The sequence below is a fragment of the Chenopodium album genome, chromosome 20 (assembly GCF_948465745.1).
Source record: "Chenopodium album chromosome 20, dcCheAlbu1.1, whole genome shotgun sequence".
NCBI lineage: Eukaryota > Viridiplantae > Streptophyta > Magnoliopsida > Caryophyllales > Amaranthaceae > Chenopodium > Chenopodium album.
This window is the reverse complement of record NC_137853.1, coordinates 4,848,830-4,911,445: the sequence shown is the minus strand read 5'-3', so window position 1 is coordinate 4,911,445 and position 62,616 is coordinate 4,848,830. Positions and strand designations below refer to the sequence as shown.

At 32.7% G+C, this 62,616-nt stretch overlaps 6 protein-coding genes across 6 annotated transcripts; 3 read left to right on the top strand and 3 right to left on the bottom strand.

Moving 5' to 3' along the window:
• The first annotated feature begins 13,781 nt into the window (after window positions 1-13,781).
• Window positions 13,782-16,750, top strand: LOC145597641 (short-chain dehydrogenase TIC 32 A, chloroplastic-like). Its single transcript, XM_081653853.1, has 8 exons — window positions 13,782-14,199; window positions 14,458-14,689; window positions 14,798-14,877; window positions 15,001-15,157; window positions 15,433-15,514; window positions 15,794-15,881; window positions 16,054-16,100; window positions 16,216-16,750. Exons 1-8 carry the CDS (start codon window positions 14,076-14,078, stop codon window positions 16,402-16,404), a joined length of 999 nt encoding a protein of 332 aa, XP_081509979.1. The 5' UTR covers window positions 13,782-14,075; the 3' UTR covers window positions 16,405-16,750.
• Window positions 16,751-24,156: 7,406 nt separating this feature from the next.
• LOC145598617 (uncharacterized) lies at window positions 24,157-32,935 on the top strand. The gene is made up of 12 exons (XM_081654992.1): window positions 24,157-24,342; window positions 24,445-24,710; window positions 24,969-25,042; window positions 25,129-25,223; window positions 25,303-25,400; window positions 25,545-25,628; window positions 25,826-25,906; window positions 26,833-26,925; window positions 27,021-27,116; window positions 28,271-28,350; window positions 28,845-28,933; window positions 31,973-32,935. Exons 1-12 carry the CDS (start codon window positions 24,210-24,212, stop codon window positions 32,302-32,304), a joined length of 1,521 nt encoding a protein of 506 aa, XP_081511118.1. The 5' UTR covers window positions 24,157-24,209; the 3' UTR covers window positions 32,305-32,935.
• A 1,893-nt stretch (window positions 32,936-34,828) lies between these two features.
• LOC145599239 (uncharacterized) lies at window positions 34,829-36,800 on the bottom strand. The gene is made up of 4 exons (XM_081655642.1): window positions 35,652-36,800; window positions 35,249-35,339; window positions 34,978-35,135; window positions 34,829-34,894 (listed from the first exon to the last, which is right to left on the bottom strand). The coding sequence occupies exons 1-4, from the start codon at window positions 36,798-36,800 to the stop codon at window positions 34,829-34,831; spliced, it is 1,464 nt and encodes a 487-aa protein (XP_081511768.1).
• Window positions 36,801-44,569: 7,769 nt separating this feature from the next.
• On the top strand, window positions 44,570-46,601 carry LOC145598969 (dof zinc finger protein DOF3.7-like). Its single transcript, XM_081655369.1, has 2 exons — window positions 44,570-44,875; window positions 45,329-46,601. Exons 1-2 carry the CDS (start codon window positions 44,852-44,854, stop codon window positions 46,487-46,489), a joined length of 1,185 nt encoding a protein of 394 aa, XP_081511495.1. The 5' UTR covers window positions 44,570-44,851; the 3' UTR covers window positions 46,490-46,601.
• A 5,780-nt stretch (window positions 46,602-52,381) lies between these two features.
• Window positions 52,382-55,898, bottom strand: LOC145598078 (uncharacterized). The gene is made up of 3 exons (XM_081654378.1): window positions 55,443-55,898; window positions 54,389-54,537; window positions 52,382-52,686 (listed from the first exon to the last, which is right to left on the bottom strand). The coding sequence occupies exons 1-3, from the start codon at window positions 55,632-55,634 to the stop codon at window positions 52,548-52,550; spliced, it is 480 nt and encodes a 159-aa protein (XP_081510504.1). The 5' UTR covers window positions 55,635-55,898; the 3' UTR covers window positions 52,382-52,547.
• Window positions 55,899-58,396: 2,498 nt separating this feature from the next.
• On the bottom strand, window positions 58,397-61,470 carry LOC145598809 (uncharacterized). Its single transcript, XM_081655198.1, has 3 exons — window positions 61,267-61,470; window positions 59,788-59,936; window positions 58,397-58,767 (listed from the first exon to the last, which is right to left on the bottom strand). Exons 1-3 carry the CDS (start codon window positions 61,453-61,455, stop codon window positions 58,629-58,631), a joined length of 477 nt encoding a protein of 158 aa, XP_081511324.1. The 5' UTR covers window positions 61,456-61,470; the 3' UTR covers window positions 58,397-58,628.
• Between the last annotated feature and the right edge of the window lie 1,146 nt (window positions 61,471-62,616).

The window sequence follows — 62,616 nt, the reverse complement described above, 5'->3', positions numbered from 1 at the left end:
GAATGAGTCAAGAATGATGGTCATCAAATTCACTTACTTTAAATCTGCCTTGAAAATTATATACAGAGTATAAATTCCAAATGTAGGCATATGTAAAAAGTGATTAGAATTCTTGATAGAGTAAAAAACCAAACCTAGGGCTCTAATTATAGATGGTTGAGTTGGTCCTTTCACATTGTATTGACAGGATGATATCTATGTTGCATATGTACTTCAAGCCTAGCCTATAGGATCGGACTTTTATGTAAGTTTAATTTTCGATAAGTGTTTATGATTTCCAAATGTGATTAATTACGATATTCTAAATATTCTACCATATACTTAACATAACAAAGTAGACTTAACATTAAATTTATTTGTGAATATATGGGTTGATTTACATCTCTATCATCATATATTCATATCTTCTTTAATAATTAAATAATGAAAGGGGAGTAGGGCTACGAATATAAAGCCAAAGGGGGACCTTATGCATGTAGGAATCGAAGAATAGTGTTACAAATTTGCTTCATTCTTCTATTTTTCTACACAAATTCTAAAGGTGGAAAGATTTGGAGATCAGCTAATCCCATCACAATACACCAACTTTAATTTGGTGATTTTATGACATCAACAAGATTCACCACAAAAATTATAAAATTGTCTACGTTTTAAGTTGCCTGTTAATTACTACATATAAAATTTTCAATTTTACATTAGTGGGTTTTGGTGGGTCAAGTCACAAGATCTTATTGGTTTATTAATATAGCTTAATTTTGAAAATAGAAATTATAGCATGACCTATTTGTTGCTTATTGAGGATACAACCAAGACCTGAGATCAGGAAATCACCACATTTACACCTGCTCATATCTTCTTGCACAATTCTCGTTTGTTTTAGTCTAACAATTTATTTTATAATTTTCCACGAAAAATAAGTGTCATTTACATTATTCAATTATCGTTAATTACGACAAAGTCACCACCACAAATACACCATTACCCTGCCACTAAAGTGTTACCAGCCTTACGACGTACTACTAGAGATGTTATACTTGCACAAGTTCCTCTTTAACCTAGTTGGTTTTCCTTCTACTTGTATTATTCTATGATATATTGATGACTAAGGGTCTGTTCTCATTGACTGAACTCAGCTGAACTGAATTGAACTGAACTGAATATTTTATAAGAGAAGGAAATTAGGAGCTGAACTGAACTGAACTGAATTGAATTTCAACGTATGAGAACTGGCCCTAAGTTTATCAAAAAACTATGAAAGGTTATTCATAAGTTTAATGACAATTAGCATACATGGATGCATGATTTTGGGTTCATAGTGTATTCATTATCTCGACAAATTTTTATCCTACACGGCTATACTACATGTGAACATACACCAGGCCATATCATGAGCATTTGTGCTCCGTATATATGTTTTTTGCTCCTTTTGTTAAGATGATTCGTTATTTTTCAAACTACATATAATTAATTTTGGACTAAAGTATACTCTATACCATATATATAGGCGTATAGTACTGTTTTATTAATTAAAACATTCGTGATTAATAATAATGATAATATGATTTCTACAAGTATGTTAACAGTCTAAAAGTGTATATTCATCTGGAGTACCATACCCGACTACCCGTGATACTCATAAAAGCACCTACAACGACTATCCTTTGGAATGATTACTTTCACTCTATGAGCTTTCTTCACTTATTTTTCAAAATCTTTAAAATCTTAGTAGTGTTGTGAATAATCTTAATTAGTATGGTAAAAGCATTCCTCATATTGAGGAGATAGAGGGCCCAAGAGAATCAAGCCCCTTAAAAGAAAGTTACAAATCATTGAGCTATGTATAGTATCTTGTTTTTCATGCTAAAACTAAACTTTGAGTTGAGATATTAGTGGAAAAGTATGAGCACCAAGCAACAAACTTCAAAGATGCTAAAGAATCTTAAGCAAAGATTGGGACCATTAAATGATTCCTTCCTTTACAAAATTGACCAAATTAATTACTATTATAAATACATTGTATAATCAAAACATATATAGTAGGTTAACAAAAACCTCTAGTTTATTAAACCATTGAAATAATGTACAACAATATATGCATGTAGCAATCAGCATGCGCCAAAGCTATAGTAATATTTTGATATGGGGATGTTATTAAAAACCTAAAGTTAGATTAGGTGGACTTCATATGTACTTAATTAACACTAGACAATTTGTTGGATAATTGATTAATTGATACTATAAGAGTATAAGGTAGGTGTATCTGTGAGGGGAGGCCCATTCAGATTTTATTAACTACCAAAACATTATTAACTACGAATAATTTGAACATTAGTAAATAATCAAGTTGTAGGGTATAAAACTATTATATTGCCAATTGAAATTTCTAACCAAATATATTATAATTATATATAAGAAGAACGATACATATATACATTCAATGGTTCTAGGAAAGTCAAATTTGACTTTTACATGCATAAGGTGAACAACATTGTTTTTCACAATATCATATTGATAATTGAAGATATACTTACATACATAAGTTAAATTCTTGTAAAGTAAGGAAATGTATGATTCGACTATTAAAAAGTTTTGGTTTTTGGGATAAGATTGTGTTATATGCTTAATAATAAGGAATTGGACCGTATATGCTTAATAACCATTATTTTTGAATGTATATAGTTTGCAAATTGCACTACAACGTTGCCGACTTTGCAGATCAAGAGAACGTTAAAGGCAATCAAAGATGTTTGCTAGTATAGATCAAGATTACAAATTCAAATGATTAGTTAGATGAACAGAAATAATAATCAAAATGCATGTGGTGTGAACGAGCAAGCTAGGTTGTATTGATCGAAATGGCAAAAGAAATAATGAAATTGAATTATTGTTGGATTGATTAAGAAATCGATCAGTAGGTTGCACAGCTTCATAGCAACAGAAATCAGACTTGTAACGCGCATGAAAACCTGTATTTATCAATTAATAATCAACCTTATAAATTATAATGGACCTCACTTATTGCTTGAATATTCTCCTAAGCTGCTGATTACCAATAACGTTTTTTTCTTAATTTATAAATTTTTGTATTTTTAAATTTCATATTTTTTGTCACTGAATGATCACAACTTCCTCTGCATTGCATGTGTGTGTCCTTTGTTTTTAGGGGACTTTGCCAGTTTTATCATTTGGATTATAATTTAAGATAATTACAAGAAGATTCTTTTCTCCTCAAAATACAGTTAAATTAAAATTAAAATTTAAGAATAAAATAAAGAAGATTCTTCTTCTTTGGATTCATGTTTAGTTGACCCACTTATGGGATGACTAATTTCTTTTCCAATGGGTTTTAGATGGCATTGAATATTCATTAAGTTTAAATATTTGAGTATTTAACTAATACTCCATACCAACTTAAAAATAATCCTAACTTTAGGTATATTTATTGTTAATTTGTTGTGTATAAGTTACTCTCGTACAAGTTGATTGAGGCCGGGAATCGATATGGGATGTATTTAAAATCGTATAAAATAAAAGATGATGTATGTACACTTCGTGTGTATATAAGTAATATAACTAGCATATCGGGGATTCTAGTTGGATGTGTATGTAGTTATATTACAAAATGAATAGTTATGCACAACTACGATTGATGTGTCACAACAACATAGTAGTATGTATGTAGAATTTCCCTCTATGCACCAGTTATTGCATGATTAATTAAATTATGCCAAAGTCCATGCACAAATCTATAAGGAACTTAATCTAACTCAACTCTTTCAAATAATAATTGTATGTAGGACATGTGTGAAATGGTAGCTTAGCCATGAATTTGTGAATCGCATAACTCTAAAAAAAGAACACTAAAAAGTGATTTTAAGGGAATAAAAAGGTGAATAGGGCACGTGAAAGATAAGGTGGGACGACTTTGCAATTTCATGGCTTTAAGCATGCTTTGTGGCCAAGTGGATATGGATGGTATTACTAAATTAAACATTATATTATAATTGTATAAAATATTAATTGATAATGTAAATTAGATTGAAGGGGATGATGTTGATGTAGGGCTTTTTAAATTTTGATGACCTTATTTTAGTAAATATGCTTGACAGATGTTTTCAATTCTGATATTGTGAGGATCCCCATCCATCCTTGTACATTTTTGCAATTGTTTCCCACCACCAATTGTGTATTATATTATGTAGCTGATAGAAAGAAAAGAAAAGCAAAGGATATGAATACATTCCTCAAAAGAACACAAAAATACACATATCTTTTTGAGGTGGAGAAAAAAAAAAAAAAAAAAAAAAAAAAAAAAAAAAAAGATATTTTGTAATACTAGCCTATGCAATCAGTTGAATCAATGCATATATAATCCTATAATAGATTGGCCATTTTTGTTTCAACTCATGCAATTTAATCAAAAAAATTAAGAACATCGGGAGCAGTGTTTATTATTATTGAGCTATATGGTAGAAGCTTGCGAATGAATCACGTATCTTATTACTCGTACAATCTATGAAATAATCCGTTACATCATGTTCGAGGATTTTGTCAAAAATATACGATTAGATTGTATACTTTTAGTGATACTCTCTAATGGTTAGAGGAATATGGTCTCACAATTGAAAGATAGTGATTTTTGTAAAAACTTAATTAACTTTTGCCCTAAAAAGGAATTTAAGAAAAACAAAAAAAAAAATTAAAAAAAGGAAAGAAATAGTGAAGGTTTGGAATATGATGTCATGCGGGCCATCACATATGGGCTTCAATGAAGTCCATAAGTAAAAAAAGCTTTTTTTTTTTTTTTTTGGGCTCAACTTTTCCTTTTTACTTTAGGCTAATAATAAATCATAAATTGGGCCCACTAAAACCTTTAGCTTAGTCAAGCTAAACCTTGCCATCCAGAAATCTCCTTATCTTTGCTCTGAAGCTGCTTGCATATTGATGATCAACTTCAATTTGATCATTATCTTGCTAACCCTTTATTAATAATGGTATTGTTTTATAATTATATCATACTGTAGTATTATTAGTTAGATTAGTTTATGAGAATATAGTAATTACTATAAATAATTGAGATGGAAAGAGTACAAATAACTTTTAAAAATCTTTTCAACTAAGATCGGTTACAAACATGATTGGCATGTAGCAAAGTGATATCTAACTTCTAATCATCATCAGTGGCTGGCACCACATACAATTGATTCCCATACCTTCTTATTTTTATTTTTTATTTTTCTAATTTTTTGTAAAAAAAAATTATTATTATAATTATATATATAAAAAATTAAATAAAATAAAAATAAAAATAACTATATAATAAGATACAAGTGGTTCAAACAGCCTTTTTAATATGAAGAATATACTGTTAATTAATTAGAGGAATTAGTATGAGAAACTCCATGATTTTTAAAGAAAAAAGGACGGTGGAATGAGGGTAAAAAGTGGTACCTTTAATTTTAAGCTGGGATTTGAGTATCTATCTTTTTTTTTTCAGGTGAGTATCTATCTTTTGTTAGTACGGAATTAGTTGTATTTTATATTTTTTTTGTCTTTAAAATTTAGTGTGTATTAGTGTATTTGAGGACATTTTTTTCACCTATTAGTGTATTAGAAAATTCAATTGTAGATTTGTAGCACTCCCTTGGCCTCTAAATCATATGTCATTTTATTTAAGTTTTAAGCTGTAATTCTTTGCCTAATTTTTATTTATCTAAACTAATACAATCTTATTCAATTATGAAAGCTAGGTACACTTCGTAGTATATTATTTGAGTTTTAAAATTGTTGTTCATGTATGAATAAATTATAATTATATGTTTTTTGAATTTCGAATAAAAATTTATGTGCTCTAATTTAGTAAATTTGGAGTATATGTGTATAATTCGGTCTAAAATAAAAATTAAACATGAACCAGACTAGACATAATAATTTAGTAAGTCTAAGGGCATGTTCGACTGATCATATGTAGTGAACTGAACTGAACTGAATTGAACTAAACTGAACCGATTGGAGCTGAACTGAACTGGACTAAATTGAACTGAACTGAACCGATTGGAGCTTTCAGAACTAAACTGAATATTTTATTAGAGAAGAAAATTAAAAACTGAACTGAACTGAACTAAACTGAGCTAAGTGGAGCTAAACTGGATTGATTAGAGCTGAACTGAAATTAAGCTAAAGTGAACATGCCCTAACTCATGGTCCTTGAAAATTGATTCCTAGTTTTAGATTCCATGGTTTGGTCCAAATATGAAAAGATTATTCAAACGGATTATTCATTATTATCTCTTTTATATTCATTTTTTTTTTTGTGAATGTAATTTTCAATATATATGTATATACTGTATATATTCAGTTAATATATACGGATATGTTTTATAGATCATCATTGGCTTATTGTATAATTACAATATATATAATGCAAATACTAGGTAGTTTTAGTCCACAAACTATATATGTGAGTTATTCTTAAGTAAAATAATTATTCACATATGATCTTATTATTAATTAATTGGACACATACATAAACTATGGACTTTCATGTTTCAACTATAAGAACGTTAAAGCATGCTCAGCTTATTGATTAGTATTTTTGTGTTCTTATAAATATCTTCTCTTATAACTTTTTCCAATAAAAAACTTTAACTTAAAGTTTAAAGCATCTTTTATTTTTTTTCTCTCCATGCTACGTAATTTATATATATAAAAAAATGGTCTACATATTTACATGTAACACTAATATATGTCTCGATGCTGATCACCAATTGGCCACCAATAATGGGTAGTAGGGATAACAAAAAAATACATTTAGGCACATTTAGTCAATGTTGAGAGCTAATTATGTAAAAGAAAAAAAGAGATCGAAAGAAAAAAGTTGGAAAAATAAAGCTATAAATTGGATTCATGCATGTGGCTTCCATGTGTCGTGAATTTTTTAATTGATTATAGTAGATGACTTTCACTATTTTTTGACGTTAATATATAAATTTTTTAATTTGTTCTTTTTGTGTATGTTTGTGTGTTTGACCAAGACTAAAAATCCATTATTAGCCCCTAAGAATATACGGTAGATTTGGACATTTGGTCGATCCTTACCACTTAGAAAAGAGGGGAGAGGGGGGAAAGAGGATTTTAAATTTCATAACAAATTAATTACGTATACATTACTCCATAAAATTGTTATTGTAAGAATATCATCCTTGGATCTCGTCAAAAAAAACAAAAAAAAAACAAAAAACAAAGGAAATTTTACAAAAAACCACCTTTTATAAGCATTTTTTTGCAAGAAACCACCTTATAAATTTTTTTTTGCAAAGACACACCTTAATCAAATTTTTTTTGGCAAAACCATACCTTTATGCCGGAAAATAGAGTCAAACCCTATTTTCCGGCGTTGGCTACGCCATTTGCACCCACAAAACTGACAGTGGAGGGGAGAAGGGTGGCTAGGGCTATAGAGGAGGGTTTAGGGTGGTCAACGTCGTTAAAGGAGTGTGTTTAGGGTGGTCAACGCCGTAAAAGGGGGTGTGTTTATGGTGGTCAACGCCATGAAAGGGTGGTTTTGTCATTTTGTGGGAGGGGCTTAGGAGGGAGGTCGTTTCGTGGGTGGGGCTGGAGAGAGAGGTGGTTTCGTGGGTAGGTTGGGGTAGTCAACGCCGGAAAATGGGGTCAAACCTCATTTTCCGACATAAAGGTATTGATTTGCAAAAAAAATTTTGATTAAGGTATGTCATTGCAAAAAAAAATTTATAAGGTGGTTTCTTGCAAAAAGTTACTTATAAAAGGTGATTTTTTGCAAAATTTCCAAAACAAAACAAAAAATCTATGTAAAGGTGAATAGGTGATAGTTTCTCCATGTATGCTTAATATTAACCTAAATATGGTATTCCAGGTTTGTCAAATAAATATTTAACTATCTTAAAAAATAAAAATTAAATATTTAACTTGGATACAAAAAGTAACAAATTTGGTAATGCTCGCTACATTAACATTTATTGACGATAAGTTATATATTCATCACTCCAAGCCTATGCTGGATCGGACTAAAGAGATAAACATTGCCATACTACTAACAAGACTCGAAGATCAGAATATCAGATTGATCATTATATATATTTGGACCAAAACCAAGCTAAATAAACTTCTTGGAATTTATTTAATTTATATATTGGTGCAAACCGATTGTTAAACACATATATATAGGTGTAGGTTGGTTTGTTTGACCACTTTGTAGTATTTCTTAGCTTGCTTGTGGTGGTTTTATATATCAAGATTATTTTCGTACGTACAAATGAGCTTTAAGAACATTATGAATTACAAATGACGGACCGAGGTAGGAAGGTCAAGGTTTAGACTATATACTACCTCCGTTTCGTATTAGTTGCAACTTTGGGGTACTATTTGTGAGATATATAATATTCCAAAGTTGCAACTAATACGAAACGGAGGTAGTAATAAACTTTCATTCTTTGCCCAATAGCAAGACCAAAGAATGCCTCATTGGTTGATGTTTTACAAATTAATAGTTATTTACAATCATATATGCTTGGCAAAACAAATTGTTATTGTTTTTTAGCTACTTAAATATACACTTCATGCAACCCAATCAATCCTTAAAATTGTGAAAAAATTAAGGGACAAACATTTAAAAGCAAAAAGAAGTTAACAAACCATAACTATTAATTATTGACATTAATCAAACTATACTAGCTCATCTATCCATTTAATTTAATTATCATATTTATACATTTTTTTATATAAAATATTTGTTCTTATATATGGTTACATAGTACGATAATTACACAAATCTGAATATAAATAGTTTGTTTTTGATTAAAAGTACAACAAAAATACTACTATACCGTTCATACTTGATAGACGGCGTCGTATGTAGTAAACTAATGTACGTAGTACATTAAGTAATTGCATGATTATGTAATGTAACGTAATGTCAAGCCCCCATTCTCCCAACATGAAGAGTGAAACAAGGAGAAATGTTAAAAGAAAAAAGAAAGAAGAAGTAGGTTCAAGTTTGAAGTTTGAACATCAAAAACTAATGTATGATTGACCGTCATATAAATATTGACATTTAATCCCAAGAAATACTTTTACATTTACTACATCTTTAAAGTTTAAAGATTCGAGGCCTTCGTTTTGACTCATCACTGCCCCAATATTTAGCCCTCACGTGCAATACCACTTGACCATCTTTTTCTCTCTCTCTCTTTTTATTAATTGTACTAATAAATTAATTTTTAATTTTTTTTACATAAATACATGCAGTGCTTAGGGCTACAGATAAGAAGCTAAAAATGAAAAAAAATAGACAATAAAAAAACATTTATTACATCGACTTATTCGTAAATTGTCGATACTTCCTCCGTTCCCGAAAGAACAACCCATTTGGCCTAATTTTAGTCTCAAAAAGAATGACTCATTAACATTAAAATACCCACCAATTTACAACAATATTTGTGCAAAACTAGCTTCCCCATATAAAATTTTGTTTTTCCATACACTTTTATTATTATATCTCTCTACTTTTTTACAAACCCAAGTAAATTTATTTTTTCAATGTACTTTTATACTCCCTCCGTCCCAAAAAGAACGACTCATCATTTGGCCAAAACTTTGTCCCAAAAAGAATGACCCATTTGCATTAAAACACCCACCAATTTGCTACAATATTTGTGCAAAATTAGCTTTTCCATATAAAAATTTGATTTTCCATGTTATTTTATTACTTTCTCTCTCTATTTTTTTACAAACCCCATGTAAATTTATCTTTCCAATATACTTTTACTTCTTTTTACTTAACTTCCTTAATACCCGCGTAATTAACCCAAATGAGTCGGTTTTTTTGGGACGGAGGGAGTATTTTTTATTTAACTTTCTTAATACCCGCGAAATCAACCCAAATGGGTCATTCTTTCAGGGACAGAGGGAGTACATTACTAAAAAATGAAGTATATTAAATGCTTATTAGCATTACCTATTAATTAATCCTTTAATTCCTTTTAACTCTTTATGCTTTGAATTTTATGATCAATTTTATAAGCCTTCAAATATAAAAATTACGAAAAATCCGCTATTACGAGTATATTGTAATTCTAAACATCAAAATCAAATCATTTGAGACCTTGTTTTCTTCGACTTGACGTATCTAGAAAATTAGTTTTTTTTAAAAAAAAAAATTTATTCATATCATATATATTAAGAACTTGATTTATGGTTAAAAATGCATACTGAAATTCAAAATGTAAAAAAAAAAAGGAAAAATTAATTGAAGGCAAAATCTATCCAACGCCGTTGTGGGGTGTGGGATTAGAAAACTAAAAATAGAAATATTGAATTAAAATTAACGCGTGATTTTGGCATGCATTTTTAAATTTATACTCCCTCTTTCTCTTATTTTTTGCACCATTTGACTTAAAAAGCTCTCATATAAAGTGGACTCATGGTGCAAACAAAAAAAGACTGAAGGAAAACTACTTTAGAAAGTATTTTAAATTTTATCTAACATCTCGAAGGCATTCGTTAGTAAAATCCTTAATTGAAATAACCCTCCTTTTATCAATATGATAAATAAATACGGAGTACGTAAGAGTAATAAAGTTTTAACTCTCCCTTTCCTTAAAAAAAAAAAAGTTTTAACTCTCCCTTTTAATTTCACCTAGTCAATGGGGACCTGTTCACTGTTCTGATTTCAAGTTTTCAACTAACAATCTTAATTCTTGTTTGGGAATAAAAATAGTTACTCCGTATATTTAATTAATTATTAAATGTACATATACCAAAGTCATCGTATTTAATAAACATAATAAAGTAACATTAAATAAAAGAGGAGATGGAGCAATTAATTCTGTGAGTAGTCTTCTTCCAAACTTTCCTAGGAGTAAGTTATGGCAGTTCATTTATGGATGGGATTACTTTGCAATAGGAAAATTGGTTGTCTACTTGTCTTCACCATGTCATGCAACAAACCGCCTTATACAGTTATTGCTTGTTGGTTACTTTGTTTAATTGTATGCATAATTTTCCATTAATTGTCGGATATTTGTGTACAAGCAGGGAGTCAGGGACTAGTGTTACTGACTGTTACTAGTGAATGTACCCCTTTTTACATTATGTTGTTACAAAGTATACATTGAACGAGTAATCTTGCAAGTAGGATTTAAAATCTTTAAACTCTGGCTTATTTCATGTTTAATTTTCACTTGTTTCTTGTTCAAAAAAAAAAAAAATTCACTTGTTTCTTAGGTTTGCAAAACACTTTATTTAGATGGCGTGTTCATATCAAATACATTATTACTCTCTCTGTCCCTATTTGTTTGCTCAATTTTTCATAGAAGGTTATCCATTAAAAATTGCTTTATACCATATATATATGGCCATGGGGACTGCACCTTAACTCTCAAACAAAAATAAAAAATGAGAACGAGACAAACATTTAGGGAATAGAGTGAGTATATGCCATGCGCTTTATTTTTATTATAACATAGTGCAGACTGTAGGTAAACACATTTTGATATGTCTTGGATGTCTTATGATACATACCCTGTTTTTAATTGATTATATGAGACTCAATTGTTAAAAATATTTTTGTTAGTTAAATGTTTACAAAGTCAAAATTCTCATAAAAAGTTAAAAAGTAAGGTTAAAATAATTTGAATGAATTCTTCAAAAGCCAAGAAGTGTACAAACAAAAAGTTTTAATTTGAGTAATTTGTTTTCTTTTAATACTCTCATTAATCTGTTAAGTCCTTAATAATGTTAAAAGTGTTACTACCCAACAAAACAATTGATATAATACGGAGTACCTTTTTATGTATTCAACATTGTCGATCTTGCTAAACACACTTTGAAATTACTTAAATTATACATATATACAATTAATCCGGCCTATGTGCTTTCATCTTACCTTAATTATAACTCGCGCCTAGTGGTGCTAATTGAGTTGAGCAGCTCGTGAGCAACTCGTACTCGACTCAGTCAACGCTCGGTCAAAACTCGACTCGAATTCGACCCGACTCGAGATGTTAACGAGCACAAATTGAGCAAGCTCTAACTCGACTCGATAAGCTTGGGAGCATCTCGATAATATATTATTAATATAGAATTTGCAAACAAAGTTACTATTTTTAAACAAATTTGACACTTATTAAGCCTTAATTTATATCATTAAGAATGAAAGAGTAAATTTTTAACAATATCTATATATAATAAGGAAAACAATATAAATTGAAAAAAAATAAAATAAAAGCATATAATAGTAGAAGGACCAAAATTTTAACGAGCAGATTGTGAGCTACTCGACTCGATTTGAAACTTTAACGAGCACGAGTCAAGCAAGTTTTATTTGCTCGAAACTTTAGCGAGCACGAGCTGAGCACATGTAAAAAGTTTTCGAGCTGAGTCGAGCACCCCTCAGCTCCTGATCGACACGCTCGATAAGCACCCCTACTCGTGCCAAATTACAATAATACATGGATAAGTATTGATTTCTATAATGTAATAAAAATATCAAAGATTTATCTTCGAAATATATATATATCAAAGATTTGATATATGTATCTCCAAAATCAGGGACTTGGATAAAAACACAATAATGGTGATCAATTATTTTCATTTTTAGGAAATCATTCTAGATATTTTCATATCAATTGGATATAGTGAATTGAAGGATCTATTTATTTATGGAAAATAAAAATTGAGAATAATCAAATTAAGAATCGTAAAGGATTTTTCTTTTATCACAGGAAAAAGATATGATCATGTATTAATATGATTTTATATGAAGTATAAAATTAAAACCTATACATACCTTCTTTCAAAAAAAAAAAAAAAAAAAAAAAAACATATACATACCAGCATTGTATGACAGCATCCCAACCAAAAACATAACACACGAGGGCCGGATCCAACTTTGATCTCAAACAGTGAGTATTAAAAAGTATATTATCATCATGCAAAATTTTGGATCAACAGTCAGTAAATTCATAGAACCTGTGTAATTAGTTTCGTTCATTAGTTTGATACTTTGATTGTAGTTATTAGTTACGTAATCATTCCATTTTTTTTTTTAAAATATGAGTACATTGTATCAGAACCTTCTAAACAAAACATTATTCCCAGAGGTGTACAACATAATTGTACATACAGTTAGTTACCTTAGTTTTATACACATATACTATTCCCTAGTTGACCACTTTGTAATTGATAAATGTCTGTATAATTGTATCTCACCACCTTAAGATTTGTAGATGAACTAATTTACAGTGCGGAAATAAATTTTTATTTTTTTTTATATCCACAGATGAGAATAACATTCTATCGATAAATTTACAACTTTCAAGAAGTCAAGGTGTTTATCCTGTTAAATTGAGTTGAATTGACCTATTTAAAATTTCGATTTGGTATAAGATATACTATATCACGAAATTCTTAGTTAATTACATTCTATATTTAAAAAATTATTCCCAAGTAGACAAAATACTGACAACAAATTAATTGGTAAAGTAAAAATCGAAAATTCCTCCGTGGATATAGTTAAAAAAAATAGTAAAAGCTAAAATTATTAATAATCTACTAATCAAACAATAATAACCAATCATGCAATAATTTTTTATCCTAATCAATCCATGACAAATATGTAATCCCCTTTAATTTTATTTTTTCATACTTTCTCTCTCCTAAAAATTTGATTCCCCCGCACCACCAACAGCAAAGTACCATTATAAAATCCCTCCTTCCACTCCTCAACTTTTCCATTCCCATCATCATCCTCCTATCTTTAACCACTCACTATTTTCTCTCTCCTAAACTTTCTCTCTATTCTCTGGTTTCCATTTCTCGTTATATCACTACAACAATTCGCGCATTTACCGACGGAAATTAAATTAGACAAACCTTACTATATTTTCCGATATCTCATATGTCTAACACTATTTACCTTATCTATCTATCCACGTCAAAGAATTAACGCGAGTAGTTGGCGGATAGAACCAACTTTTATTTTTATTTTTATTTTTAACTACGTTTTTTTGTCAACTAAATAAAAGATACGAGAAAGAATGTTGGAGGCTTTGAAGTACTTGATTGGGGCGGCCGGGGCGAGCGGGTACGGGTCGAAGTCTACGGCGGAGGATGTAACCGAGAACCGTCGTGATCTCAGCCACATCACCGCCATCATCACTGGTAATAATTTAATTTAATTTAATTTAATTTGTTATGTTAAGTTTAATACAAAAGTAACATGCACAACAAGGATGATTCATCATTGACGCATGATTATATTATATATAGTACATATGACACAACTAATATATGTAGTAGGAAATTTTTTTTATGATTAGGCAATCATTAAAGCTTCGATTTCACGCTAATTCATTTTTGTTATATTTTGTTTGGCTTCTTATTATTTGGGTGTTGTGGTCCATGATTTTTGAATTATAGGTGCAACGTCGGGGATAGGGGCTGAAACGGCACGAGTGTTGGCTAAAAGAGGGGCTCGGCTTGTACTTCCCGCTCGAAGCTACAAGACCGCTGAAGATACTAAGAGTCGGATTTTAGCCGAGTGTCCTCAAGCTAAGGTGGTCGTTATGTCACTTGATCTTAGCTCTCAATCTTCCGTTAGAAAGTTTGTTCGTGAGTTCGAGTCCCTCCAACTGCCACTTAACCTCCTCATGTAAGATCCACTATTAGTTGTCACGTTGATAGTGTAATACGTACTTATATTAAAACCCGACAAATGAGTATTATACTAACGTATGTATATATATGTGAATGAAAACAGAAATAATGCGGGGAAGTTTTCGCATGGGCATGGAATCTCAGAAGATGGAATAGAGATGACCTTCGCAACTAATTATTTAGGTAAGTAACAGAAAACTATAGTATTGCATGTGATGTATGTAGTTATTATGTACAGAATTATATTAAGAAAATATTATGTATATATATATAATTAATCAAAGTGGTATTATTAAAAAAATACAGGTCATTTTCTGTTAACAAAACTGTTGGTGAAAAAAATGGTGGAAACGGCGGAAGAAACAGGAATCCAAGGGAGAATAGTAAACGTGTCATCAAGTATTCACAGCTGGTTTACCGGCGATATGATTCCTTACCTCGACCTCATAACTAAAAACAAAAGGTTTCTACTCTGATTATAATTTTTCCTTAATCTTAATTAGTACTAGTACTCCGTATTATTTTTTTGCCACCTTTGATTATTTTTTTTGTTTTGACTATATTAATTTCATAAATTTATAGGGATTAGCTAGCTTTGACCAAATTTTAATTGGTTGGAGAAGATTAATTTGTTTTTTTTAATGAAAATACAAGTTTTAGTAGTTCTGAGTTTGGTTAAGAGTTTGTCTATATTTTTAAAAAATTAAAATTGATTTGTTTATTTGGATTGAATTGCAGTGAGTATGATGCGACACGTGCGTATGCTCTCTCTAAGCTTGCCAACGTACTTCATACCAAAGAGCTTGCTCATAAACTCAAGGTAGGTTATTTTCATTCCCTGCCTTTTAATGTATACTACGATAGAGCATGTTTGGTTGGGAGTAATAATCGACATGATGATAACTTATTTGGTTATGATTTATGAGTACATCTTTATATTTCCGTAGTTTCTTCTAGAGAAGAAGTTTTTCACCAAATCAAACATAACAAAAAGCCCTACCAAGTTATTAAACATGTTTTGGTTGATTTTTTTTTATTTTATTAGATTAAGTAAAGTGTTAATTAGTTTCTAATAATTAAAAATTGCAATATTATGCAGCAAATGAACGCAAATGTTACAGTGAACTGTGTTCATCCCGGAATTGTGAGGACTAGACTCACTAGAGACCGTGAAGGGGTTATCACAGGTAATTTCAATTCACCTATAATTACTTTACTCCGTTATTTTTACATAAATAAATTGATCACATCATTATTACGAGCACTTAATAATACTATGACGTGAATATAAAGTCAAGGTCATTATATACAAATACATACAGCATAATTTAATGATATACATGTATTTATTACTTGCAGATTTGGTGTTTTTCTTGGCGTCAAAGCTCCTAAAAACTATTCCTCAGGTACTTCACCTTCTTATTTAGTCTTAACTATATATTTACGAGTAAAATCCGCTAATTTTGTACTGTTTATATATTATAAAACATACTTAACAGTATTTTACGTGTATGTCTACAGGCCGCAGCAACTACATGTTACGTTGCAACACACCCTAGACTTGAAAACATTTCTGGAAAATACTTTGCAGATTGTAACGAAGCGTCCCCTTCAAAGCTTGGGTCGAACTCATTTGAGGCCGAAAGACTATGGAACGTGTCTGAAACCATGGCGGCATCTGAAAGTCCTAAATTAGTTTTTCACCTATAAATATCACTATCATTATGAATTAATTAGCAAATTAGTCATGTATATTATATATACTTCTACATGTATAATTTTAATATAAATATCACTAGGAATTAGAAAAAAGTTTGAGTAGTTTAAGATATATGATATTGATACTATATTTAGTGTACTTATTTCATAAAAAAAATATAAATATTTACTAGAAGTAGTAGTAGTTAGAAGTGGAGTTGCAAGGATATAAATCTTTGTTTATGGAAGATCATAGTTTGATGATTATAAAAAGTTGTACCTTAGCTTGTAATTATAAAGCAATCTTGCTTCTTCAATCCAGCTTCATATATACAAAGCAGTTTTAGTACATAAAATTATCATTGTACTTTAAAGTTCTTTTTGGAGAAATACATTGTTTAATAATACTATGTATAATTGTATATTATAAATGTATGTGACCATCATATATTTTGTGGGGCTTTGCTTTCTTTTAAGTTGATGTACTGTATTTTGCCTTTCTATGTTGTTTATGTGCTCAATTCATGTGTAACCCGTCCCTTTTGAGAGGAAATATATACAACTTGGATTTAAATACAAAAAAGCTATAGTTGATTGAATTGGTCAATGTCCTCACTTTTATCATGATACTTATTCCGGCCGGAGTACTTCATAAATCATTGATAAGTGGATTTAGAAAAGATTAATAAATAATAAATCACTCGCATTTAAATTTAGTTTTCGTGTATAAGTAGTTCTAATTACACTATCACCGGGCAGAGTAACGTACGTACATTGACTAAAGACGACCCTAAGTGCATAAATTCTTTTTTATTAACAACTACGAGTAATAATTGTGATGAATAATAAGGTACAAAATGGGATTAGAGCTTGTTAGGAAAATTTGATTATATATCTAGAAAAAATAAGATGAAATTAATAACATTGATAATATAATAATTGCAGTAATGATGATAAAAATACAGGTACTTAGCGGGAATTAGTCAATGGCCAATGACATGTGGGTGTTACATTTTTAATATTTTCGGTTCTGTATTTGGTGTGCAATAATAGGACCTGTGTTCTGGTCCAAAAAGGATTTGTTTAACAAGAAGATGAAGAAGACAAATTGGTTAGTTGATTGATCAATGATAACTGTACTATACAGTTGTTTGAGATAATCGGAGATCTTTCTCAAATTCAGCTACAAATAATACACACGAGATCGATCAAAAGCTCAAGAGCTAGACAATCTAATGAGTTACGACTCATTGGTAAAGTTTGTGCCGTGACCAACAATGATTCTACACATATTATCGCATATTTGATTTGTAACGGTTCACACACAGTTAATACTACAAAAAGGAATTATTGGAAATATGCATGTTACTCTATATATATTTGCTCCGTTCCATAGTAGTGTACCCTTTTTCTTACATGTATATTTGCTCCGTCCCTTAGTTGTATACCCTTTATTCTTGCATTGTACGCATTTTAGTTGATGATAAGTTTTACCTTATAGCCTTATAGTGTGGTTATTGTCAACAATTTTACTCGATCATTATCATCTTTCAACAAAATATACTAATTTATGTCTATGCATATGCATGTGATTAATTTGAAGATCGCTAATATTTTAATTTGCGGTTAGATCGTGAAAAATAACCTGCTATATCCATAATTCAAAATACATATAAGACTCTACAACACACTCGCTAAAAAGAGTGGCATTCAACTTTTAGAATTCTTTGAACTAATCATACCACTTGATCATGCAAAACAATTCCCGATCAATGCACAATATTCAACTATTTGAGCTAAAATGGAGTTTTTAGTTGTACTTATGCTCTTAAGCAACTTTTTGCATAACGAGAATTATAACAAAATAATCATCATACTAATTAAGTAAGATTTAAAGCCACACTTACAAGTTACAACTAACACAATTCAATATCTTACCTCATAAGTCATACGCTCATATGAGAAAACAGAGCAAAAACTATAGCCTCTAGCTAGGCGCGTAAAAGAGACAACACACACAAACAAATCTCACATTATTCGAAATAATGGAGAAAAAAGTACCATCTAAATGACCATGAATTTATTCTTTAATACTCGTAAGATGTTTAATTAGTTGTCACTATCAAAGGCTAACTAGCAATAAAATCGTGGTTCTCTACTCTCTAGGTATACTACTATCTTGCTCCTCAAGTCATATTCAACTTGAAATTGTACCAAGTACTAGCTACCTATATATATCTAGCTTGCACTATACGTAGTAAATGAACATCTTAGGTCATATATATAGGTTATGGACCAATTTAATTTCACCAAAGCGCATCTTTTAATTATTTGTTCTTTACTTTTAGAAAAAGACATGCAAACCAAGCAAGTATTTCTTTGTCGTTTGCTATAATTTGGTGATCATTTTTCCACACGTATTATCTTTGAATTGACTTATGAGGTATTTTTACGATTTTTGAGGCAGTTTATATTAATTATTTTGTAATTAGATAGCTATTGGTCCAATAATATGATGAGATTAATGAATTGTGGTGCCAACCAATTGTATAATTGTATTATATAGTAGTAGTAGTCTAGTTTAGGAGTATTATTATTCTTATATAATTTGTTAGGGTTAGCATCAAAATCAAATCTTTGAATGTAATGTTTGACCTTAATGCAATTATTCTACTTCATATTATCTTAGTTTAGAATAATCAATTTGTTGGGTTTAGTTTCTTCCTTTATTTTGTTTTTACGTGGTCAATGTTTTTTCACCGACAAGATGAGATTGACAAATGAGTAAAGCTACATTCTCCAAGGGTTAATGTCATTCAAAGCGCCTATGCATGCCTGGTTGCCTACTATTGATTTTGACCTCATTTAATGGTTTATATATGTATATCCATTCTCATAAATTAGTTGTCTTGTCACATTATATTGTCTTCATATCTTAGTTAATTGTTTAAAAAATTGTCATATTAGTAAAATAGTTGGATCATTTATACAATAATCTTTGCATAACCTAATTCCATCCATTACATATGTAGTATTTGTATAAAATGTAGGAAAATTTGTTAATTACTACCTCAAAAAAGGGGTCTTTGTGAATTACTACCCGTAAAAAAAAAGTTGTTAATTACTACCCTAAAACTGATGAATTGTATAAATTGCTACCCTTTTCCCTAATCAGCCTCTAATTAGGTGATTTAATCTACTAATGATATCATTATCCGGCTAATTTATAATTAGTTACTTTTAAGGCATGATTAACTAAATAAACCCTAACACCACCTCTAAACCACCACTAAACCACCTCCGGCAGCCCCCTTACTCTATCCCCACCATCTCCGGCAGCCTACCCTCGCCCCGGCATACACCCCACCTCTAAACCACCCATTGCACCACCTCTAAACCCCCCAACAATCCTCCAACCCTCAAAAAAATCCCTCCTCCCCACCCACTAGCCACCCTAGTCCCCTCCCCCTTGCTAGAGAACTCTATTAAGCCCTCCCTAAGCCTCCTCCACCCCCTTCCCCCCTTTAATCACCACCCTAATGTTCCAAAATTAAAACCCTAAAGCCTTAAAATTGAAACCCTAGGGTGGTGATTAGGGGGGAATGGGATATAGGAAGATTAGGGATAGTTGAGCAAGGATTTCTGGCGAGGGGTAGGGGGTCAGGGCCGCCGCGGGTAGGGGATGGGGGTATCGTAAAAGGGGGTGGGAATTGTGTGTTGGGGAAGCAGAATCGAGGTGGTAATTAATCGTGGTGGGGGGAACAAGAATAGGGTGGATCTTGTGGTGGGGGAAAGGGAGGGTGAGTTTCGTGGTGGGGGATTGAGTGCGGGGAGTGGGTTTCATGGTGGAGGAGCTATCGGATGTGTTAAAGGGCCAAAGGGGGGCCGCTGGAGGTGGTGCAATGGTGGTGGGAAGGTGGTGCTAGGGTTTACCTAATTAATTAAGGTTTAAGAGCTACTAATTAGTAATTAGATGAATAATAATATCATTACGAGCTTAAGTATGCTAATTAGTAAAAAAGGTAGTAGTTGCTAAAATTAATCAGTTTTAAGGTAGTAATTAACAATTTTTTTTTTAGGGGTAGTAATTCATAAAGACCCCTTTTTTGAGATAGTAATTAACAAATTTTCCTAAAATGTATTATAATTTATATATCTCAAAATATTCTTAGTCGTCTTTCTACAATATCTTTTCTATTTCACATTTTTTTATGCAAACTTTAATTTGATTGTGAACATTTGCAATGTATGTACAATCAGCACCCTACATTGCTGATAACCTTATTAGGTACTCATAATTGGTTACAAGATCTATTATATGTTATTTCGGATGATATACTACAAGAGGGGGGGTGAATTGTAGTATGTTCCTAGTGCCTACTTTTCGCGGAATATAAAACTGATTGCTGTTAGGAACTTAGACAATGCAAAGCGGATTTTACGAGGAAACCATCCAGGGCCCAATTGGAAGTAAAACCTCGACCCTACCTTAGGGATTTTAAACACAAACCACTTCACTATAATAGGGCAAACACCAAGTTACAACCTATTATGCACAGACCTTTACTCACAAGTTCCTACTCGGAAACTTGCTACTCGATAAGACCCTATCCTACCCAATCTAAGTCCCACACTTAGATTCACTCGTACTACCAAAGTACTACCCACTCGGCCTCTCACTAGAAGCTCAATCGGCTTCACCTTGAAGCTCACACATTGCACTCTTACAATACAATTATAACGAGAATCCTCACAAACTCTCACACCCCAATACATAAAACACTCAAAACCCTTTTTCCCAATTACAAGATCTCAATGAATAACTCTAAATACATACCAATGAATAAAGAGATAAAACTAATATGCTGAACACTCAAGATCTGATCTGGAACTATCTGGACGAACTGAAACCAAACCTGACTGGAACTTCGACCTGGAGGTTTGACTTAGCTTCGTGGTGAAGGATGAAACCATTAAGCACGACCACTGCACTTTGTCAACCTCGACTTTGAATGAATACATATGAGCATATTTATAGTACACTCGAATCATTCTTTTCGTAAAAGATAAGTTTTATTAAAAGATAGAAATAAAAGATATTTTCCAAAGATAAGTTTTCCATAATTATATCTTTTGTCAAGAATATATTAAGTCAATAATAATAAGATATAATTACCATAAAATCTGATTTTATCTAGATCATATATTTTCCAAATATACTAATATATCTTACCATATCTTTTTACAAAAGATATAATTACCATATCTTTTTCAAAAGATATACTTGCCATAAAATTAGATTTTATTTAAAACTTATTTTGCTGAAAATATTTTCCAAAAATAACTTATCTTTTTCCACAAGGATTTATTAGAAAATAAATATCTTTATTCTGTAAAACCAAATCCTTAAAAGATACGCACGTGGTAGATAAATATATAATCATTAAATTCGACCTGCGACCTTTAACGACGTGCATACGTAAGTTCCAATTAGGTTTTGGAACTCTGACAGTCTCTGAGTTCCTGACAAGTCAGTAACTCTAATTTCATTGACTATCATGAGTTCACCTTGGTTCTTTAGACTTGTTCCAGACTGACTTTTATGTCCAACATACTTACATGAATCCTAGAGCGATATACTTCGATTTCTCCGTCTTCATGTTGTTTCTTTGAAACTCTTGTTCTGGAATCTTGTAGTATTGATGTATTCTAGTTCTCGGGGCAACGTTCCACTTCTGGAACCGCAAGCCAAGTTCCTATTGGAACTTGCTGTCTTCATGTTCCTGTTAGGGAACTTCGATAGTTCTTGTTAGAGAACTAAGTTCCTGTTAGGGAACTCTTCATGTACCTGTTAGGGAACATGCTCCGACTCTCGTGGGAAAGCCTACCGAAAGTTCCTTTTGGATCTTGTTAGAGAATACCTTCAGGTTCCTTCGTAGTTTAGTTCTTGTGGGAGAACCTGCTTTAGGTTTATTCATTCTCTCTTGTTCCTCTTGAAGTCTTCTATGTTCCAACCCATTGACTTCACCTAAGTCAGTTCCTGTCTTCACATAAACACTTAAGAGAAACATTAGATTGAAGTTTGTTTGTCATAAACAACTTCAAGTGAGAGAACTAATTAAACTTAAAGTTTATGTAAATACTCCTACACATATACGACTCATGTATGCATAGTGTACTTACCTCATGAAGCTAACATATGCAAACACCTATTTACATAGTTACCTTCATGGTTCCTTAGCCATCATCATGCTTATCAACCATAGCACTCATCATTGTTCTTGTTCTTCTATTGCTTATCATATATTGCTCAGTTTCCTTATATTTATACTTGTCATTGCTTATGTTCCTTGTATCCTATTCCAAACATAACTTGTTCTTTCTATGCACAACTTAACAAACACGTTAGATAGATAATCATCATTAGTTTACAATCATCAAAACCTAATTACTCAACATTATACACCTAATTACTCGAGCACATTTACCATAACTATATGCACACAATATTATTCTCTAATTTACTCGGGTAGCTTCAAATAACCTTAATATGATACTCTCGGTAAAGTGCAATTGGGTGCATCATACATGATGTCTACATGTCTTCCCAAACTTCAAGGTAACACATTTACCATACCTTTTTAGAGCTTATGGTGAGAGAGGTAGCAAATTTGCAATAGGTGATTAGCTAGCCGAATAGCCGATTGTCACTTGTCAAAAGTACGAAGCATAAGAAGTACCTACTCCATAATTAGAAACGCAAGCCAAATGGCAAAGCATGATCAATGCTGGAAAAAAGATTAAAGCATGATCCTAAAAAAGAAAGGGTTCGAAACAGTCCAAATAATTAGACGTTTAGACCCCTTAAGTTGAAGAGCTTATTATTGATCGAATTTGTCGTGGAGTGCTTTAATATGTTGCCTTTTAGCAAGATTTGACATCTCCACTATAAACCAACCTTATACTAGTACTACCTTAACAAAATTAAGCTTGTTTTTATTTGTTTTTGTGTTAATAGATTATACATACTCTATCTTTTAGTATGAGTAATGTAACAGGCTACCTTCCACCTTAGTAGTCGTCCACTTTGGTTTGTCTTATAAATGAAGTGGTAGTTATCTAATGATGATGGGGGGTGAGCCCTGTTTCACAGACATGTCCATCTCCTTACCCATCTTCATGTGTTAATTGTTTGATGGGCCCTAAACTTAGTGGACTAAATAGCACTTGGATTTGGATTACTATTACATTGATTTATTAATTTATATTTCGCATAGGCGAAACTGATCTTTGATCTTTTTTTTTTTTTTTTTTTTACAGGGATCTTCGATCGTAAATGTTGGGTATTGTTTCAAAACTTTAAACAACTAAAGTAGTTGACATCGTATTAATTCTAATCAGTTTTTCTAACTACCTTCGTAATTACTTGTTTTAGTATGCTTTTCGTATTAAGTCATGTCGTGCCTTGTCATGATTTCCAAAAAACTATTGCATAACCTAGGCACACACAAAAACATTCTATGCCATTTCTTCTCCAAGTCCAAGCCATTTTGTGTGTTTTTTTTTGCTATGGACTAAATCAAACCGTTGCTAAACCAACCCAGCAACCTATCGATCTTAAACTAACATACTTCTTGGACCACTCTCCATTGATTTTGGATCAAACCTCAAATCATATTACCCTAAAACAATAGGCCGGCCCAAATCCACCCTCTCACCGAGACACACCTTCAACCTCATTTCTCCAACTGTTTGTAAGAAAGAACCAACCTAAAACCCTTCACTCTCTCTCCTAAAACCCTTCTCCGGCGAAAATCATGTCGGCGTTGATACCGGAAACTTCCCGGCGATTAATCACGCCGGAAAGTATCCGTTCGGCGGCGAAACAATCGTCGAAATGCCTTGTAATCCCCGTTCGTCTTCGCCGCGCCATTGAAAAATACCTTCAAGGTTTGTCCTTCATTTTCTCTCTCCTCCAATTTCAATTTTCTGGAAAAAAAAATCAAATTCGAGCTGAAATTGATTTAATTTAATGTTTAATTGATTAATTAGAGCAAGAAATGGGGCATATGAAGAAGAAAGTGCTGAGATTATCAGCATCATTTGCGGAAATTAAGGATGTAAATCGGTTGCTTCCAATGTCGATTTCGAAGGAGCTTGTTGAGGATCCATTGAAGTCGATGGAACAATCAAAGAGGTGGAAAATCAAGAGTGAATATGGTGATATTGGATTAACTTATACTGATGATGAGACTGTTGCTTATGTTGCCACTCGAATGCCTGCTGTTTATTCTGCTTGTTATAGGATATTACGTGAGGTGATTATTTCTTTTCACAAATTTATTGCTATTGTTTGATTGTTGATGTTATTCTTGGAGATACTCTTAATGTTTAGGTCAGTATTTTGCCATTTGCGGTATGTAACTAGGCATAGGAATGTAATCTGCTACCTAGTTTTGTTGAATTCGGCACCAAATTTATTTTGTGAATTATGTAACATTGGGTTTGCAACTTTGCATTTGTTTAAAAACTTAATATAGGTGTTTATGACATATGGGATTTGTTGATGTTTGTAGATAAAAAGAAGGGTGCCTGAATTTTCTCCTGTTAAAGTGTTGGACTTTGGGTCTGGTACTGGCTCGGCTTTTTGGTGAGAATCTATTTCTTTAATTTTGCAATCTTGGTGGAGTAGTTGTTTGCTGGTGTTGAAATTGTTTTGTGTATGATATTGTGCAGGGCGTTGAGAGAGGTTTGGCCAAAGTCATTGGAATGGGTCAATTTGATTGAGCCCTCTCAATCAATGCAACGTGCTGGAGTTAGTCTTGTACGAGGTAATTAGTGAACTTTATTGCATATATTGGATACATTGCACTAAGTTATACTTGATTCAAACGTATTTTCTTTCCTTAGATATCAAGGACCTGCCCCTTGTTCACAGCTACAATAAGATTCAATCGTTAACTCAGGATATCAAGAAGGCTGAAAGGGCACATGACCTTGTCATTGCTGTAAGTTACTACATAGTGTAGTTTATCTCAAATGCTGCATTGTAATGTTTGTTTGTTGTTTTACATTTTTGTCACTATAAACTACAATTTGTGCTGCTATTCATGTTTGTTTCTTTTGTTATTGCATGGCCCTTTGCTTTGAAGTCCTATGTTCTTGGAGAGATTCCATCACTGAAGGATAGGATTGCTATTGCACGTCAACTATGGGGTCTTACTCGAGATATTCTGGTATTTCGAAATATTCCTTGCTTTCATGCCAATGTTTTGTGGGAATGAGGATGCTATTTCTCTTGTTGAGGGAGATGCTTCAAAGTCTTAAAAACTTAACTTTGTCTAGCTAACTTTGTGTTTTGTATGTATTTTAAACAAAAAATTTGGAATTTTATTTACGCTAATTACATTCCTGTTTCTTCACTGCATGTTAGGTACTTGTTGAACCAGGCACACCTGAAGGGTTTAATATTATATCTCAAATGCGATCACATATTTTATGGATGGAGAAGAGGGTAAGTTGTGTGTTATAGTGCATGACTGGTGTCAGTACCCTCTAGGACATGTACCCTCTAGGACATGTTGAGGCTATGTTATTCAGACTCAACCACTCGGGCCACACATAGATATGTGTCGTGGTGGCAATCTATGTCTGACACGGGTTTTTCTACATTATAACCCTCTAACTTTCCGTTTTCTACGATGTGCCCCCTTTTTTGAGAAATCTACACTGTAACCTCAAAATACATTTAGCTTCTATATGGTAACCTTGCCGTTATCTTGCCGTTAACTAATTCCGTTAGTGGGGCCCACTCACCACTTAATAATATTTTTTAATCGATTTGCGTGTTGGAAATGGTTCCGTTAATGGTTTTGGAGGCTATTTTGTTCCTAAAGGGCTTAGATTTGACAAAAAAATAACACAAATGGCTCGTTTTGCATATTAAGAAATGTCTCGATTTGCGTGTTTACGTATTTAATACGCAAAACAAGACATTTGTGTCATTTTTTTGTCAAATCTGAGCTCAATTTGGACCCTTTAGGGCCAAAATAGCCCCCAAAACCTGTAACGGAACCATTTCCAACACGCAAATCGATAAAAAATATTATTAAGTGGTGAGTGTGCTCCACTAACGGAATTTGTTAACGGCAAGGTTACCGTATAGAACCTAAATTTTTTTGAGGTTACAGTGTAGATTTCTCAAAAAGGGGGGCACATCGTAGAAAACGAAAAGTTAGAGGGTTATAATGTAGAAAAACCCGTCTGACACGGGCTCTTAGTGGATCTAAAAGTATGAGAAAGTAGAGCTATCTGGTTATAGCCTTATAGGGCGATTCTCATCCTTCTGCACATACTTATAGTAATCATCTTTATGTGTCTATTACGCTCCCTTTGACTTATCGATCTGTATAACATTATTTGTGTGGTTTCGATCTCCAGAAACGGCGTAAACTTGAAGCTAAATTGCGTAAACCTAATGGTGCTGCAGAAAACCTAGAAGCTTCCAGTGTTGGAGCATTTGTGATTGCTCCTGTGAGTATATTGTTGCGTTTTTCTCTCTTCCTTGCTCCCATCCTAAAACACGCCAAGAAGAGATCACTTACTTTTGTTACATGTTTTTGTCACAGTGTCCACATGATGGGCCTTGTCCTCTGGCAAAGAGTGGAAAATATTGTCATTTTGTTCAGCGACTACAGAGAACAGAGTCGCAGCGTGCATTTAAGGTCCTTCTCTCTTGTGAAAATTCTTTTATCTCTGTCCCCATGATGTTTCAATTTGTTTTCATCATGAGGAATGATAGTGAGTTGTAATTATGTCCTGTAATTGAATTGAGATCACACATCTCTCTTAAATTCGACCAATCTTTTTTCAGTAGTCTCTAAAGTTTAAAGTAACCAACAACATCCACCAGATGATGCACTCAATATTGAAGATACATTTTAAAATATTCTTGTATTAGTTTTATGAGGAGACAATCGACTGCTTTTGTATAGATTATGGGAATTTATCCCTTAATTACAAGTAAAAAAAAAAAACAAAAACAAAAACATAAAAAACAAAAAAATGTATAAATAAATTCATCCCTTCTCAAGCATCTATAGAAATCATATGAATTGTATTGGAATTCAGCCAATCAATCCTTTGGGATTAAGGCTTCAATTGTTCTTGTCCATGTTGTATTGGAATTGATTTTTGAATTGGGCTTTCAAACTTCTTTTTACAGAAGATGTATCATGACCTATATGCGTGGGACTCTGAGAATTTTGAATTAAGCAGTTTGACACTAAGTCTAGAGTCAAGAGTAGACAGACAAATATACACATACAGATTTTCATTAAACATTTGGTTCACTAGTTGGCTTTTCAAAATGCTGTTAAGCACATATTTTAAGCTTGAAGAATTTCATTTTAGTTGGTTGACATCAAGTCGGGACTAAACCACTGTAGTATTCTTTATGCAGATCATATTTGATTGGGTATACTAGATATAATAGGTAGACACCAAGTCGGGACTAAACCATTATACAACCTCGTGTCACATTATGTGCAACAATTTGGTAATTTTTGTGAGTTATAAAAAGATCCAACTGTTACACATAATGTGAAATGGAGGTAGTATTATTATTTATACAAATCATATTTGAGTGGGTAAATGGGTATACTAGGAGCTACCCTGGGTTAAGATTCTGATTTGGTTGAGGGTTCAAGTGTTTAAGGAAGACCATTTTAAGTACCTACTTTTTTGGCCTCTGTTGTCTTTGAGTAAGGCAGTGTTTCTAATAGAAACAAAATCAGTGAAATAAAGGGGTGAAATTACTGACATATATTAAAGTGAGCTATGTTGTGACCAAGCTTTTGTGTTTGGTATTGTCTTGCAGAGATCAAATGGTTCACCTTTACGTGGATTTGAGGATGAGAAATTTTCCTATGTGGTATTGAGACGAGGAAAAAGACCGCAGTGAGTATTTTATGCTCAAGCTTTACACGTGTATTTAAATTTCATTATGACATGCTACCATTGTTTGTTTTTGCTCTACTCACTATAGAGCTGTTGTTTAAGAAAACTTTGAAAAAGATGATTAGGTGCAAGATAAATTAGCTATTTTAATATGAAGCTTTGCTATTCTACAATTTCCTATAATCTTTCAAAGTGCATACCCTAGTAACCATATCCATTTGTGCCTGATATCATGATCTGTGCCAAGACACGGATACTTGGGATTCAGGATGTTGGGGTAACAATGGTAGGAAGAAAGGCAAATGTAAGCTTATCATGTAAGACTGCATAGTTTGCTTTTGACTGCCGCAATACATTCTGTCGATTTGTTTCCAATAATCCAATGCGAGCCATTCTTCCGCTTCTTCCTTGCTATTGATTATTCTTGATGTTTAGGTTTGAATTCCATGGTGAATGAAGATTTTTTTTTTTTTTTTTTCCAAATTACTGAACAGGGATCCTTGGCCTCTTGATGGAATTAAGTTTGAGACCTTAAAAGAATTGCATGCCAAAAGAAATCCCGAGGAACTTGAAATTGATTATGGTACGCGACTCTTATCCGCTCCTTTATCCGCATAATTATTTTCCTAGATATATGGACCATTGCTCCCACCCTTCACAACTATTATGCAGTTTTCTTCCAAACAAAATTGATAACAACTTTATTGTGAGAGGAAGGTGCATTGGTCCACAAATATGCAATGATTACTCCCCCAAGGTCCCATCTGCCCAGCTAGCTTTTTAGTTGGCCAAAAATGTTATTTCTGGAAATTTTCTTTGATGTTGGTGCTAAATAATGTTTAATCTGGTATACGCAAAGTCTAAGCTTCTTGATAATCTAATGGTTGTGAATGCGAGAGCCTTTGGGAAGTCTAAGCTTCCTAATAATCTTATGGTTGCGAATGCCTGAGCCTCTGGGAAGTCTTAGCTTCCTGATAATCTAATGGTTGTGAATGCACGAGACTCCAGGCTCAAGCTTACCTTTTAGCTTAACATGAGATGCATATGCCTATCAGAGTCATTTTCTCTTTCCTATTGATTATTACCTCTTGTTTTCCTGAACTACTTCCTCCGTTTCTATTTAGTTGACGCGTTTGATTTAGGCACATATATTAAGGAGAGGAGAGAGAGTGATAGAGAATGAAAAAGCAAGTGGGGTAGCTTGTAAATGCAAGGTAAAAAATTTACCCAAAAAGGAAACGTGTCAACTAAAAAAAAACTTCCTAAAAAGGAATACGTGTCAACTAAAAAGAAACGGAGGTAGTACAATTGACTGGGGTAGGGTAGAGATTTGTATACATTGTTCATCTGCGAACTTGTTCTATAGTGGTTTACTGTTTTTTTTTTAATTTTTTTTTTATTATTTTTTTTAAATGCTTGGTCAATTTATAAATAGATCATGGTTGTCGTAAACTATTGTTAAGATTTGGTACTTTATTCTATATTGGTTCATGTACTTCAAGATGGATAAGGCCACTGACTGAAACCCACGGCTTTAATCTCTTGAGGGCTTGCTGATAGATACAGGCCCTAACAAATAAGTACATTGTAGCTTGCAATTCTTGGAAGCTTTCATTCCATTGGTCACATTAGTGGCTGATGTAGTAATGAAATTGAGATCCATTGGTCACATTAGCGGCTGATGTAGTAATGAAATTGAGATCCATTGGGTAGGGTAGACCATCCTCTATTATTGACAACATAGTTTATTAGGAAACCTAATTTATATGCTCTATACTGAGGTCTTTTACTTGCGTTGTCATCAAAATTCCAGGCTTTCTAAGGACTTTTTCCTTGTGAATTAGACTGATGATTCTGTTGATTCTCTTTTCTCGAATACTTTATACTTCTGATCCTTCACTAAATGCCCTAGTTGAAACATTTTCTTAACCAATACTCCCTCCGTCCCTAAATTAAAAGCCTCTTTTGCTTTATTATGAGAGTAATAAATGCTAGAAAGAGGCTTTGTCTTAAAGGACGGAAGGAATACTAGGAAACTAGCAATGAGTCAATGAGAGTAATGTTGCTAGCAGTTATATGAGGCCATCACATTTTGAAAAGGAAGCAACGGCAATTGCTGAAGGATGAAATTTAATGAGCATAAGGGTAATTTTGATTCAAACTATCTATAATTCACAAAAAGCTGAAAAATATTTTAGGGTGATGTTGATTCAAACAATATATAATTCTTGAAAAGTTGAAAAGGTATTAAAACCTTTTGGAACTATTTATATATTAAAATCAGTTAGAATTTTAACAGTACAGACAACAATGAAAGGATAAGAAGACTATCAACAGTCCCCAAGACTACACACACACACACACAAATATATATATATATATATATATATATATATATATATATATATATATATATATATATATATTTGTGTGTGTGTGTGTGTGTATATATATTGACAAGTCCTTGTCTTTGGAAGCTCATTCAACACACGTTTTATTTGATCTTCCCCTTTTGTTGCTAATTGGGAGCCAAAAGTTACAAAATAGCAGAAATTTTTTTCTTTTAGCTTTGCATATAGAGTATTTTCTTCAAACATTCCAAGGAGGAATGATCATATTGATGTTTTTCAGGCTTGGTATTTGGTCTGGTTTTACTTTGCTTTTTAAACTCTGGTTTGGATTGTCTTTTTCTGGCAAGTAATAAATTTTAATTGCCAAAAAGAAAAAATAATATTAGGGATGAAACATAATGAGCAATGTGGGAAGTTTCTTTGAATTTGACAACAGTATTATTGCTTTCTCAAGTTCTAGTGCTCAGGTTTTGTCTTCTTGAGGCCCCTAAAAGAAATCTATAGCTTCTTGTAGTCTTGTACATTGCAACCTTTCTGTCTGAATTTGGTAAGCTTTGTAACAGGCTTGCTTTATGCTGGTTTATCGATAGTTACACTATGTTTGGATTGAAGTAAGTGGAGGGAAAAAAGGGAAGGGAAATGTAGGGATGGAATATCAATATCTTTCATCTGGATAACAAATGAAGAAGGAAAGGGATTGGAGGGAGAGAAATGGAGGAATTTAATTATAAGAAATTGATCTCTCCAACAATGGAGATATTTGGAAGGAAAACTCATCTTTCTTCCCTCCCCTCCCCTCCCTTTCCCTTCCCACCCCTCCTTCCGTCCCCTGCTTTTCCTTCCCCTTTCTTTATCCAAATACACACTGAAGGATTTCTTTAGTATAATAGGTAGTCTACACTTCTTTTCTTAGGGCTAGGTTTTTTCTACTTGTAAAAAGGCTTAGCTATTACAGAATTAAAGAGGAATTTCTACTTCCTTAGACTAAAGCTGGTAAATTTTTTGTCTTGAACAAGGAACTACGTCTCTATAACAGGTGCTCAAGTCTTGTGTTCATGTTTTTAGTTAGTTAATGTCTTATTATTTAGCACAATTTAAAACTTTAGTCCAGTTTTGAGGGCCTTTAAGTTGTGTAGTGTAGCCTGGTTGCTTTGTTGGCATTTAGCCCAACAAGTGAAGGAAAAGTTGAAGCATTCTTTTCTGGTTAGCGCAGCTTGTCTTAGTGAGTCACTGATAAATTCTGATGCTGTTGAACTCTTCTGTTGCCACAGAGGACCAATCTGAGCTAGAACCTGATGAGATTGTTCTCTCCGAGGATCCTCCTTCATATGATTCTGATGCAACAGAATCTGGTATGGATATTGAGCATGAAGACGAAGAGGAAGGAGAGCAATCAAGCCGTGCAGATCTGGGAAGTGGTTGGGGTAGAATAATTTTCATGCCTCAAAAGAGGGGTAGACGTGTTGAAATGGATGTATGTAGGGCTACCAAGCATGATGGTTCAGAAGGCTCATTTGATCATTTGGTCGTTACTCGGGCGAAAAATCCTACCTTACATCATCAAGCTCGGAAGTCTTTATGGGGGGATTTGTGGCCTTTGTAGGTGAAGCCTGTAGTCTATACTCAATGCTCAATTTGGATCAATAATGGAGAGTAGCATCTTTCTTGAATTCAATCTGATTCAAGATTGCAGCACATTGATTCATGTTAGATGCAAGATACAAGTAGCCACTATTGGGACTGGAGTCTTATAGCGACTCCATGGCTCAATTTGGGTATGATAGTGGAGGAATTTTTGGAGGAAAAAGAAAGATTGTGTGCCCCAAATTAACTATGAAGACAAAATCTCAGTTGTGACTGTTGGCCTTGGATTTGCTTGATCCTCTGTCAAGCTACTGGAGAGTGCAAGTTCAGATTGACTATATTCAAAGATGCGGGCTAACATGTTCTCCTTGGATGGAGCAAGGTGTGCCTTTACCTTCGTGAATCTCAGGTGCTTCAGGCTTCCAGCAATCTAGCGGACTATCCAGAAGAGCTGCTCCAGGTGATTGCAAGATCTTTAAATCTCCTTTCACTTCATGTGTCATGTATATAAGTTTACCACCATATTTTACCTTATCTTTTTCCTATCACATTTTACTCTCTATCTTTTTCCTATCGCTGCAGTCATGCTATAATATGAATGCTTTTTCGAACATGTTACATGTATAAACATGAGTCATGGTTTATTTCCACTTTACAGTATATTTTCTTCAGTTTTTTTTTTTTTTTTTTTTTTTCTTCGTGGAGGGTTGATACTGAATACTAAGCTCAGGGTAGAGCTGTCAATTTAGGTGAATTGTTGCACTTGGTGAGTTGGTATGTTTACATATCAATTACAGGCTTACAAAACATATTTACCCCCAAAAAAAAAAAAAAAAAAAAAAAAAAAAAAAAAAAAAAAAAAAAAAAAAAAAAACTGAAGGGTTTGTTTTGCCTAGCTAATTTTCAAAAGGTTTTCTTCGGCCACTCTCCTAGCCTCTGATCCTTGACCTTTTTACTGTTAACCACAACTATCCACCAACATACATGAGAGAATGGTTTTTGCCCCTTTCTTGATTTCTAACATAATATGAAATAAATCTCAAATAAGATTTTCAAGTCACTCAGTTGCCCAGCACAATCGTATATTAAAATCGGGGAACTGAATCAAGTCTCTAGACAAAGTAATCAAATCTGAGCAGAAGTAAATTTTTTATATATAAATTTTACTAATCCAGGCATCAGAAATAACCTAATGTGGTAATATACAGCAAACCTATTGATGCTTAATCCTACCATCTTCTGCCTAAACTACCAATCAAAACTAGTTGAACTTCCTAAGCTACTGCAGTTTTCTATGCATCGGTATCTAAAATTAGATAAAGAGAATGAGGATTTGAGGGATTTCTTTGTCGAACATCGAACAGGAAGTCCATAATTGTGATATGTTCTAATATAACCATCTTTACCTCCAGTTACTATCACTAGCCCCCACATGTGTGAGCCATTCAAAATGCTCTCACATACTTTCCTTAAGAACTCGTAATCGATGTCTCCTATGGCAGGCAAAACAGCTGTTGATGACCCTTCATCCTGCTTTGCATAACAGTAGTTGCCACTTGAAACAGAAGATTTCTGGTTATGTCTTGGTGTACTAGGTTGTCTAGTCGTCAGGGATAATATATCTGAGTTGGATGTAAAACCATGCCAAGGTACTGCGATCAGAGCATTAGGTGATGAGAAACTTTCAGAAGACCAAATGTTTTTGGGTTTGCTGTTTGTAGTTCTCTCATTGTCAATGTGGCTCCAGATATAAGCATTTGAATCATCGGTAGCTGAGATAATGTGTTTCCCATCAGCAGTGAAAGATGCAAATACTTTGCTTCTTCGATCAATTAGTGGAACACAACCTAAAAAGAACAAAATTGATACAATAAAAGCTGCATTAGTAAATTTACTTAAAAGCTGTCAAAAGAACTACTGTATGATTCAGTGATCCTCTTCTAATGTAAACCAGAGTGGATATTAAGATTACCAACCTCTAAGCTTACAGATGATATCAGCTCCCTTGAGAATTCGGACTAGAGAATCATTCGAGCTGACTACTACTTCACTTGGGTTCCTTGGAGAAAACTGCGATAAGAGAAGACAAATTCAACATGAAATTTAAAAATAAATGCAGAAAGAAAGAAAAGAAAAGAATTATATGCATAGAGAAAAATGAAAAAGCTTGTAACCTGAAAGCCAGTTATCCTCTTGCAAGTTATCTTCTTCTTGTCTTGCAAGTACATAATAGATGTTCGATGCATAATATCATCTGGTGCATGCAATATTGCATCAGCAATTTTCTGAATTCAAACTTACAAAATAAAATTAAAGATCTGTAATCCTATTGGGGGGTGAAGTTTGATTGAATGGAAGGAATGAAGAATGATTACTAGTGAAAACATAATAACTGAACAAACCAATCTTGTAGACACTAGGCAAAGTACTCAAACAAGCATGAAAATTATGCTTAAGTATACAAAAGAGGACATAAAATGTCTGTTTCATGCTAATTGCCAATTCTAACGGAATTTAGCATCAGAGATGATTTAGTACAGGTGTCAAAAAACATAACCTGCTATTTCAAAAAACGAGCAGTTTCCAACCATTGATCCAACAATACCACCCTGTAATTTGGCAAAAAATATCATTAAAATTCCGATATAACTTAGAAAGAGGGCTAAGAGAGAAGCTAACTGCTATATATGACCTTTCCATCAGGACGATAGCAAACAGCAGTGACGATTTCCTTCATATCAATCCAGTCAACCACTTGACATCTTAAGACATCCCAGATCCGGACTTTTCCATCTATAGAACCGCTGATGAAGTAATTATCATTTGTGGGATTGAACTGTGCACAAGTTACTACATCAATAGAATGACAGAGTCAAAAGGTTATGTCAAGACAATGATGGAGAAAAACTTTTAGTTTAGATAAGGGAAAATCGCGTCTAGCAGAAACATGAACTTCATATTACCAAAATCATTGTGAGGAAAAACCTTTAAACATCGGCTATATCCCACTTTCCACAGGCGCACTGTCTTATCAACCGAGGATGACAGCAAATGCTGCATTGAAGGTAAACAAGGAATTCATAGAGATCCACACACAGATTATTCATAGCAACACTGCAGTTAATTATTGCGAACAATTAGAATTTTAAAGGTACGTTTGAATGAGCGGATTTAATGGAAGAGGAGGGATGAGAAGGAAACAGAGGGATATTGGAAAAGATTGGGAAGAAAATGCAAGCTCATTCCACCACTTACCATCTTTCCCTTCCCTTACCCTCCCCTATCCTCTATGATCACTAACCTAACAGATTGTAAGAAACCATAACTCTATATAACATCATTTTTCTGAAGTAGTAACATACTAACCCCATTCTTAGACCATGAGATATCAGGGATCTCACCCTCATGTCCGCGGAACTCATGCCAAGGCTTCTCTAGAATACGAAACACTTTGCGAGGGACCATAATACCATTGCCAGCTGAGTCTGCACATTTCTTCAACTTATTCTTCACGTTGCCTTCCTCCTTACACTTCAGAAAGCAAGCCAATTTTGGAATGCCGTTTACAGAAAATTTCAAACCTGCTGATGCAACACTGAAGTTCAAATGGTCAGAAACAGTCATCCATCCCTCTTCAACTATCTTCCATACGTTCAAAGCTCCATCTTCCCCACCAGTGGCAAGATATTGCCCGTCAAGACTGAACTTCATACACAGTATCGAGCCCTTGTGAGCAGAAAATTCTTGCATATGATACATAGAAGACAACTCCTTTGACCGCTTTTTGTGAGAATGAACATGAATTTTTTGGCTTCTAGACCCAAAGAGTTTGCGGTTGTGAAACACCTCATTCTTTTCCTTATCTTTGTTAAACATATTTGCGGCTTTGAAGCTAAATCTCTTCAAACAGCCTTCCTTGCTCTGCAATTTCCTCTTAAACACCTTACTACACCCTTTTGATGATTCTCTTGTCATGAAGTGTTCAACAAGATTAGGTGATCCATATGTCTCCTGAAACTCATCAGTTGTATAACAAGAACTCGAACCAACTTCATGAAGTTTCCTAAGCATTCCTTCATCATCTGCCTCCTCTACTTCAAACTCTCTCCCATCTTTCAAGCACCGAATTCTGCACAACACATCCTGATCTTCTCCATTTCCTGCTTCATGATTCCGACAAGCCAAACCCTTCCCTTTGTCATGGTCATTAGCTCCTGCCGTCCTGTCATTACTCACTGTGATCACACAAGAATCATCAGGCCCTTCTCTTGCAGTGTGGCACCGATCTAAAACAAAACCCGTTGTTCTTATAAAATCATCACGTCGTTCATCAATACTTTTGGGGTTTCCACACCAAAAGTCATAGTGCAGACTATTGAATGAATTATTACTAGCTTGTTGAATTTCAGAAGTACAACCCTCAGAACCATCTGATCCACTACCACAACTAGATTCTGAAGAAATCTCTTCAAGGGCGTCAAAAAAATCATCATGCTCTACACATGCATTAACCATAATTTCCCTTAAAATATCTGTTAACTCTATCCCTTTCGACTACTACCTCATCAAACACGAATTCAACGTCAAAATATATCACATTATTGACGTTGATCAGCCTTTTTAACTTAAGAGATTAACCACGCTACCAATCAATGTAGCACATCATAAGAACATGATAAACAAACCACCTTGAATGTGTACAACTTCTGCATTTTTACGTGGACTTCAACATAACTTTCGCATATACAAGCCGTTAAAATTTCTGAAACATGATCAAGAACTACCAGTTCATATCATGTTTGATAAAATGGTGTAAAACCAACATGCACAAAGTTGCCTTAAAGATGCAAATTGATCAACGCCTGGAAAAATTTTAAAAGGGTAATTGCTCACCAACAATTTCTTATGTAAATTTATCAACCCAATTTTTGGTTCACCTATTTAATGTGGATTAAGCAACGTTCAAACTAATTTCAGATAGCAATTCAACAAATTAGGATCAAGAAAGAAAATGTAAAAACCTTGGGACATAAATACGTGAATGGCTATGATTGATCTTTCTCCAGTTTGGACGTTGGTTTTCTGTAACGGTTGCCTTGAATTATTTTTGCCCAATTAAATTAGCCTGTGTTTAAATAATTTTGTTCTTGCTATGAGATAGATAGAACATCTCATATTTTCTAGAACAATTAACTAAAAAAAGCCTTAGGTTAGTTTTAAAGAAATTCAACCCCACCCCCCCTTCGAAATTTTTTACTTTGATCTCTTAAAAAATGTAGACTTGGTTCCTTTAGTTTTTTTTTTGCTAAAGTATATTGTTTTAGAAACTTTCACAAGCACGGGTTGAATAAGATCTAGCTCGATACAATCAACTCAAAAAAAAAAAACAAAAAAAAAACAAAACCTTGGGCCTAAGTAAAGATAAATGTGGGTCATGCCTTGTGTTGAGTCGATGTGCTTTGGGTTTAAATAGTCCTGGTCTTGAAGCTACGCAACGTCTCGAGTCAGGTCAAAATTATCAAAAGGTCGGCCCAAGCCACAAGTCATCATGTCAAGCATGGTCGTGCTTGCGTGCCTAAGCCACACATTTCATTGATTTTAGCGTGTTTTGTTGTGCTTCTCCTAAATAAAGGTGGCTTAACATGCACAATAACGTGTTGTGTTTAAAAACTGTGTCTTTCATGCTTTTTTTGTACCATCTTTAGACATGGCCCAAAACTAAGTCTACTTGCTATGTGTGGTACAATGTCAAAATTTTCTAAAAGGCGGCCTAAGCATGGCAAAACCCATGCATAGACACTATGGACATATTCTCTTCAACTTATTTCAGATACTTATTTCAGATTTTTTGTTCAAATCAGATCAGAACTATTCAGACCAGACAATAAAATTCCACTTGATTGTATTAATTGCTATAGATTATTGAAAATTTGTGGTTAAAATTTATAGCATAAAATGTAACCCCTTAGTGTTTTTTTGTTTGACCAAAGCCTGATCGGTCCTGACCCATGATTACCTCTAATAGATATGGAGGGAGAGAGTAATTAAAAACATGTTCTTTCAAAAAAAAAAAAAATTGAAAACATGTACGTAAAATAGAGTAGTGTGGTGCGTCAAAAAAAAAAAAAAAAAAAAAAAATAGAGTAGTGTGGTACGTAGCAGGAAGTAAGAAAAGACGCATGCGGAGTAGAGTAAGAAAAGAGGGACCCATACACCGTCGGAAGCCCACTAAAACCGGCCAATCCCATCGGAATAGCACGTTTATTTCTTGAAATTAACAACAACGAACAATGACTAACGCACCCACACTACCACCTTCTACCACTTTGCTTCATTTTCTTACATTGGATTTATTTTGTCAAACACTCTTGATTCTCTTTTGTTCCACTTTCTTCTTCCGCAAATATATTCCCTTTTCCATCTTTTCTTCCTTCGCATGTACATACATAATAAGTTCGATGTCGGTTCACTATTCCATAATTGCGTAGATACATACCCTTCATTTTTGCTATTCCTTATGCTCGTGAGTAGAGGATTTTCTTTAAATTAAAACAAAAAATAAAAATTTGAATCCTTATACCTTGCTTTTATACAAGTAACTATCTATTGTCTAGACGACTAAAATTGTTTCGTGTTAATGTTGTAACAAATGTGAAAATACCAATGTGCGTGAAGAGCAAGACTAATGGCCTAATTCGATAAACTGAAAACAACTGAACTGAATTACTGAACAAGACAACTGAGTTGAATAGAGCTGAAATGAATTATTTATGATAGAAGGAAATTAGGAACTGAACTGAACTGGTTGGAACTGAACTTAAATGAAATTAAGCTAAACAAAACAGACCCTAAATAGTAAATACACATAAAATTATGTGTTTTATTTTTATTAATATATAATGTATGTTAAGCCATATTTATTAGCAACAAGAGAAAAGTTTTACTTACAAGAGAAAAAATTTCCGAAAACTATACAACTCCTTGAGATGAAATGTACCTTAATGACAAGAGTTAAGGCACATTTCATGATTTAAAGGTTAACATCATCAACATGTTCTTGATAAGTTTTATGCTTGTACTTTCTATAACAAGGTAACTGTTTTCATTTAACCCGTGATTTGTATGCAATTATTATGTGTTAACCTACAATGAAAAAAAAACCGCAAACTGTTTCATTTTAATGTTTACGTACTTTATATTTTGTATATGAGGCTAAAGTCAAAGAACAATACCCCGTTGAAGAAAGGAACGTCTACATTTGACATGCCATGCAATCGACAAATAGAGATACTTATCAATTAAAGACTTCCTAAAAAAACAAAAAAGTGTACGTTTTTTGTAATTTTTGTATTCCTTCTACGGAGTATTCCTATTTGTTTGCCCCATTTTTTTATGATATCAAAACTCATTATTGACTGTGAATCTTCATTTATTTGTAAGGGGAATAAATAAAAACTTACCCATGTGAGGATCTTGTAATATTTGTTAGTTTGAGCATATGTATTTTCTAACTATGAGCTTTAATTTTTTTAAAATATAATAGCACATGATCAATGATATAAATGGTTAAATATGTATATGTTCTTTGGAGTATATAACAGTATAGTAAGCTTAGTATGGGTATAAATTGGTTGATTAGGTTGAATTTTGCCAAATTTACCCGATTGAAATCTTTCACAAACCAAGTCTAGTTCAAAATCAATCAATCTGATTTAATTAAAACAAAATTTTCTTGAATATGAATTTGATCCAAATTAGCTAGAAAGGAAAAAAAAAAAAAAACATCTTTCACAACACGCCTATATATATATGTGTGTATGCACGATGTTACAAGTATTATAACATTACTTACATTAGTCTTACGGTTTCATGAATTGTATACAGGTCACAACTTGCTTTATTAAATTGAAGTAACATTTTTAGGGCCAATTCTGATTGACTGAACTGAGCTAAACTGAATATTTTATGAGAGAAAGAAATTAAGAACTAAACTGAAATGAAAATAATCTAAAGAGAACATGCCCTTATTCCAAAGACATTGCTACTTGCTAGTAGTAGCCTATTGAAAATCTATCCTCATAAAACGTCATATTTGATTATAATTTATAAACATTGATAATAGAAGAGATAAGTGTTCACCTTATTAAACTACGCACGGAGCTATTAATTAACTCCCCTTAGTGCTTAGTCCCATACGGATCATGTACTACTCCCTCCGTGTTTTTTTAAGTGATACATTTTCCATTTCCGGCCGTGTTTTTTTAAGTAATACATTTCCTTTTTTGGCAAAACAATACATTAAAAAATTATATCTCTCTCCTCTCATGGTCCCCATCCAAACCCACTATTACTTTTTTATTATATCTTTCCTCTCACATTTATTACTTTTCAATAAACTATTAACCCCACTATCTTTCTTTAACAATTTTTTAATACTCCACTACCCCACTTACCTCTTATTTTATTTAAATCAATTAAATTGCCTAAAACTATATGCCGGTCAATATGTATCACTTAAAAAAACACAGAGGGAGTATGTATATTTTAAGGTAAAACCATATTTTGATTGAAATAGTGAACAATTCCTCCTCATGATGAGTGCGGCTTAATCATATATTTGACAAGGTTTGTCCATACACAATTTCTTTTTTTTTAGAGCATAATAGTTCTTGTAAGATTATTTTCTTTTACGGTTTTACCCAAAATAAAAGTAATCGTGGAGCCATAATTTTAACTTTAAACAATAGCTACAACGACTAGCTACTTCTCAAGTACTCCATACCAGGAAAGATTTGAGTTGAATTTCAATCCAAGTGTTTCAACAAAACATTAAAGATGGAAGAATTATGAAGACGTAAACAACTGCTTCTGAAAGCGAGGACAAGAGTCAAGATGTATACAAAAAGCATTTAATAAAGTTTGTATATATCATAGTTTTGTAAATTTTATTTCCTATTTACGCAAAAGTTGAATAGAATTTCAACATGAACATGTAATATAATAGACAAACTAATTTTTCAGTCAAAAAGAAAAATCTTTTATGTTCCAAAAAAGCTAACCTCATTGTCTAGTTAATTACTTGATCTTGACAGGTTGCTATGAATGTAACCATCTAAAATAGTCCTTAATATTATTCTTCAATTTTATGATATTCTTTTCTAACTGTACCTTCACAACAAAGATACACCACTAACTAAGATATCTTCCTACTTATTATTACATGTGAATTGAAGTGTGAACTGTCTAGAGATAATATAGTTTAGTTAATTATTATGATATAGTATATTAGTATGCAATTAAAGAAAATTATGTGTGTTGATGATTTTGATTATTTCGGCCATGCATGCTAGCTAGTGACAAGTCATACTTCAACTCTAATTGTATGTACGACGAGCTGGGGTATATTTTATTTGCTCTTTAAGATTATCAACTTACAACCCTAACTTTGCATATATATTTAAATTTTGCAATTACGGAAAATAATATCTAACCATCGTTGTGTTAGCATTAAATTTTCGATATAATTAAATTAGTGTTTTACAAAGGTTTATATACATACAGAAAGTCTTTTAGGTAGTGTACGAAGAATTAATTCGACATTTAACCTCAAACAACCAACATCAAACCATTAACACATTTAACAACTACTCCAATCCCCTCGTCCCTTTAAAGATGATTCTATTTTTTGGATTGTTTTAAAAGTTGTCCATGCACCACATACAATTCTTCTCTAATTTATTCACTACTATCCATATATAGAGTATTAAAAACAATTACCCAATACAATTCTTATCAAAGTAAAACAATGATGAGAACAAATTGATCAAATTAAACATACAGAGTAAGTAACATATCAAATAATTTAACTACTAAATTAAATACATTTTTACGCCACGCACACATGTATGTTCCATGACGAACCATCAAAGAAAAACGAGTTAGAAGTGAAATGGCTATGATATAATGTTGGAAAGAAGTAATAATCAAAGGAGGCGTGTATTACAATAGATCGATCCAAGCATCATAATTCATAAGTAATGGAACACATAGTTTGCTAGGCTGTGGTAATCAAGGTGTCAATTACTAGTGACTTACTTTGCCAAGGTCTAACTATCATAAGATAATTGTTACCCTTTACTTGATTTCACATGATAGCTATATATATATGTATTCAATCATAAACATTACAACATAAGATATAATATAAGGTGCAATATTTTTCAAAGCTAAGGGACCATTTCGATATTTTCTCAAACGTACAAAAGAAGAGATAAAAAGAGAAGGACGACAAATTATGAATTTATGGTCTTGACTTCAAGGCCACGGTTTCTGCTTGGTCAAATTAACTTTATTTATTTACTACTTCTTGTTTTTATCTTGCATATTATATGGATTTTGTTGCCTATAGTATGAATTAATGGATGGCTTTTTGTACAATCGATGATGGTATTGCATTTAAGAATGAAGTGAAAAGAAAGACACATTTATGTTTTTGTCCTCTATTGTCCCATGATACTTATCCTACGTGGAATAAAACTGTATTTTACCTTTTTTGTTAGGTTAAAATTATTCTTTGATAAAAAGACATACTTCGTATAAAACTTATATAAAAGAAACTTGAATGAGTTGAATCAATTAAAATATTACATTGTGAAAATAATTGCATTATGGGATATCTCTTGCTAGTCTTGTATGTATTGCTAGAATGTACAGAGTGTATTTTTTTTTTTTACTAACGATATAATGATTTGTGTTAGCCGCAAGCATTTTTTTTTTCACAATAGCTTAATATAACCAAGACAATTAGTTCACATTTTTTATACAGTATCAAGGAGTACGTACCTTGTTAATATAAATGTCATAAGTAGGGTTAAATTCCTTAAATAATTCTACAGTATTAAGGAGTACCTTTTTAATCAAAAATGTTATAAGTCATCCATGGAATGTTTTTATATAATAAAAAAATGGAGGAGCTGTATTACGGTAAACATTAAGTTAAATTGAATAAACTCAAGTTGAGAGCAACTTTTTGAAAGTGGGATAATGTGAGAGAGTTGATTAATTCTGACTAATTTTGGTCAGCAAAATGGAGAAACAATGCCCACCACCACAGAATATACATACGTACACACAATATCCCACAAACACACCCACCCACCATCGCATAAAATAAATTATACTCGCCCCGTTATTCTAAATACTCCATCCGCTTCTAAATATGTATACTTTTTTGTATGTAAATACTTCACACATTTTTCTCAAATAGTTGTTCCTATTTATTCGTCTTCTGATCTACGAGTATTTCATTATTGATGCCATGAATTTTACTCTTAATAGTTTATAATTTTATTCGCTTTACTTTAAATCCAAATCAAACACACAAAGTGAAAATGATTAACATTTTATTTAACTTTTTAGATAGGATAGAGAGAGTATTGAAGACATGGTGAAATTTATGAGAGATAAACAGAAAGTGAAAACCACTCAAATGAATGAAGGGAGTCATACATATGAATCAAACCAAAAAAATTATACTCCCTTTAATTGCTTCTAAATATACTCTCAATTTCTCCAACAAATAAAATTATCTCATTTAATTTGAAAGTTTTTTTAATAAGAGTATTTATTTATTTAGATATAGTCCATTATCTAAGGACTTTTTAGTTATATTTTTTCTTCAATGTTATTAATTTGATTAAAACATATGCGAGTATATAATAAACTAAATTTATTTTTACTAAAGAAAATAAATTTCTCCAATCCATTTTACTTGCAGTAGTTTAACATTCACATTTGTCGATAATACTTAATAATGTTCTTCCATTAGAATTAAGTCATATTTTTAAAAAGTCGATATTATAAAAACATACATTGAGACGAATCTAATAAAGCAGCTATTGACTACAGAACACTTGATACTTTACATATCAATCATTAAAAATAGCCAAACTGAATTACGAAGTATGTGAATAACTGAATATATAGTGACAAATACCAATCTATTGCGAATAAAATGAAATGGACGAGGACTCGAGGAGAACATAATCTTATACAACTCCCCTTCTCGATTCGTCTCCTAAGAAATAAATTAGAAATGTGGTCTTTAATTAAAAAAAAAAAAAAAAAAGTAGAATTAAATTAAATTAAACAAAATCAAATTGGCAGGGACAAATATTCTTGGTGTGCGGCTTGTAATAAATTTAATCCATCACCAAAAAAATAAAATAAAAAAAAGGAGTATTTATTTGCCTCTTCTTCAATTCAATTCAATTCAATTCAATTCAATTCTCTCACATCACTTTAATTTCTCTCACACAAACACACACACACACTACACTCATCCTTTCCATCCAACACATAAAAAGCAAACAAACGCAGACAAACAACTTCTAGTCATAGAGAGAGAAACCTAACTCATTTCAGACATTCCTTTTTCTCTCCTTTTTTAAAAACAACAAAACAATTTCACCTCTACTTTTAATCTTTATTTAAACACCATTTTTTTCTTCCACTTTTTCTTTTCTTTTTTTTTTTTTTTGGGTCTTCTGCTTCTTCTTCATCTATCCATGGACACCGCTCAATGGCCTCAGGTATATATTTTACTTTATTGCTAGATAATAAAGATTAGATCTTTATTACCTTTTTGTTTTTCTTGTGTTTATATTTCTTTTGTAATAATATAATTTGTTTGAGATTTTATACTTGTATAAAGGAAATAAAGTGTTCATCTTTTTATTTTTGGCTAGGAAAAAAGGATTAATTTGTTATTATTATCATATCATCTGCTGCTGCTACTGCTGCTATAATCCTGCAAAAGTGAATTTTCTTTTCTTTTGTTTTTTCAAAAAAAAAAAAAAAATTGTTCTTTTTTTTTTTTTGTTGGGGTTTGTTGTTTTGGTTGTATGTCACCTGTCTTCATCTTAATTTGTTTTAGCTTTGACTAACTTTGTTGGATCTTGAAGCTAAACAATCTTTACCTTTTATTTTCTTCCTTTTTTGGTCACTTTAATTTTAATTTTTTGGTACTCTTTTTTGTGTTATAGGAGATATTAGTGAAACCAATGGAAGAAATGATCCCCAATACATGCTCATCCTCAGCTACAGCCCAAATTACAAACATAAACACCAATATCAGTACTAGTAACAACAATAACAATAACAATAGCAACAGCAATTCGAAACCGAGTTCGACTTCATTAGAGAGGAAAGTAAGGCCTCAGAAAGATCATGCCGTAAATTGTCCTAGGTGCAATTCAACCAACACCAAATTTTGCTACTACAACAATTACAGCCTTACTCAACCAAGATACTTTTGCAAGACTTGTAGAAGGTATTGGACCGAAGGCGGATCTTTGAGAAACATTCCTGTTGGTGGTGGTTCTAGGAAGAACAAGAGATCATCGTCTTCAGCTTTGTCATCATCGTCGTCGAAAAAGCTTTCATCACATGATTTGGTTGCTGCACAACAACAATCACATCGTTTTGTTCATCAAAACCCTAATACCAAGATCCACCCTCATCATCATCACCATCATCAACAGCTTCATAATTTGCATCATCAAGGTCAAGATTTGAACTTGGGGTTTCCACCAAATCAGCAAGAATTCAGAAGTCTTTCTGAATTCATGCAATTGCCTACTATTGAAAATACAAAAACCCAAATCCCAAATTCTGCCAATACTACTAATAATAGTACTAATGGTAGTAGTGCTGCAACTAATAATCATCTTTCGGCTTTAGAGCTTTTAAATGGTCTTACATCCTCTAGGGGACTAACCCCTTTCATGCCTATGCCGGTACCGGTCCCGGATCATGCTAATGGCAATAGTGTTGGTGTTGGTGGTGGTGGTGGCGGCGGTGTCTATTCATCCGGGTTTCCATTACAAGATTACAAGCCGAGTTTGAATTTTTCGCTTGTTGAAGGGCTTGGAGATGGGTATGGGAGTTTACAACAAGGAGAAGTGCACCAACAACATCAACAAGTAGTATCTGATCATCAACAACAACAAACAGCTAATGGAAGGCTGTTGTTTCCTTTTGAAGATTTAAAGCAATCAACTAGTGGTGATCATAATAATACTAATAGTAATACTAACAATAATAATAATAGTGGTGATAATCATCAAGAACAAAATGGTGAACAAGGAGATGATTCAACACCTGGGTATTGGAGTGGCATGTTGGGTTCTGGAGGATCTTGGTAGCTTTACTCAAGATTTGCACAAATTATGGAGTAATTAATATGGTTTTTTTTTTTTTTACTTAATTTTCTTGTTTTTAATCTCTTAAATCTGATCTATCTCCTTTGTTCTTTTAGATTTACTTAATGGGGTGCAGTAATATCTGATATGACTTGTTTTGAAGGTTTTTTTTTTTTTTTTTTTTTGAAAAAATTAAAAAGCTAACAGATAATAGGGATACAATATGGGTTTATGATTCCTCTTAATTTCTGATTAGCTTGTTAATTAATTTCTGATAATTGTGGGATTTTGAAGTGGGAAAAAATTGTAGTTTTTTGCTTAAAAAAAAAAAAGGAAAAGCCCATAATTTTTGAGGGGCTTTGCCCATATACCATGTTAAGCAAAGTTAATTAGCTTAGCTTATGGTGTTTGTCTTGTATTGGAAGAGGAATTTTCCCAGATGATGTTGCATCAGTGTCTTAGTGTCATTGGTTGGCTTGCTATATATGGAGGAAAATACTTTAATTATCATTGTATTTAATTACTAGCTATAATTTGGTAGTTTTTGTATTGAGAGTTGTTTTATCAAAGGGTTTGTAACTTTGTATGTGGATACTAATTAATTAATTACTATTACTCTATTAGTCCTAATTAATGATGGAATTCTATGCTTTTGTTTTTATTCACCTTTTTTTAATTGAATTTTTTTTATTATTTTTTGAAATTTTATAATGATGATATATGATTATCTAAATAAGCATGTACAGATCTCCAAAATGATTTTTCTTTGAAAAACAAAAATTGAAAAAAGAAGAAAGAAAGAAAAAAGTGGAGGTCAGATCATGTGTGCTCAACAATATGATTGTATTTGTATTCTCTTTCCCTTCTTTTATGAGTTCATGCTAGGAGGTTTAATAACAAGGAGGCCCCATTTTTAAGGTCAAGTGTGAGATTTTTGCAGCTATTAATTAAAGCATATTTTGTCCATGATAATGAAAGGAGCTTAAATAAAGCAATTAAAGCCCATAAAAAACCAAAAAAATATAGAGTAAAATTATATAATTAAGTGTAGTTTCTCATGACTTCACATGGGGCTTTCCAATAAAGTGTTAGTGTCTTTGATGTTAGACAGCTCTTCTCTCTTTGAAGTTATATAATTAAGTGTAAGTCTTATTTTGTCGTACATTTTTAGATTCGAGGATGATATATCTTTCCCGAGATGGTCGTATAATTTAGTGATGAGCGCTATATCTATCTGGTGGGTACTTGTATTAATTACATAGTCGAACCACCACTACTAGTACTAGCTCCACTATCATCAAATTACAAGTTCAAATATGTACAAATGTAAATTTATAGTGCTGGTTTCACCTACTAAATTTCTATATCCAAACACTAGTCATTTTCCTTCCTCCTTGGCTCAACTAGTACCACTACCCATAATACTATTCCTATTGAATGTAAATTTAGAGTAATTAATACTATCAACATTTTTTTTAATTTTTAAGATTTTAAGATTTCTACTCCATATTTTAGAGATTGTGTGAAAGATCTGACAAAGACCCTCCTGTTTTTTGGTCTAACAGGTGGGAAGGGGGTGCTTGCTGGGACCCACAAACATTCTCCTAGGGTAGTGTGCCTAAAGGAATAATCTTGCCCACTTAATGGATCCATCTAGATCTAGACCTTCTAATATGTTAAATTTTTTTTTTATATCCTAATTATATTATATTTATACTTATACAACATACAATCAATATTATATACTCCGCAATTAGTCACTACTAGTGTATTTATTTAAAAGATTAGCGTCCGTCTATCAAATGGGTTCATTGCACAGGTCAATATGACTCGAGTTAGCATGAAAGGCGGTCTCGTAATATACTGTGGGTGTTAATGTAGAAAGTGTGTATTTGTTTGCTGTTATCCACCAGTTAATGTTGCGCGTAACAAGTGGGAAATTGTTGAGAGAGAGAGAGAAAGAGAGGCATGCAACATGATATGCAGTTCCCCACCCTCATGATGATGAAGAATTCATGGGGAGTTGCTTTTTCTTGTTTCTTACTCCTTGGGTTTGTCTTGTCATTTCCACTGCATTGCATTTTCATTTTTCAGGAATTTATTTTTGTTTACAAATTAAATATGGAGGATTATATGATTATCTGATAACAAGAATATTTTTATTTCTGGTAATAAGGACAGCTTCAACATGCAATTTTATTGTATGTGTTTAGCTATTTTCTGAAAAATGGTTGTTTTTTTAGAGGTTTTATGACCTTAGGTCGAATATCTGTTTGATCAAATGGAGACAAATGTTTCTAGCTAGTACGTACATTTCAAGTTTAGCACGCACTCTAGTCTCCTATCGTCCTATGAGTCGTACGTACTAAAGAAAAAGAATAGAGAGAAGGGCCAGAAGCCTGATTTTGGTTTGTTGTATTGGGAATCAACATTATTTTGTCAAGCATTCAAAACTATTTTTATTCGTCCCTTTTTATTTGCCGTATATGCAAATAAAATATACTTTATATTATGGAGTAATTTTAAGAGTTGTTAATCCAAAATTTTGCAAATGGATGGGAATATCTTTGTCTTTTTTACATTTATGAGTGTATGTAATTATGGTAAATAACTAAATATTATGAATATGCATGTTTTTATATGAAATAGGACAATTTTTTAGGGAAGATTCAAAATCGAAAATGAGGCAAATAAATAAGAACTGAGGAAGTAGTTAGGACTTGGGAATAAAGGATAACTAAGTTAGCTCCCGTGCAATGCACGGTGATCTACAGTTATATATAATTATTAATTATTGATTGATAAGTATTTTATTATAAATTAGTCGAGAAATAATAAAAGTATGTGATATGTCGATTTTTTAATTGTAGCTTCTAATACACAACTAAAACAAAAGTAGGCAAAAAATCAAAGCTATATATTTTCTTGCTATAAAGTAGGTCACAAATTATTGCGAGTATGATTTTTGGTTTATATTGTAGAAAGATTTGTGAAATCTTTTTATTGCAAATATTATAATTACTACTTATTAATATGGAATATGTATATAAAATAATGTTATTTTTGTAAATAATTTGATTTCCTTAATCAATAATTTTTTTTTAAAAAAAAAAGAAAAATAACTAAAGACACACCAGGAGATGACACGTGTCATTGCTGGTGTATCTTTTAGTATATAGTTATTGATTGATTGATTGATGATTTAACACATGCATCCTTGGATAAGGGCAAAATAGTTTCCAAGCCCAATGACCACTCACACCACCAGGAAGCCGACCTGGTAATAATAGAAGTGTCAATTTGGATGCTAAGTCAGCTTCGATAAGGTATGGTCAGGTCGGATTTATTTTAAAGTTGAGTAATGCTTGATTATTGTGTATGTCCATACGAATTGAAATTTAAAACGGTTTTTTTTTAGTCGGCCGGGTTATTTTTCGACACCTTTACCTAGTACTTGGATGAGGTAGGTTTTCTTAGTCCGTATTTGACTCCTTTTTTTCCTTTTTGAAGAAGCTACGTGATACCACAACAGGCTGAAATAAAAGAGCAATGAGCATGAACTATAACCCATAGGGTTTTGAAATAATATAATTGGTCGGAATAAAGTTCTTTAGAACACATCTTATAGATAAGTAAAAAAGATGCTTGACCTTTCTAAGGGATAAGATTGCACACATTTGAACAATTGAACTTGTTAAAGACTTAAATCTCTATCAATCAGCTCTATGAATAAGAGAGTCAGCCAATTGAGGGAATAATTAAGAGATCGTTGACTTTAGTTTGGGTGTCAATGAAGAACTAGGGTGGAAAAAAGTTAACTCCATTAAAGAATAATTAAGTATTTCTCGTGTAATTGAACATAAGTTAAAACGAAATTAAGGAAAAGTTATGATACAAGATAAAGTTGGTATGTCAATAATCGTTTTAGAACTTGTAACATTATATTTTGATTCCTAGATTGCACCTTTTTGCTAATTTTTACTCTTTGTAATTGCCAAAGGGCAAACACTCTTTACAACTTTACACAATCATCCATGCATTAATCTTTACATTAGACTTTGACTTGATTATATTAATTTAAGTGAAAATCATACCAGTATGAAGTTATGAACTATGAAGTATGATACTATATGTAGCAAGTGGGTTTATATATTTTAATATGTTTGACAATTTTTTTTTTTTTTTGACAATAAATTAATCACGTATTGAGAGGAAAAAAAAAAAAAAAAAAAACCTCATATTGTTTTAAGGATTATAACTCAATATAAATATTATTAATGATATGTAAAATTGTAAAGTGAGACAAAATAATCAAAGTGGAAAAGCTGTGATTTTACATATCAATGAAGTTGGATTCCTTATGCTTTATATGATCTACAGTCTACTTTGATGCTTTCAGCTTTGGAACTACGGGGATAGGGCGATAAGATTTTGTAGAGATATTTGCCTTTTTATCAATTAAATTAGGTCCCCCTACACTCAATTGATTCGTATTATAATTATTGATGCGAACTTGACAATACGGAGTATGATTTAAACAACACAAAGTTTTTAATTAATTTTTACGGATTAAAATTTATTTTTATTGATTCTTATTTTACTTATTAACTAATTCCTCCGATTTTATTTTTATTTTGTATTTCCTCTTTCATTATTTTTTCTCACACGAAGAGTCTTTATATGGGAAGAATAAAATGGATTGGAAGGAATGGTATATATTGTTAAATCCATTTCATTTTAATGTTTCTTTGTCATAAACCTTATACGCATATTATTGTTGTTAAGATCAGAAGAATTGGTCTCAAGTCGGAGGATAAAATTATCTTATGATAACGATAGATTGATTGTTGGGGAAATAATTTAGGGACCCTGTTTTGATTTACTGAACTGAGCTGCACTGAACTGAGCTAAACTAAATAGAACTTAAATGAATTGTTTATAAGAGAAGGAAATTAGAAATTGAACCGAACTGATAGAAGCTGAACTAAACTGAAATTAAGCTGAAGAGAACAGGCCGACAAAGATTCACAACAAGATTTTTTATTTTTTATTTTGGGACCTATAACATCAATATGAAATGGAGAGATAATTTTCATTTTGTACTTATGAATTATATGTTTATACTGTAATTTTTATTTTTATGTTTTCACATTAATAGAACATATTAATGGAAAACCAAGTAAAGAGACAAACTTAAATAAATAAACATAAATAATATTCACTAGCATTAAAAGTGTGTGTACGTCCATACTATACTTAGCAAGGAAACCTTTAGCTAAAACACTTGGAAAGAAAGACTAATTTAATGGTGAGATGATGGGCAAGTTAAACTTTCATATAGATTATAGAAGATTATAGACTATATACTCAATAACTCAAATCAAATGTGGCATGCTTAATATATAGGGACAAAGGTGAAATTATCTTATTGCATGACTTTTTTTTTCCTTCAATTTTTAATTTCAAAGCTCTGAAAATGACAAAAGGTTTATCCTCTTCTCTAATGGAGATATATTCAATCCCCTTTTAAAATCTGTATATTCAAGTGCTGTATTATGGTCGATCGAGAAAGATGAACTCTAAACTTATTACTTTTACTTAATGGGGCAGGTTCATTTCTAGCTCAAGTTCAAGCTTTCCGAGGTGGTGCGAATTCGAGTTCTACTTTGGCCATACAACAAAGGACATTGGCAAGCCTAAAAAAATCAAAAGCTAAATTTGCGGATTGCCTTTGACAAGGGAAAACACTTTTACATGTGGATATTGCTTCACCTATGCTATCCTTTGATGCTGACATAAGTAGACAAACATGTTTATTTCATGAAGAACAAGTTCATGCAATCAGCAGACAAAGGCCGTCCAGAAACGCGTAAAAGCTAGACATGTTAGCTCATGTACTAAAATAAACTTGATGCTGCCATTGACCACTTAGCCAAAATTTTGATATAGCCATTGAACAATTAGCCAAAATTTTGGTTATACACCCTTTCCATTATAAAAATGACACCATAAGAATTATACAATACCAGACTATGGAAGTGTTTAAACAGAGAATCTTTCATTAGTTTTCTCCATTGATTCCAAATATACGAACCCTGTGCATATGAGGGAACTTGGCAACCACAAGCACAAAAACAGCAAGGGTGTTGAAGAAAAGCATTGGGTTCTGATAGTCGGTTGTGTGCGATGCAATCAAGTACCTGTGACAAAATAGACATCCGTAGTAAAAACTTTGTTCTACAAGAGATACCCCTTTGGAATCAACAAATACAAGTATGAAGTATATGATAAAATATCTGGAAAAGGCTCACTTATGCTGTAATTAGTAATGAATAATGAATGGATTTTCTAATACTTTGCATATCCTTACTTCAAATTACTCTAACACAGCTTGTATCAAAGGTTACTTTTTACAAAATCACACCATATCCTTGAATATGAGAGGCTGGGCATGTATGACAAGTTGACAACTAATTTCATACGTAAGAATTAGTTCAACAGTAGTAGCTTCTAACAACTACGAAGTGTTCCATTACCAAGCAACATATAAATGACATATTATAGCCACGAAACCCTCTCGCTCCAACTAGGGGAACGAAAAAGTTGCTGTTAGTCACCGAGTCAGATGGCATAGCCAAATGGTGAGACAACCAAACAACTGCACCCGTCAAAACAATGTTCACAAAAATCTATCAAATCACAATGGTGCATTGGTGCATGATAGCTTAATATTATCTGTAACCACTAACCATTAAAACGACCAAGCACAAAAAAAATTTACTTAATCACTTCAAGGAAACAAACTATAGGCTTCATATCATGTATGACAGACAAAGTCAAACGAATCCTCAATCTTAAATTAAGAACCGATGAATAGATAGCTTATAAAACACTACTCGGATTACGCTGCCCAGACCGTTCAACACTTGAAGTTAATTGACTTTTCTATGTTGCTTGGATAGTCCAACTCAGTAGTTCACCCCTCAAGCATATGTGTCAAGCTTTTGATACTCCAACATGGGATGGAGAACTAGAGACTTGACACTTCATTTTGGACCCCAAACATGTAAAATCATATGACAGCCAAGTCCAAGTACCATATCTTGTTAAAAATGTCAATTAGGACTTATATTCTACTCCAGTATGACTTTTGTAGCAACAGGTTGAAGGTGCATCAGTCATGAGTTTTTGGTAATTGATGTTGTATAAATAACACATTGTGGGAGTGTCTGCTTACAAGTACATTCACTAGGAGATTGAAAAAAACCATCCTGCCGCATTAAAAATCAGTGCAACTAGAAGAATTGTGTCAAGGACTCTAAGTGAATCGAATGACTAAGAGGGCAACTAATGCTACCACACCTGACAAAGGCTTAACATTTCCCAGATATCTGCCTTCAGTCACAACTAGATAAGCTGCAGATACTGCCAGAATCTATAATAAAGTCGAAAAGCAATTGTTCCTGCCTTTTAGTAAGGTAGAAAAGTTTGAACGTGCACAGAGCAAGGACAAATCTACAAAGGGATTAACAGGGGCCTCCCTGCGAGTTTGTGTAATACATATATAATATGTCAGCTTGAGATTGCAACCTGGGTTCTGGCATAATGGTTGCTTGGAAGTCAATCATATCCTAAACTACCTAAAAGACACATGTTCAAGCCTCCTCAATATTGTGTTTTCTTCTCTCAATGGCTAACAGCTGAACACTACCCTTTTGTGCTCCAGAACCACCACCTCCCCCCGCCCCACAAAAAGTAAATCAGTTGGCTTCACCCCTTGCACAGGAATACAACTTACAGAACAAACAAGCTGAACACTTGATATAGACTCATTTTTCATCCTACATATGTCCGTTCTATATTTCTGACATTTAGAGTTTATATGATTTTAAAGATACTCACAATACCACTGGAATAACGGTGAGAAATTTCCTATTCCGAGTAAGCTGCTGTCCATTTTCAATCTGCTCCCACCAAGTCAACCCATTGTAGATGCCTTGATCATCAGAAAATGGTGTGCCTTTCTTCCAATGAAAGCAGTGATAAGTGACCTGATTGAAAGAGCAAAAGTGGAATGCATTACTAAAACATGGTCAAGAAATATGTAAAAAAATTTCTTCTACCAACCAACACAGTTTATTGCCATTCAAGTATCCAGCCACTCTTTAAAACTGAACAAAAAATTAAACAGCATAGAGCAAACATATAATTCTTTAAAAAGCTATGAAACTACAAATGCATCTAATAGTCATCATAGAGATCAAGAGGACACGAGCCACAGGCGCCACAGTAGAGATATGCTCCAATGCTCCATGGCAGAATTCAATGTAACTGTCGGTAATTGAGTTGAGTTTAAATTAAGATCAATGTAACACATGATTAGTCAGGCTCATGAAACTCAGGATAAATGAACTTGCAAGGCAATCTGATCATGATTACCAAAGTCAAAATAAATCAACAATCACCATGACACCACGATCACCAAAACCCGCGAATTTCAGTTAATCAGTCACCATTATGACACAGTTTACTTGACCAATATACAATCTTCAGATCAAGTAATTAGATTTCTTGGGTTTTGTTTACTCAGCAAATTGAATTCCACATAATCTCACCAAGCAAGCATAATCATTCACAACCCATCCTATATCAAACAGCATTAAGCCAATCTACTTCCCCAAGGCATAATCTATTAGGGTTTATACCATTCTAAAACTACATCTTCCACATAAATACACAAATCTTTCCTAAATCCCATACATTCAAAACAACCAAATTTCCAATTTTGCGCCCCTTTATCAAATACAACCAATATACCCTTTAATCCTTGATTAATCAGAAACCCAGAAAACAGAGATCCAAACCCAGAAAAAATAAACAAAAACTCAATCAAATCAATCGGGAAAAGGGGGTTAAATTAAACCCTAAAAATTAATGGGGGGAGAGAGAAACTTACAAGAAAATGACAAAGATGCACAATGGTCCAAGTCATACCAGCAGAACAACCAAGGAGAGAGAGAGCAAGAAGCCATGAGAAGAAGAGAATGAGAATGTAGGTAGTCCACACACCTGGATACGTCATCCACTCTGTATTCTTATTCACTTCTTTCGATGCTTCTGCTCTCACATACATCAATTTTTTCTCCATTTTTCTTGTTCAATTTTTCTGGGTTTTTTGTTTCAGAATTTGTATAAACTATAAATATCAGATAAAGGGTATAAGAAGATTTTGATTTCTAAGTTTAGGGCAGGATAATTTCGAAGGTCGATTTCTAAGATTAATCTTCTACGAAAATACAACTATACAAGTATAATATTTATTGTGGATTGGCTCAACAAACTGTGCTTTAAATAAGAATTGAAGTGCAAATGTGCAATTAACTTCAAAGTCCACACGGTGTAGCCGTATAAGAATGTATAGTCTACTCCAAATAGTTTTGGTGTCGGTTATCAACCCGATTGGGTATTTAGGTAGGGAGTTTATCAAATACGAAATACTCCTTTTTGAAACATACAAGTAGGGATGTTCTCATACGTTGAAATTCAGTTTAATTTAGTTCAGCTTAGCTCCTAATTTCCTTCTCTTATAAAATATTCAGTTCAGTTCAATTCAGTTCAGCTCAGTTTAGTTTAGTTCAGCTACGTTCAGTCAATGAGAACAGGCCTTTACTCTTTTTTTTTTTTTTTTTTACCCAAACCGAAAGCTCAACATTTTATTAAAGCATCAAGTTTGCAACAAATAGCCCTTTGAATATCAAGAGGGTACTCTTCTAACCAAATACGACACTCATTGAAATTGCAACTTAAATTAGCTAAGCTATGCGCAACACCATTACCAACTCTTCTAATAAACGAAAAATCCGCTCTTCTGCGGTCTTTCACGAGCATGAGAATGTATTTCACAACTTTCCCAAAAGCATTCGGAGGCGTGATACCCTTCTTCATATGATGAAACAGCTTAATAGTAAAAGCGTGTATAAACATTTTTTTTCTGCGTGTGTGCGCGCGCGCGCGTGTATAACTAAACAATTATAGAGGTAGCCGTAGCATACTAAAATTAACGATAAGATGGGGGGTTAAAGAAAATACTACACTAATGCAAAATGTCATTTTGTAAATAGAGTTGCTCTGCTTTGACAAACTACTATAATTATTGTAGATAAGATTTGACAAATTTCGTTGCCTTTATTTTGTTGCTTCATTATACAATTTTCTAGGAGTAAGTCGAGAATCTCTCTGTTTCTAAAGTTGAATTTATTTAAATTAATTTTAAGTGAATATATGAATTATGTTCACTCCTCTCCCTCATAACCATATCGTTGCTCTAGAAGGCTACCATTTTTTATTTGCCCGATAGTAGCCCCAATTTTCCTTTTTCATAGTTATTTCTTGAGTTTATGTCCATAACAAAGTTTATTCTCTCTATCAAAAGAAGTTTCAATCCATATATCAAATTTTATCTCTAGCCTTTTATTAGAGAGTTTGAGGGTTATTAATTTTTGTGTTCCACTACAAAATAAAAATAATTTCATTGATGGATACTTGAGTGGATCAAGAAATTTCATTTTCTTTCATCTACATTGAATCAAATCAAGGCCAACTAAAAAATGCAACCAATCCATGAATTCCTCGTGAAATGAAGTATGAAAAAACAATATTATAAAAAACGTGCAAAATAACTACATGTCATGTTTCTTTTAAATATCGCGTTTCTTCATCTTCTTTTTTTTTTTTTTTTTTTTTTTTTTTGAAATAACTACATGTCGTGTTTCTCTTAAATCTTTGATCCACCAGGGATGCAAACATCTATATTAGTTAATTTTGGATTCTTTAGTAAATGTCATACGATTTTCAATAAATAAATTAGTTTCTAAAAAAGTGAAAGTTTTTACATGAAAAACTACTTGTTAAAAGAGACCTTTAATGCCTTTAATTTATAAATTGGGTTTACTAATACAAATACAATACAATGAATCAAAACATTACACAAACTTAAATGATACTCGGGTTTATTGCACATGTACTCGGTTTTATAACTATAAACGTTCATCTTTACATCCCATTCTTTTGCTTTCTTCATGGTATAGAGCGATTGAGATGTTCATAGGAGCACAACCCGGTCTCATATTCTTTCATAGAAGTAAAAGTAAAGGAGTAGAGCTCCAAACTAAATTGAAAATGTTGGTGATTGAGAGCTAATTTACACTAAAGTAACTCCAAACTGAACCTTTGTCAAAAAAAAAAAAAAAAAAAAAAAAAAAAAAAAAAAAAAAAAAAAAAAACCCTCCTAACTGAACATACATGACACATATCTTCACTTTTGAGCGTTGCAACTAGAGTAGGCCATGCTCACCTAACACGTACAACCACAACAATCACAACTACGAGTATTATTAGTAGAAGCCATGCATTTTGCGAAAAATCATACATATTTCTTAATGTTGAAGGAAATCAGTTGGAAGAGACACAAGTCAATTTGCGGGGTCTAGTTTAATACTACAAGGTCTACAACAAACAACTTAGAATAGTGACATCGATCAAATTTCATGGGGGCTCTTTGGTAGATTTCCCCTAATCTCCTCCCCTTGACCCCTTAGATAACTCCCCTATTACCTCAAAATAAATTGATACTTTAAAGAGAGAGATATCAAACCAAGCTTTTGATGACCAAGCCGAGCTTGATCTCACAAAGCTTCCAGCTGAAGTTCAAGCTTGCCTAGCTGACTAGCTGTGCCTTCAAGTTCCACTCGGCTCATATACACCCCTAACAAGTGCATACGTCAAAGATATATAGGTCATTAGCAAGTCCAAAATAAACAAAGCTGAATCTCACAACTGTGTAATGTGGAAAACGTCTACAACTGGCTATTGCTTTACCTATCTGTTATGCCAACATGAATTAAAAAAAAGGTATGTATTTCTCAAGAAATTAGTTTATGTAATCAGCAAACAAAATCTGAATGTTAAAACAAAAATCCACTAATGGAAGTAAATATAAACACTTCGCCAAAATTTTGTTTAAAATACACCTTTCCACTATAAAACAATCTATAATTCTATATGTGCATAACAATCAAGGATCCTACAGGGTTACAGGCTTACAGCAGATGAGACTGGAAGTTTATACTTAGAGAACTTTTAATCAATTTTCACCGTTAATCCCAAAAATTCGCACCCTATGCATACGAGGGAACTTGGCAACCACGAGCACAAAAACAGCAAGAGTGTTCAAGAAAAGCATTGGATTCTGATAGTCTGTTGTGTGAGATGCAATTAAGTACCTGCAAGATACAGACATAAGAACTTTCTTCTACAAGCATAGGGTACAAAAGAGAAATCATAGTTAAAACTTTCGACAACTATAACTATTTTCAGTCTCCTTTAGTCACACAGCAGGCAAGTGACAAACACAGCGAGGCAGATGGCAATGGTGATTGGTGGATGGTGGCACAATCAAACATTTGTTCATGTCACCAAAGTGTTCACAGAAAGCTATTCATTCATAATAAGAGTTACTGGGTACCGTTAAAACAAACCAAGCATGAAGCAATTCAACATTTAGAGAGGTTAAGACAGACAAAGCCATCAAGCATTTGACTGAAAAAAGATGAGCAAAAATAATCATACAAAATTACTTGAATTACAACACAAACACTTAGGATCCAAAGCTACACATCTGGGATCTTTGGAGTAACTTGACAGAGGCAGTTAATTAGACTGTTTTCCTACGTTAATCAGACTGTAACTCACTTCGAGTATCAGTGTCTGGCAATGAGACAACCAATACTCTAACATGGGAATGGACACTTGATCATTCATCTTGGACCAAAATTTTCATAGAAAAGCGAAGTGTTCGAAACATAGCTCTATGCACATCAGCACATGTCAATCATGCCATATGCAATTTTCCAGTACTTGCCTACTTTCTGCTTACAAAAATAGGACCTAAGATAAAGAGAAAAGACAAATATCCTCCCCCATTTCAACATTTATGCACAAAGAAAAGTGTCCAGGCTGAAGCGAAATCTAACTGAGGGGGCATAAATTGCTAGTAGGGAAATAATACAACACCTAACAGGTAAAAAGCATATAATGCAACATTGGCACAGGATTCATAATTTCTGCATACTGTCACAACCAGAAAATAAACAGATAACTGCAAGAACCTCCCCATCTAAAAATGTTGTAACATTTTGTTCCTGCCTTATAGTAAGATGCAAAGTTAATAGAAAGAACAAGTCAAACACTTTATTAAAGAGTAAACACATTCTTAAAGCAACTATGATGACTTATATACTCACAACAACACAGGAACAACGGTGAAAAATTTCCTATTGCGGGTAAGTTGCTGGCCATTTTCAATCTGCTCCCACCAGGTCAATCCATTGTAGATGCCCTGGTCTTCAGCAAATGGTGTGCCTTTCTTCCAATGAAAGAAATGATAAGTGACCTGAGCAAAAGTGGAATGCATTGCTTAAAATTTGGTCAACAGATAATGAGATATGTAGGAAACAATACAGTGGGGAAAAAATGGTAAGGAAAAAAAATGCTATTAGCCAAAGCACCCAACATGATGGAAATGAATATGTTAGCTAGCAATCATCACAAAACAAACAATTGTAGTACCCTAAAATAACAGCCCAACTACATAAGCTTCTACACTATTCCTCCCAGAAAGCGTGCAGACATGAGCAGAGGTGCCACATGAATAATATGCTCCATGGAAGATTATATGTCTTTCAGAGTAAGCATACATACAGCACTAGACAACTGAGTCTATACGAAAAGCAATATGAAAAAAGTGAAACATATACATTGACTCAACCATGAGAATGACAATACTGCATTAGAACATGCAAGGATCTTGTTAACCATGTGTGTGCTAGGGTTTGTATTCTAGAATTCAGAAGTGAAACAGACTAAAAGCACAACCTTTTTATTTTTTTTATTTTTTGGGGGGTTTTCTCCCATGAAAAAACAAATTCCTTCCTTAAAGCAGTAATGCTCATACATCAATAGCTTGATTCCCAATCTTGAAATATTTTGCCTTAATTAGTGAAGATCATTAAAAAATGATTCATCCTTAATTAGTGAAGAACTTAAGAAACCCATTTTTAACATCAAATTTTCAGAAGATATGCTATTATGCTAGCAAGCAACTGCTGAGCAGTATCAGTACCTCACCAACACTAACTTCCCAAAACTCGAATTACCTCTCCTTCTTACTAATTACAACTATTACAAGTACAACACTTTGACTTGTGCACTATTCAAACACACTCTACTTTGACTATCTTTGGTAATTTAAATTTAATAAACATAATCATTAAAGTTAATATAAGATACGATCTTGTTACATTCATCTCAAAGTACAGTATTGCAAATTTTTAGAAAAAAAGTAAAAATCAAAACCCAATTTCTTCCTTATTTTATATGGGTGAATCAATTAAAGTGAATAAAAATCTTTCTAGATTAATCAAAAGACCCTTTTTAATATCCAAAAAGGACGTTCCGAGTAACCCCACTAACATAAATATCTTTAAACAGAGCTATAGTGTCCCGATTTGATTAACAAGAACCAAGACCCACTTTCTAGATTCTTATATTATGATTGGGTGATACATCAATAACCCTAAAGATCCAGACTTTAAATTAATAAATCAATAAATTACAACTTTTACAAGATCAACAAGAAATCAAATATCGAAACAATCAAGAAAATGGGGTAAAACAAAAGCCAAAAATAAAATAAATAAAAAAGGAGAGAAAAAGAAGCTTACGAAGAAATGAGAAAGATGAACAATGGTCCAAGCCAAACCAGGAGAACAACCGAGAAGAGAAAGAATTAGAAGCCAAGAAAAGAAAAGAATGAAAACGTAAATACTCCATAAACCTGGATAATCTACCCATTCTGTATTCTTATTCATTTCTTTTGATGCTTCTCTTGTAACATACATTTTCTTCTCCATTTTCTTCTATTTTTAAGATTGAAAGCTGTTTAATAAGATTGAAAACTTACTAATGTTTTTATGAAATTAACTGAATCCACTGTAATAGTGGATTAATTGGTGTTATTAATTTTGATTGATTTGCAAAATTGATGTTGAAAAAAAATTGAAATGGGCGTTAATAGTGGCCTATTTGGGAAAGAAGACAAGAAAAAGATTGAATTATTTTGGTATCTAAAAATATCTAAGGGGGAAGGATTTGGATTAATATTGTTTTCTAAAAGGGGGTTGATGGCAGGAAACTTCTTAATGTGGGTGTCATGGAATGCACTTTATTTGACTACAAGATTAGATATTTAGACGAATAACTAAATTCTCTTACTCCACACTAAACATGGGCACGGGCTGTGCCCGTGCCGGGGTGGGGCCGTGCCGTGCCGGCTCCGCGGCGGGCCGTGCCTGAAATTGGCACACCCCAGCCCACGGCACGGCACGGCCCACGTGCCTTGCGGGCCGTGGGCCAAACCGTACCACCTTTTTTTTTTTTTTTTAATAAATGAAAAAAAAACAAATTAAACGATATATATTTTTTTAAGTACAACTTAATATATGTGATTAATTTATGTTTATGTTAATGTTAATATATTTTGATTTCTTTTTTTGAACAACTTTATTTTAATTTAGGTTATATAAATTATTTATCTAATTAATAATTATGTTTAAGTTTTTTTAAACAAATAAAAACAATTTTATTAATTTAGCAAAAAAACAACAATGCATATAATAAAAAAAAATACGAGTGCGATAATCCGAAAACACAAAAAATTGAAGAATAACTTATTTTATTATATGACGGTAGCCGGTACGAATGTACGATAATTCAGTAATACAAAATAAGTAATGATAATTAAAAATCGTACAATAGTGTATGAATATTGAATAACTTCATTTATTATACGGAATACGAAGTTCGATAATACAAAAAGAATACAATAGTGTATAATGTAAATATGTAATGATGTAATTATTATTGGTCGTCTTAGTCTTCGCCTTCGTCTTCATCTTCGTCTTCGTCTCCTAGAGGTTCAAGTTCATCCGCCAATTGAGTTGATTGAGAAGTATGAGAACTAAAAGAAGTCGACGTTTCTTCATCGTCGTCGTTTTGTGCATAAGTACGATCTT

Excerpts from the sequence above, each read along its gene's own strand:
- LOC145599239 (XM_081655642.1), bottom strand. The coding sequence starts at position 36,800 with ATGGTTAATGCATGTGTAGAGCATGATGATTTTTTTGACGCCCTTGAA. Across the intron at positions 35,136-35,248 it reads TTTTCCTCACAATGATTTTG|TAACTTGTGCACAGTTCAAT; the intron begins GTAATATGAAGT and ends CTATTGATGTAG. Across the intron at positions 34,895-34,977 it reads GCTATCGTCCTGATGGAAAG|GGTGGTATTGTTGGATCAAT; the intron begins GTCATATATAGC and ends GCCAAATTACAG.
- LOC145598969 (XM_081655369.1), top strand. The coding sequence starts at position 44,852 with ATGGACACCGCTCAATGGCCTCAG. Across the intron at positions 44,876-45,328 it reads ACACCGCTCAATGGCCTCAG|GAGATATTAGTGAAACCAAT; the intron begins GTATATATTTTA and ends TTTGTGTTATAG.
- LOC145597641 (XM_081653853.1), top strand. The coding sequence starts at position 14,076 with ATGTTGGAGGCTTTGAAGTACTTGATTGGGGCGGCCGGGGCGAGCGGG. Across the intron at positions 14,690-14,797 it reads CTGCCACTTAACCTCCTCAT|AAATAATGCGGGGAAGTTTT; the intron begins GTAAGATCCACT and ends GAATGAAAACAG. Across the intron at positions 14,878-15,000 it reads CTTCGCAACTAATTATTTAG|GTCATTTTCTGTTAACAAAA; the intron begins GTAAGTAACAGA and ends AAAAAAATACAG.
- LOC145598809 (XM_081655198.1), bottom strand. The coding sequence starts at position 61,455 with ATGGAGAAGAAAATGTATGTTACAAGAGAAGCATCAAAAGAAATGAAT. Across the intron at positions 59,937-61,266 it reads TTCATCTTTCTCATTTCTTC|GTCACTTATCATTTCTTTCA; the intron begins GTAAGCTTCTTT and ends ACTTTTGCTCAG. Across the intron at positions 58,768-59,787 it reads ACCGTTGTTCCTGTGTTGTT|GTACTTAATTGCATCTCACA; the intron begins GTGAGTATATAA and ends TGTATCTTGCAG.
- LOC145598078 (XM_081654378.1), bottom strand. The coding sequence starts at position 55,634 with ATGGAGAAAAAATTGATGTATGTGAGAGCAGAAGCATCGAAAGAAGTG. Across the intron at positions 54,538-55,442 it reads TGCATCTTTGTCATTTTCTT|GTCACTTATCACTGCTTTCA; the intron begins GTAAGTTTCTCT and ends TCTTTCAATCAG. Across the intron at positions 52,687-54,388 it reads ACCGTTATTCCAGTGGTATT|GTACTTGATTGCATCGCACA; the intron begins GTGAGTATCTTT and ends ATTTTGTCACAG.
- LOC145598617 (XM_081654992.1), top strand. The coding sequence starts at position 24,210 with ATGTCGGCGTTGATACCGGAAACTTCCCGGCGATTAATCACGCCGGAA. Across the intron at positions 25,043-25,128 it reads GGTACTGGCTCGGCTTTTTG|GGCGTTGAGAGAGGTTTGGC; the intron begins GTGAGAATCTAT and ends GATATTGTGCAG. Across the intron at positions 25,907-26,832 it reads TTTTATGGATGGAGAAGAGG|AAACGGCGTAAACTTGAAGC; the intron begins GTAAGTTGTGTG and ends TTCGATCTCCAG.